Here is a 71,137-nt window from a genome sequence, read left to right on the forward strand (position 1 = left end):
TGTGTCCCCCCCTAACTCCCTCTCAGACCCATGACCTCTTCTTTGATATATGTGTGTGTATATATATATATGTATACATATATACACATATACATATATACACATATACATATATATATATATAAAATAACTCTTTTTATAATCACTCTTAGTATTTTTGTTTGTTTGTTTTCCTTCAAGATAAGGTTCTCAGCATAGTCCTTGCTTGGCTGTCCTGGAACTCACTCAGCAGACCAGGCTAGCTTTAAACTCTGCCTGCCTCTGCCTCCCAAGTGCTGGGATTAAAAGCATGGTCTACCATCGCTGGGCTTACTCTTAGTATTTTCAAATATATAACAATGCTGTTTAAGAGATTTCTGAAGATTACTACTACTGCCTACTAACATTTGCACCTTTCAAAACACATCTCTCAATCCAGTCCTCAGCACCTCAGGCCCTGGTAACCTTTCCACTCAACTTTCCTAGATTTCTTGAGGACTGAGCCACACGGTAGTCATATTTCTGCACATGCCTCACTGCGATGGGCGATTGTGCCTCTGGAGATGAAGGACATTCTTACCCACCGGGAAGATGTTGCAGCAGCCTTTGAGGCTGTCTGGATTCTGCACAGCCCATCAGGGCACCCTCATGCAGATAAACGCTTGTGATGAAGCATAGGGCACTGTGGCATGGCCGTCTCAGAAACCATGTGCACTTTCCAGGCCTTTGCTCCTCTGGGCTCCATGTGGGGTGCGTACAAAGCTGGGCTTGAGGGAGGCTACTCATGGCACACCCCCGTCTCTCTTCCCCTTTACTTTTCTGCCAGGGTCTCTAAGCACCACATTCTTTTACATTACTATTATTAAAAATCATAGCTTCTCAGCTAGGAGTAGGACTTGGCACCCACTTTTCCTTCTCTGTGCTGTGAGACTTTTGTCTGGTTTGAACCTGTGCAGGTCTTAAGCACGCTGTCAGAGTCTCTGGGAGCTCATGTGAGCATCAGCCCTGTTGTGTCAGGAGGACACCATTTCTTTTAGATATTCACCACCTCTGGCCTCTGCAATCTTTCCACCTGCTCTTCCACAGATTCCTGAAACTTGGAGGGGTTTCATAAAGACATCACATTCAGGGCTGATGCTCCGAAGCCTCTCACTATACACACTGGCCCTGTGCTAAGTACTATTGCTAATTTACCAGAGAGTAGCATGTCTGAGGAAGGTTGAGAATATAGTGAGATCTGGGGCCCAGCCAAGCTCTTGGGCCTGGATGGGCAAAGCTGGGCCTGGGCAGGGGCACCAAGCCTCTGTGAGATTCAGGCAGGTGGAAGGATCTTGTTTCTGAAAGAGATGTTGAACTAGAAGGGTCCCTGGGGTCTTGGTTTAACACCCCTTCACTCCCTTACAGACCACACATAGCAGGTGTGGCAGAGTCTGCCCTCAGAGCCATGCAAATCTGAATTTAGCTGCCGGCTCCTCCACTCGCTAGGTGGTGGGACCTTGGACAAGTTACACCATCACTTGGGACCTCAGTTTCTCCCTCAGTACACAGGGTGCAATGCTGGTTTTCTCATGGGAGGCCTGAGAGAGGCAGAATACCTGCAGGAGAATATGAGACAGCCCTTGGAGGAAACTCGTGACAGATCTGGACCTTCGGAAGCACCCAGTGCTCAGTACCCAGTGGGCAGCAGTGCTCAGTACCCAGTGGGCAGATGCTAATTAATGCCTCTTCCCAGTCAGGTGTCTGCCACTACACTGGGTGATACAGACCTAGAACATCTTTGTCATTCCGGAAGCTCTATGGGTGAGCACAGCCTCAGAAGGTTGTCAAGCAGACAGGAAGGGATGGTGCCCATCAAGAGTTTAGCTCAGTCTGGTTCCGAGCAGAAGCTCCCAGTACCTCCTTGGGTATCTATTCCAGCCAAGGCTGACCTAGGGACCAAGACATTCCTTGGGCCTGGCACATGGCTGCTACCTGACAGCTCTATATCGACAAATCCCCTTGAGTCACTGAAGGGTGGGGACAAATTGTCTGAGCTCTGTACCTTACCAACAAGGAAACTGGGGCCAGAAGTAGGGTGACTCCCTAAAGTCACCTAACAGAAAAGAGGACAGAGTCCTGCTCCCCAACTCCTCCTTCAGAGCTCTGTCTCACCTCCCCCAGCCACAGGTCCCAGAGAGGGTCTATCAGGACTGTTGCTGGATTGGGGGCGTTTGGGAAACCTAGATCATGCTCGCTGGCTTCTTTAGGCACCTGCACACATGTGCTATCCACTTACACAGTACACACGTACACATGTACACACATAAATAAAAGTAAATCTTTAAAAGGAGGAAAGGGGCCAGAGAAACAGCCCAGTGGTTAAGAGCACTGGCTACTCTTCCGGGGGGCCTGGGTTCGATTCTCAGCACCCACATGTTATAGTAAAAGCTTAATCTTAATCCAGGGTATCTGCCCCGACTTTGATCATTTAGTCAAAGATAAAAGACACACAACTTTTATATCTGTAATAAACCTCGAAAGCACCAGAGCTGGGCAGAAATCTACCCTCTACGCTATATGTCTACTTCCCTTCCAGGAACCCCAAAACGAGACTTGCCATGTTCTATCTAGGTTGCTTTTAACTCCAATTAGCCAGCCCACATGGCCAAGTTTTCAAGAGTCGTACTCCATGGCACCTTATTCTCCTTCCTTGTGGACCCTTCTCAGACCCCAAGCCTGGGAACCTAATTCCACCTACCTCTCTTCTGCCGAGCTAGAGACTGCAGACATCTTTACTCACTAATTAGGGATAACTTGCTGGGCAAGGTTACGTAGCATCCCTTGTGAATGTGTATATTCTCTCATCCCTGGGGTCAGCCAGGCCTTGGGAGCCAGTATTTAGCACTACAACACATAGCAAAAGGCCAAACCTCAACAGCTTCCAATCATTTGTAACTCCAGTTCCAAGAGATCCAATGCCCTTCTCTGGCCTCTGTGGTCACCAGGAACATACATGGTACACAGACATTCATATAGGCAAAAAACAAACAAACAAAAAACAAAACAAAAAAACACCTTATAGGCATAAAGAAATCTTTAAAATAACAACAAAAACAAACAAAAAAAAAATAAGGAAAAAAAAAAAAGACACACAGACTTCTAGGACATACCTCAGTTTTATCTAGCCAGAAAGCCCAGTGTGGAGGCTGAGTTCTGCCTCCCTGAGAAGACTCTAAGTGACTTTAATCTTTAGCCAGTTTGGGGCCACCAGCCAGGAGCCCAGGATCTGGTTGGCTCAGGATACAGGTGGAGCAAATGTGGCCAATTCAGGGGACAGGGGGTTGTCACACCTCTTAGATTCTCCTGGCCTGGGTCCCTAGCATGTCGTTTTACTTTGTTACACAGTAAACATTTTCCGGGTACCTTGGCAAAAATCAAGCATGCAAGGGCCCCAATCCACTCTTTTTATGCCAAAGGAGCTTCTCTTTAAAAGGTGAACTCTGCTGAGGAGGCCAAGAACACAGTTATGCCCAGACACCATGTTCCCCAACAGGCTGGCTTTGGCCTGGCCTTTGCCTTATGTGGGTTAGCTGAAGTGGGAGTCAGTTGTTCCAGCCTTGGCAGAAAGCTGGCCTAACATGACGGCCACAAGCCAACCATCACCACTGTTTGGCTCAGGAGAACTGCTCTCTCTGACAGGAAGTCTTTAATCTCTATGCAGTGGGTTGAGAGTCCAGGTTGCTATTCAAAGAGCTCAGTGGAACCAACAACCTAGCCTTCTACAAGGAGCCCCCTTCTCCCTGAGCATGCCCAGGGGCTCATATGGAGCCTAGAAAGACAACACTTGCCACAGCTGCTCAGTGCATATGTTCATCTTAGCTGTTCCTCTGGGAATGATGAACCCAGTGGGTCTGGGAGGGTTAGTGGGAGGGCCCATAATCTCCAGGGAAGGACTTTTCCAGAAAGTGTCCCTGATCTCCAAATATGGTGATAGACCTGCCTCAATCCTGTCAGGACACTCTCAAGAATGACGGGGGTCTTTTTGGGTGGGGTGGGGATTGTCTTTTCTGTCCTGTAATTGATCTCAACAAAGTCTCCTCATGCGTTCCAGCCCCATTCTCTTCTGGAAGCAGCAGAACTTGGAGAACTCCTCTGGACAGTTCTGAGTGGGACGCTTTATCTTTAGAGAACTTTGGATTCTTGCACAGGAGACAGCCATATATCACCAACTTCTCAGGAGAGTTCCTCGAATGACTTACTCATTCAACAGTGTGTGTGTGTGTGTGTGTGTGTGTGTGTGTACACATATGTGACCCGGTCCATGAGACATTCAACAGGGTCTGCAAGAGACTTGAAGAATGGAGACAAGACAGGCTATCTGATCAAGGATCAAGTCTTAAGTCTAGTTTATTGGAAGGCAACTATGGGTATATAAGCACAAGCTGGGGAATGCAGCTGGAGACACTTAACCACAGGTCCAGGATATATAGGAGAAACCCAAGATGTTATCAGAGTGTGTTCAGCTGTCCTGGGCTTCTTGCAAAAACATCATGCTAGAAAAACAAGTTTCTTGTCAGGGAGGAAAAGCACCCACCTGTAAGTAAATAGTCCGAGATGGCTGCAGAGATGATAGCTACTTTCTGCTAAGAGTCGGCTCCCAACACATATGTGTGTGCATGTGGTTGCCAGAAGAATTCCTCAGGGGTTTTCTTCAGGAATTATCCACTTTGGGTTGTTTGTTTGTTTGTTTGTTTGTTTGTTTGTTTGTTTGAGACAGGATCTCTCTGTGTAACCCTGGCTGTCCTGGAATTCCCTCTGTAGACCATGCTGGCCTTAAACTCACAGAGATCCACCTGCCTCTGCCTCTCAAGTGCTGAGTGGGATTAGAGATCTGCCCTCCATCACCTGGCCTCCCCCCCCTCACACACAATTTTTCTTTGTGTACATGCATGTGTATGTGTGTGGGCATGTGCTTTCCATGGCACCCGTGTGGACGTCAGAGGACAACATGCAAGAGTCAGTTCTCTGTCTACCATGTGGGTCACAGGGATTGAACTTGGGTTGTCAGGCTCTTACCTTTACCTACTGAGCTATCTCATGGACCCCACCTTGGTTTTTGAGACAAGGTCTCTCATTGGCCTGCAGCCCACCAAATAGGCTGGTCTGGCTAAGGAGCCAAGTCCCGGAGATCTGTCTCTTTCCATCTTCCCAGCTGTTACAAGGGACTCTTAGGCAGGTGGGAGGGCCTGACTAGCAAGGCCTCTGCTCCAGCCTTCTCCCCAGCCCCAGCGAGCAAGGGACAGAGACTGTGCTCTTGAGCGTTCTCTTTCTCACACAGGAAGCAGGGAGCAAATAAGTTATTATTTACAATTTGATGTGAGTGAGACAGAAGAGCCCTGGGAAGATAAAGCTGAGAAGAGCAGGGCACGGTAGGGCAGGGCTGGTCAATGTTAGTGGCTGGGGAACAGGATCAAGAAAGCTTAGCTGGTAATAAAACATGCCTGACTCTCTGTGATCCCAGCACTTACAGCATCTTAGGAATCAGAGGTTCAGATGCCTGCTGGGGCTCCTGTGTGTGCGCCACGCCCTCCGGAGAGATGACTGCTCCCTTTGTCTGGCAGTGAGCCACAGAACGTTTGTGTTGTGGTAAGGACGAACCGAGTGTGGTCATCTCTGAAGCCACTCTGGCCAAACACACGGCAATCAACAAGCTTCGCCTGTGTGGCCACAGGCTTGGTTACAGCGATATACCTACCCCTCAGTTCCTCAACTTACTCTGCTGACTCATCCCTTCCTAGGAGGATTAAGGTACAGGGTCCTTCTTGGCACTGGGCCACCATGACTTACAGACCTGAATCAGGGTCCACAAGTCGGATCCAGTCCCAGGGAAGCAGGAGTTGGGGCAGGCCTAAGCAGAGGTATGGCTGCCTTGGCCCTTCTGAGCCTCTGTTCTCTCATTTGTAAAATAGACGTCTTTACGTTAAAGAACCTGCAGAATCCTCCGGGTACAGGTAGACACTTGACAAGGAGACGGTGGCTGGGGCTCTTGAGCAGGAAGGTTAATCTAATCCCTGTCAGCTCCGACTCTTCATCTATAAAGCATGAATCAAAGCACTGGCCTCTTGGGCTTGCTGTGAGCATGAGATAATACAGGTAAACCTCCTGGCACAGGGCCTGGGGCTTGATAACGTGTACCCAACATACATTGGGAGGACTTTCTGTGCCGCTTAGCTTTCACAAGCTAGAGTCATCTGGGAAGAGAGAATCTCAATGAAGGAAATATCTCTATTAGATTGGCTTGTTGGGTAGTTATAGGGCGTCTTCTTGATTAATGGTTGATTGTTGTGGGACGGCCCAGTCTATTGTGGGAGGTGCCACCCCTGGGCAGGTGGTTCTGGGTTATAGATGAAAGCAGGCTGAGCAAGTCATGAGATTAAGTCAGTAATCAGCGTCCTCTATGATCTCTGCTGCAGTCCTTGACTGGGCTCTTCTGAATGATGAACTATACAAGCTGGAAGCTTAAATAAACTCTTTCCTCCCCAAGTAGCTTGTAGTATCACAGCAGTATACAGAGCATGGAACTGCATGCTGGGAATTAGGACCAGCAAACGTGCTCCTGCCTTAGGAGAAGCCCCTCTCAGGCTTAGTGAACAGGACAAGGATACGGGAAGTGGGAGGGGCTTTCTAGAGGTTTTTGCAGCTTCAAGGTCTAGTTTTGGAAATGGAATTTGCAATCCGGGAGTGGATGAACCAGCAGGAAGGTCACAGGCTCAGAGGACAGTGGTGGCACCAAGTAGAGGTTACTCACAAATGCGGTCTCACGGTCTCACTTCCGCTGTGAGTGGTTCCATCTGCTGACTCATCCTCACACAGCTTGACCCAGGAAGTACGGGCTGCATGGGACCTGTTCACAGCCTTGTCTCGGGTATTCAACCAGACTCTTCCCTGGGTAGCCTGAATGTGAGCCTAATGCCCTAACCCTCGTCCTTCTTGACCCCTGTCGACCAGCTGGCTCCTTTCACAGACAGCAAGCAGTACTTCTGGGCATTGACTTATGATGTAAATATCTGATATGCAGGATGCCTGAATGTGACCCCCATAAAAAGGTTGTTTGACCCTCAAAGAGGTTGCAACCCATGGGTTGGGAACCACTGAACTAGAACCTAAGAGGTTCTGAACTTCTAGATTTGTTGAGCTTTCAAAATAGCAGCCTGTTAGCTTTGGGTAGAGGGCAAGGGGTCTTTCTGTGGTGCTCCTAGAGGGAAGCCATGAGATCCCCAGCCTGCAGCTTCTCAGGGGGTGCAAAACACCCTCCCCCCTGAAAATGTCCCAAAGCCCAGAAAGAACAAAGGTACCCAGTCAGAGGGACAGGAAACTTATGCAGAAACATGCTGCTTGCTTCTGAAGTGTCTCTGTCAGCCTGGGGCTCTGCACACCACCAAGCAAAAGTGGTGCCCAGCTGACAGACAGTGGAGAAGGCAGCAGCACTGTGTGTGGCAGGGACATTGTGGCTGCTTCACTGACCACACAGCCCCTCACAGAGCCACTGAAGCAGGCTTGAAGAGATGAGATCAAGGCTTGATCAGAGATTTGGGGAATCGCTATGTTCTCCTTGTGAGTGTCTGAGTGTGTGTGTGTGTGTGTCTGTCTTTCGGTGTGTGTGAGTGTGTGCCTGTGTGTGTGTAAGTCTGTGTGTGTGAGTGTGTGAGTCTGTGTGTGAGTGTGTATGAGAGTGTGTCTGTCTGTCTGTTGGTGTGTGTATGTGTGAGTCTGTGTGAGTCTGTGTGTGTGAATCTGTGTGAGTCTGTGTATAAGTGTGTGCCTGTGTGTGTGTGTGTGTCTTTCTGTTGGTGTGTGTGTGAGTGTGTGAGTGTATGTGAGTCTGTGTGTGTGAGTGTGTATGTATCTATCTATCGGTGTGTGTGTGTGTGTGCCTGTGTATGTGAGTGTGAGTGTGTGAGTCTGTGTGTGAGTGAATGTGTGAGTGTGTGAGTCTGTGTGAGTCTGTGTGAGTGTATGCCTGGTTGTGAGTGTGTGAGAGTGTGTGTCTGTGTGTGTGTGTGTGTGAGCCTGTGTGTGTGTGCCTGTGTATGTGAGTGTGAGTGTGTGAGTCTGTGTGTGAGTGTATGTGTGAGTCTGTGTGAGTCTGTGTGAGTGTATGCCTGGTTGTGAGTGTGTGAGAGTGTGTGTCTGTGTGTGTGTGTGTGTGAGCCTGTGTGTGTGAGTCTGTCTGTGTGTGAATGCATGTACATGTGACTGCCTATGAAAGCCAAGCATCAGCCTTGGGTGTTGCTCTTCAGGTGCCTCTACATATTTTTGAGATGGGTTCTCTCTCTCTCTCAGGCCAGAACTGGCCAAGTAGGCCAGCTTGGATAGCCACTTAGCCCTCCCCCCAGAATCTATCTGTCTTACTGATGCCAAGATTACAAGTGTATGCCTTCATGAGTGTGCACCCCTGATGGGCACAAGTGTACACTGTCACATGTGTGCACCATCTAATGTGGCTTTCCAAAATGGAGTTCTTGGGCTCAAATTTGGGTCCCCATGTTCATGTGTCCTGCACTTTATGGGTTGGCTTTCATCCCAACTCTAGTGTGGGTGATGAGTGTGCAGCAGTTAGTTTAGTTTAACACCTAGACGGGCATCCCCTGTGGGCCTCAGTGTTAGACAAGGCGAGTTCTCAGGTCCTGTGGACCTGCTTAGTCAATGTCAGTCTGTTGCAGGAGAAGGAGCCTTAGCTGGCTCTGGTTGTGGTGTCGCTGTTGACCTGGGAGGCAGGCAGAGGTTAATGACCTAGCTGTTCCAGGGGAGTAACCCCTGACACCTTTCAGGGCTGGCCAGTTTGGCTGCCACAGGGTTCAGCAGGCAGCTGTGGTGGGGAGAAAGGAGAGAGAGCTGGGGTCTTTCTCCTCAGAAGCACCTCCCCTTTCGTTAAACAGAATTTTCTTGCAGCCTTCCCACTGCCTCACTGGGGTGGGGGTGGGGGTGGGGGTGGGGGTGGGGGTGGGGGCTCCCTGGTTGGTTTTTCCAGCCTGAGACATGCCTTCCACTATTAGGCACCATCAGCTGAATCTCTGCTTCCTCTTCTGTTGCCGGCTCTTTCCATTTCCCCAGCAACTCCCAGGCAGGGTGCAGAAGGCTCTGAGGGGAGAAGAAGGCTTCCTGTAGCCAGGAGGGTGTGGGGAAGAAAGTCAGGGCCATTCCCAGACCTTGGCCTGTGGGGATGGGGGGTGAGAAGAGAGAGGACTGGCTGGCATGAGGTAACTCCAATGCTCCCCTCAGCTCTCCAGTTCAGAGTGGCCCCTGTGCCTCAGGAGAAGACTGGTGGGGGCAGTCACACCCTAGGACAACCCGGGGAGTTGAGGGGAGAGGGTATCACAGCTCTGGCTGGTGTCACTGGGGACCTGTCAGGTGGGAACAGAGGCTAATGGCTGCTCTATGGCCAGTGTCAGGATCCCTGGCATCATTCAGGGGAAATCTAGGCTTGGCTGTCCCTTCCCTGGCCCTTGAAGAGAGAAGCAGTTGAAGTGGTTTTCTGGCTGGCACTGCAGACTGCACACTATCTAGCAATGCCTACAAGAGTCATCTTGTGAATGAACATTTAGGCAAAGCTGTGCCAGAGAAATACGGGGTGGGAGTGGGTGCTGGTGGATGAGCGAGCTTCAGTCAGGAGGGAGGTATGAGTTTGAAAAGGGATTATCTTGGGCTCCTTTGGTATTTGTCTGGCATTCATTTGCGAACTGTGGAAAAGTGACTACAGGCCAAAAAGCTTTCTTGTCCAGAATGAACTGGACAGAGGGAAACTTCCAACACAAGGAGAGCGTGTGGTTTCCTTTACAGTGTGACATCTACAACAGTCTCCACAAATAGGACAGACTCTGGAGTCATGTTGACTGGGTTTGAGTCATTACGCTGGGACCAGCCTTGTGAAGTGGCTTCGGTGTCCTGTAAGGGGTGCTGATGTGAGGAGGGACGGTGTGGTAGTTTCGTGCTGAGGGGAGCACCTTGTGTAGCATCTATGGATACCTGGGACTGTCCTTTTACTGGATAGTTAGGGTCCTCGATCAGCTGTTGGGGAGATTTACAGTCTGAATGACAAGAAGCAAATATCTGAGTTCTCAGACAATAACCAAGATCTCACATAGCTTAGATGGTAGTGTACAAGTGGGGCCCGTGACAGGCTGCCAGGAGTGGGGAGACAGTGTCCTCAAAGGCCAGCTTATCTTGTCAGAGCCCAATTCTAGTTTTCTAGCCTCTCCTCCCCCAGCCAGGTCGGGGATTAGCTTGCAGGCACTCCACACCCCACCCCTCCACAGTGCATTTGCCTGACCTCAGACTAGATCTGATAAGAGAAAAGAGAAACAGTTCCTTCAACATTGCCCCTAGGAAGTCTGCACGGACAGCAAGCCAGGCAGACACTGTAAAGAGGTCTTCATGAAGAAGTGGGCATGCGGGTGTGTGTGTGTGTGTCTGAGGGGCTGCAGATTGAGCCCACAGCTCTGCAGATATGAGAGCAGAGCAGGGAGGCAGCAGAGAGCAGCATAAAGGGGTGTATCAGCCACTTCGCACTGCTGTAACCACATGCCTGTGACGCTGAAAGGAGGAAGGAGGTATTTTGGCTCCCAGTTTCAGGGAGTTCTGTCAGGTTCTTGATCTCAGACATTAGTTAGAACTCTGTGGGAGGTGAGCACATGGCACTGTTCTTCCCTCTTTTTTTTTTTTTTTTTTTTTGAGACAGGGTTTCTCTGTATAGTCCTGGCTGTCCTGGAACTCACTTTGTAGACCAGGCTGGCCTCGAACTCAGAAATCCGCCTGCCTCTGCCTCCCGAGTGCTGGGATTAAAGGTGTGCGCCACCACGCCCGGCTCTTGTTCTTCCCTTTTGAGGAAGAAGCAGAGGGAGAAAGGGACGTATAAGAAAGTGTCAGGCAAACAGTGACCCCCAAGGACAATCCCTTACTCTATCCTTTTAATAGAGCCCCACCTCCTAGCTCTCACCACCTCCCTATGATGCCACCATCAATGATCTAGAATGCATTAGGTCAGAGCCCTCACGACCTGACTGTCTACAGAAAACAGCCTTGGAGCCCCCTCCCCCCTCAAGAAGTGCTTTGCTCTCGCCTTGGCGGTTCTCCATCTGAAGGTGAAGAGATTAGATCGAAGGTTTCTGAGCAGAGCCTGGAAGGAGTCATTGTAGACAACTTCCCTTCCTGGCGGCCTTCAGTGGCCCAGGAAGCAGGATGACAGGGAATAGACTCTGGAGGACTAGTTAAGAAAGCTCAGCATCTTCCCGAACACCAGGGGCACACAGGCCCTGCAGAGCCTGGGAAAGCTGCTGTGTCATGGTGACAAGTGTGTGGGCCAACACCAACTCAAGGATTAGGTGGGGGAGAGTGGACATCTTCAGAGATAACACAGACTGTGGAAGTCTGGCTGCTTTCAGCTGCAGGTGACAGAAAACCCAACAGGGTCACACAGACTGGAATGGCTGATTCTGTGGCCATGTTTGGGAGTTGCCAGTAGGTGTGGCCAGCTTCAGTGAAAGGCAATGCAGAGTTCAAAGTCAAGTACCTCATTTCTTTCCAGTCTCCTTCCAAGGAAGGCTTCCTCTGATTTCACCCATCTTCCTACCTCTCAACGAAGCTGCCAGATGATCAGTACTAGCCAAAAAAATTCTCTAAGAAATATTCCTCAAGACAGTCAAAGGGCTGGCTTGTAATTTATACTTGACTCAGAAACTGGCTTTCAGAAATTTGGGGGATTTTGGTAGTTTGTTTGGGTTTTTTTGTTGTTGTTGTTTTTATTGTTTTGTTTTTCAAGACAGGGTTTCTCTTTGTCATCTTGCTTGTCCTGGAACTCCTCTGGAGACCAGGCTGGTCTGGAATTCACAAGAGATCTACCTGCCTCTGCCTCTGCCTCCTGAGTGCTGGGATTAAGGACATGTGCCCCCATGCCCCACTTCAGAAAGTTATTTTTAGGGAAATTGCTTTGAGAATCTCAATGGTTGCCAGTGGCCCTTGGACTATCAGCCTCCTGGTTCATGTCCAGGAGGAGAATGGCCTCTGTGCCCCAGCTTGGTTGGCAGGAGGCCCACAATTCATGCTGGGGACACATGTCATCTTCCGGGGAGGCACTGGCTGTCTGGGACCTGACTCAGTGACTTTCCTGAACCTGTTCTCAGGAGTCAGGGCAATGCCTACATTGGTGGGCATAAGCCATTGTAGCCCCACTCCTGTGGCTGGGGCAGATGAGCTCATCCCCCAGCACAGGGCTAGGAAGCCCTCGTTATCGTGGGTAATTACTATCGGGGGCAGTGTTGGGTAACCAGCCATGGGGCTGGGCTTGATTCTGTGGGCAGCCCGGTGGTGCTGGAGGTTTTTGTTCTGGAAGTGAACTCTTTCAGATGGTGTTTCAGGAAGATTAGTCTGACCACAGATGTGAAAGCCAAGGGTTTCCTGGCAAGCCAGTGGGAGGGAGGTGGTGAGCATTGCATTCATGAACTGGAGCAAGCAAGGCAGAAGGTAGGGGTGGGAAATGCTCTGAGGGAAGTGACAGGACTCAGCATACTGTCAGACAAGGAGAAGATGGCAGGAGAGTGGGGAGCATTCAAAAGTGGTGCCAAGGTTTCTGACCTGGGGGAACGTTTGGGGCTTCTGCCCATACCCCAGACTCTTTCTCAAGAGGAAATGGCTCTCAGAGACCACCAGGAAATCAGGAATTACCATGGATTGTATGCCACCATATCCAAACAGCCTGGTGGGGCATAGCCCTCATCCTTACACTTGGAAAGCTTAGATAGGAGGACCCAGAGTCCAAGCCCAATGGGACTACATGATAAGACACTGATAAAAGGGGTTGGGGGGGAGGAAGGAGAGAGAAAGAAAGAGACAGACAGAGACAGAGGCACACAGAGAGAGAGAGAGAGAGAGAGAGAGAGAGAGACAGAGAGAGAGAGAGACAGAGAGAGAGAGAGACAGAGAGAGAGACAGAGACACAGAAACACACAGAGAGTCAGAGAAACTGAGATAGAGACAGAAAAACAGAAAGCAATACATAGAGACAGCTACAGAAAGACAGACAGACACACAGACACACACACACACACACACACACAGAGAGAGAGAGAGAGACAGAGACAGAGACAGAGACAGAGACAGAGACAGACAGAGAGATTACTTCAAAGTCTGTATCCCTACTGAGTTGGAGGTGTTATAAGCTGAGCAGACCTTAAGTGAAGAAGGCGTTCACGGGAGCCCTCTCTGTAGCATCCCACCTGGCTGGCCTGTGTCCCTACTAGTTGCAGTGGTGTTTTGATTGTATGCCTTTGTAGCAGCCATGTTTCTTTTGTTCACTGAGGAATCTGCAGAGCTGGGCAAGCAGCACGTGCTGTGGCATGTCTGTCGGGACTGGGGGCACAGCCAAGCAGGAAGGCAGAGAACAGGACCACTGCCCTACAGATTGAGGGGGCGGACATCTTTGAAGATTGGTTGATAGTGAGGATTTCTCAAAGCATAATGACTTTAAATGAACCTAAATTTGCAATGTTTGGAAACCTCAGAGTCTCTGTAGCAGATTCAGCACGTTCAAGGAACCTAGGCTCCATGCCAACTACCTTATGCAGATAAAGATGAGGGCAATTTGGTGAACTCAGTCTTGGCTCCAACCCTTACCTCATTATTAATTATGGTAGTTAGTGGATGTAGGGCAAATGCATCCTCAGCATCAGCCATTGTGCTGAGCTCTAAGACCCTCCCTGAATCTGGCTGTACAGCTAGGGCTGCCAGCACCCTCCTGCCCTTCACAGCTGTCCTCACCTCAGTCTGACAAAGCTTACAGAGCTCTCACAGGAGGCTGGAAGAAATGATAAGGCATGACTGTGCAGTCCCACTTTACGGCTCACAATGGTGCTGAGAGGCTACTAGAACCGTGAACGTATATGTAGGACCATTGACACAGGGCCATTCTATATACTAGGCAAGATTTAAACTAAAACTTCTAAAAAATGGAAGATTGAAACAAATAAGCTTTTATATGATCAGTCCTTAGAGAATTCAATTAATTCCCACTATTTCCAGAACATTCCAGTCTGCCCCTCCAGTCAGCACTGTGCGGTGAGCGGGCGGGCCAGCCGTCGGCTGTAGTGTGGTCTTGAAGTCCTGTTTACACAGTGAGCACACTATCTCTGCTCAGAGTATGGCTATCTGGGCTGTCCAGGTGTGGTCACTGGAAATTAAACCTCTGCCCACTTTCCAGCTGCCACCACTGACTGGGTCCCTAGTTGCATTTTGTTTATCGGATTTGCAGGGATATCCCAGGCTTCCAAATCCATGTTGACTTTGAAAAAAGCTTTTCCAAGAGGAAGAAGTAGCAGCCTCTGCTCTGAAAACACTCCCCATCTTCCCCACATCCCCTCTACCTCCCCATCCCCCACCTTCCCCCTCAGAGGGAGGGTGCAGTGGGTGAGAACCTGACTCCCCAGATAATGCCCACAATGGGCCAAAAATTCACAACAGCTAAGTGTTTGCCCTTCCTTTTTATCCAGCAAAATAACTCAGTGGGTAAAAGAGCTTACTACTAGGTCCAGCAACCCAAGTTCAAGAAACACACACACACACACACACACACGCGCACACACACGCACACACACACGCACACACACACACACACACACACACACACACACAAGTAAATAAAAAAAAAGTAAATAAACATCAAAAAAATTAAAGGGAGGGATGCTGGAAGAGAAAAGGGAAGGGAGGAGAGGGGAAAGAAAATTGTCTTTAGGCTACCAAGTTAGGATTCTGTAAACTAGGGGTCTTGGCTGTACCTTGGTTGTCTGAGTTCTTGCCTAACATTCAAGACACCCTGGGTTCAACCCACAGCACCACATAAAACTGAGCACAGGTACCTGCCCCCCCCCCCCCAACGGCTTAGCACTCGAGTTAGATTCAGGAGAATCGGGAGTGTCAGGTCATCTTTGGCTACATGGAGAATTTGAAGCCAGCCTGGCCTACGTGAGGCCCTGTGATAGGACTTCATAGTTTCCAAATGGCCTTCTTTGTTCTTTTGGCACCAATCCTACCAGTACACGTTGATAAGAGAATACTTAATTTACTCTCTTCACAGACACCAGATAAACACAGTTCACTCAAGGAAGGCTGAACTAACTGGACGGGACTGCCAAACGGACTGTAATCGGACATTAAGACAGTGTTTTTAAGGCAACTGCTCTATGACCACAGAATGAGTCCTGGGAGATACTCAGTGGGTGACATGACAGTTAACACAGAGTCTGGGCTCCACAGTCACACACAACGCCCACACGAGCACGTGTGCAAAGGTGAACATGTCTACAGCAAAGAATTACCTGAAGACAAAGCTCTTATGCTTTATTATTTACAGATGTTTGACTTGCACACCGGTCTGCCCAGGGTCTGATGCGGATCTCATCAGGGTGGTGAGCAGGGACAGATTAGGAAGCTGTACCTCCTCCTGTCTAGTGTAGAAGAGGACCTCTCGCTCTCTTTTTGAGATGTGGTTTTATGGATCCCAGGCTAGACTTTTGCTTTGTTTCTTTATTTTTTCTTCTCTCTCTCTCTCTTTTAAATGATGTTTTGTGTACCTCAGGCTGGCCTTCAACGTACAGTACAGCTGGAGGTAAGTTTTTCCTAAGGAAAAATAATCTGAGGTTTCAAGCTCCCTTGTTGACCACGCTCCTTAGTGACCACGCACCTTGTGGTAACCAATTTTATGTTCATAACTGTTGCTTCCTCCCTCCTTTAAAAAAGACATTTAGTGTGTATGTGTGTGTCTGTGTGTCTGTGTGTGTGTGGTCAGAGTGTCTGTGCCCATGTGTGACATGCAATGTGTGTGTGTTTGTGTGTGTTCAGTGTCTGTGCCCATGTGTGCCATGCAGTGTGTGTGTGTGTGTGTGTGGTCAGAGTGCCTGTGCCCATGTGTGCCATGCAGTGTATGTGTGTGTGTGTGTATGTGGTCAGAGTGCCTGTGCCCGTGTGTGCCATGCAATGTGTATAGTGGTCAGAGACAACTTTTAGGAGTTGGTTCTATCTTCAGGTTTGGTGGCAAGTGCCTTTAACCACCAAATCATCTCCTTGGTATCCCCACTCCCATTATTGAGACAGGGTTTCTCTGTGTAGTGCTGGCAGTCTTGGAGCTTGATTGTAGTCCAGGATGGCCTTGAACTCCTTGTAAGCCTCTTGTTTTGGCCTCAAAAGTGCTGGTGGCTTATGCCTGATCTTAAGAAGCCTCCTAATCCATGTAAGCTGTACCTGGTTTGTCTTTAATGCCTTTGGTCTTAATCTCGTAGCCATAGTTTGCAGCCTATATACGTGAGCTGCCTATTCATTTTCCATCACACCAGACACAACTCCTTCCTGGTTGGGACTGCATTAATTTTGAATAAAAGTGTCCTGCTCAAAAGCCAGTTACTACTGTATGTTGGAAAATGTGGGGTGGGCAGAAAAGATCGAGAGCCAAGAACCTTACAAGCCTTAAAACTGGCTCTCTCCTGACACAGGCATGGCATAAAAACACACTTCTCTGAGGCAAAGGAGCAGATGGGAAGAGTAGATTTTCCTCTTTGTCCTCCTGTTCCCACTGATGGATATGTATCATGACATCTTAAAGGTACTGCCATGAGGACACCTCATTTCACTTAGCTTATCCAACTAACCAAGGTGACAAACAGATTTAAGGGAAGTCCCTGAGGGGGCCAAGCCTTTGAGCCTAAGTGAATAGATGACATAATTGCACTCCCAGTTGCTCATGGGGTGCAAGTGCCCAGTTCTGCAGGTCTTGGGCAAGCAGCTCTAGTTTTTTAAGATGCTGCTGGTTTCATAGGAAGGGCTGGAAGGGAACTTGGGGCCAATGGAACAGGAAAGATTTTCATGAGGCTCCCAGATGGGAAGGATGGGCTTATGGAGCCCCTAGGGTGGACATACAGACCCCCTGGGGAAGTTGGTGAGTGCATCTTGTCTCCTACCACAGTGGAATCCTGTCTCCAGACAAGGCTGGGGAATTCCGCAGATCCCTCTCCGTACACTGAACGACACATCCAAGGCCACCCTGCCCTGCAGGACAGTCCATGATGCCCAGTCTCTAGGACCCATGATACCCAGGGCAGATGAAGTGGCCCTGCCTGTGTTGGTCTTCATTCCTTGAATACAAGACAGAGACCTGAGTTATACAGCTAAAGCTGAAGATGCTTGCTCATAGCTGTACAGCAGGACAGTGAGCAGGTCCCACTGTTTATCAGCTACTGGGGTAACCTGTGGTTTGGCTAAAGGAACTGACTGTCTTGTTGAGAGGCATCCCAACTTAGAAGCAGTGGCTTTCTAGAAGACATCATCTGGCAAGTTTATTGCCACCTAAGTCCTACAGAGAAACAGGAGAAAAAAGAACAGAATAATACGGTCACTTTACTTTCACTGTAAGTGTTCAGATGGCAAGTTTTCTTTTTATGTGCATTGTTGTTCTGCCTACAGGTATGTCTGTGTACCATGTGCATGCCTGGTATGGAAGGAAGCCAAAAAAGGGAATCAGATTCTCTAGAACTGAAGTTACAGTGGTCATTTGCCACGTTTGGGTGCTGGAAATTGGCCTCCTTCACTTCTTCCTCCTATCCATCCTGCTGCTTTTTTACACACATACACACATTCAGACACACAAACACACTCACACACACAACACACATACACACACAAACACATACACACAAATATACACACACATACACACACAAATATGCACATAGACACAGATACACACACATACACACATATACATGCACATACTTGCAAATACACACCCCCCACAAATATACACACAGATACACACACATACACACACACACTTGCAAACCACACCCCCCTACACACACACACAAACATAGATACACAAATACACACATACACAAACCCAGAACAACAAAAGCAGCGATTAATGGTTGTCGGGGAGGTGGGCAGCTCATTGTGAGTGGTGCTGTCCCTGGGCTGGTGGCCCTAGGTTGCACAAGCAGGCTGAGCAAGCCATGGGGAGCAGGCCAGTTATCAGCACTCCTTCATGGTCTCTGCTTCAGTTCCTGCCTTGAGTTCCTGCCTGACTCCTCAGATGATAGACTGTAAGCCAGATTAACCCTTTCCTCCCCGAGTTGCTTTTGTTGTAGAGTTTTATTACAGCAATAGGAGGCAAGCAGGTGCACTCACCCCCTTAGGTGTTGATACTGGGAACTCCCCAATAACACCTATATGGGGATCTGTTTCAGAGTCTGTTTCTTTGGGACTCAACATCTTTAATAATATAATGAACTTTCATGAACCAACAAGACAGTAGACAAGCAGGTAAAGGACAGCCCGTCTTGATGTGCGCCGTTGTTAAGTGCATTCACAAAACATGTCAGCAAGGGAGTTCTAGGAATTTATCATAGAGAAATAATTTCACAGGAGCAAAAATAAATAAGTAAATATTCAAGGGCAGGTGAAGTAGTCTACAGGTTGAATTCCAGGCCACTCAGGGCCACATAATGAGAACCTTTACCAAAACAAACAAACAAACAAACAAACAAACAAACAATAAATAAATAAATAAATAAAGGGAGGGGGAGGGGTGGGGTGCTGGAGAGATGAGTCGGTGTATAAGAGCATTTCCTGTTCTTCCTAAGGACCTGGGTTCAATGCCCAGCACCCACATGGCTGCTAGCAACTGTCTGTAATTCCAGCTCCAGGGGAACCAATGCCCTCTTCTGGCCTCAACAGGTATCAGGCATACATGTGGTACAGATATACATAAGAATGCATACATTTAAAATGAAAACAAATAAATATTTTTAAAAAAAAACTCAAGACTTTCCTCTGGAGCTTTGCTTACAAGAGTGAAAATTTAGGGGAAAAATATCTTAAAGTCCATTAAAATACTATGGAGCAATTATAATGTAGATATGCATAAATATGACACATCGATTGACTAACATTAGAATATAAACATTTTCTCTCCCCTCTCTCCTTCCCTCCTTCCCCTCCCCTTCCCCCCATCTCCCACTGTAACCCAACTAGTCTGGAATTTTCCATCCTTCTGCCTTAGCCTCCTGAGCGCCAGGCCTCCAGACTTTGTCTAATGCATCTGGCTTCTTGAGAACTCATCATGAGGTAAACTGTAATAACAGGTAGCACACATGTAACACAGGATGAAACCTCCTTATAGAAAGTTATATATATATAAAACTTCTCATAGTGAATGTCGGGGGTTGTATAACCAGAAGGGAAGTAAGTGGATTTTAGGAGAAATGTCTTGGCCAGCCCTTGCTGTAAGGTACCAGCACAGTTAGAAGCCAGCTAACACCCCTCACGTGAATGTCCCTGGCTGTCGAAGCAAACCTCAACTCACTACGGTTTCCCACGTCAGCTTGTGGAAGTCATAGTCCCCATGTTGAACAATTGCTGTCTCTGCATCTGTTTCATGAGTGAGCTCTGTGTGGCCACCTCCTTCAGGTAATGGTCTCCCTCTCTGCAGAGACTAGGAATCTTGTCAGCCCAACCCACAGTCTGCAGAGAGCAGTGAGATCCACCTACAGCAGGAGACCAGTGAGAGGGGACAGGAACTGGAAGGTGTAACAATGCTTTAACTACAGCCAAGGAGCAGCTGAAGATAAGGTGGAGGGATGCTGCAGGGGTTTCTGTCAGCTTAGAGTTCAAAGCAAGGCAGAGAGATGAGCGAGCTGCTCCTGAAGTTGGTGGCAGTTAAAATCCACTCACTGGTAAAACCTAGGTCCAGGGGAATTGATGCCCTCTGCTGCCCTCCATGGGCACCTGTACATATGTACACATACTCCGAGACAGGTACACACCACAGACACACACAGACACACAGACACACACATACACACACACACACACACACACACACACACACATACAAACACAGACAGACACACACACACAGACAGACACATACACACACAGACAGACACATACACACACACACAGACACACACACAGACACACACATACACACAGACACAGACACACACAGACAGACACACAGACACACATAGACAGACAGACAGACACACACAGACACACACACATAGACACACATAGACACACAGACACACACACACAGAGACACACAGACACACACACACACGTAAATGGATGGATGAATGGATAAATAGATGGATAGGTGGATAGGTGGGTAGGGAGATGGATGGATGGATGGATGGATGGATGGATGGATGGATGGATGAATGGATGGATGGACAGAAAGAAAAGAAAGAGAGAGAGAGAAAGAAAAGAAAAGAAAAGAAAAGAAAAGAAAAGAAAAGAAAAAGAAAGAGAGGAAGGAAGGAAGGAAGGAAGGAAGGAAGGAAGGAAGGAAGGAAGGAAGGAAGGAAGGAAGAACACTGGCCTGCCTGCAACTCCAGTACTCAGAAGCTTAGGCAGAGAAATACTCAAGTGTAAGGTCAATGTGGACCACATAATGGATTGCAAGCTCACGTGGGCTACAGATTAAGACCCTGTCTCAAAAAACAAACAAACAAACAAACAAACAACAAAAACCTAAAGCCTCACATGAAGCAAGCAGTAACCCTGCTTTTGCTTAAACTTGGGGGAGAGGGCACCTTCTGCATCAGGGCACACTGTGTGTACATCTGAGAACAACTCAAGAGAACATTACTCAATCTCAGACTAAGTCAAGCGTGTCTAGCACTTGGATCTATTTTATGCTGGTGGCCGTGCCTAGAGTACAGGAAGAGTGTCAGAGGGCACACGTGGTGACAGGTCTGTACTTCAAAGATGGCTGTGGGGGTGCCAGAGCCTATTCCCAGGGGCAGGCTGGGGTCTCTGGAGTCTCCCTCCTGCAGAACAGTGTCTCCCTTCTCACCCCTCCACAGTGTGCCAAGGCTGTGGTTGCCTCCACTTCGGCAGGCTTGGAGCAGAGTCCTGAGTAGCTCTGCTCTGGAGGGATGTGAACCACATGCTGCTATGGCTCCCAGCGTCTTGTAACACTTTCTTGCTGCCTAGACTTTCATCTCCACAGGCCACAGGAAAGTCCTGGGACTAGGCATGGACAAAAGCTGTGTCACGCCTCAGACCACCTGAGCTCACCCCCTGAGTGATAGGCTCAGCAGCACAGGTGGCTTCCTTGCTTCCGGTTTTGGGGGACATGGATTCTCTTGGGAACTTCATGGAGAGAAGACACTGCCCAAGTGTGGGGTTGAGCTTTCCTGGACTCTCTGACCAAACCATGCCTTAATTTCACAAGTTTCTGGAGAAACTGCACGGATGAAAAGAACGGTGGTGTAACCCTGCCTCACATATCCAGCTCAGCTGGATGGCTCTCCAAAGTTTCTCACAGAAAGGCTTGAGCTTGTAGATCATATCACCAGAAAGGCGAAAGAAAATGCTCCCTCAGCTGATTCCATCAGTGCGAGGGCGCTCATGAGGTCATGTCTGGTGACCACAGAATCACCGTAATTATTTATTAAGGTATTCAGGCTTCAGATCACTGCCATCACCGCCTACAGTGTGAACTCCCAACGCCAAGTCCAAACACCACTTGGCAAAATCACGCAGATGAGCAACGAGTCCCAGACCACACTTGAGAAGGAGTTGGGGTAGGTGATAAATCGTCAACTTTCCAAAGCTGCCATCCAGAGAGCCCGGGCGTAACTCTGTCCCCCTCGCCCTACAGTGTGTCTTTCCATGCGCGTGGTGCAGTCGCTAGAGGAGGTCTAGCTGGCGTCACTTGTCACATCCCCATTTCTGGTCAGTCTCAGTTGGGCTCCAGAGTCAGAGTGACTGCTGTCTGAAAGTCACACTGGTGTCCAGGTGGGAAACTGAGCCCTAGAGGAAGAAGACGTTGTCTGGGGTGACAGTGATCATTCATCAAAGACCCAAGTAGAAATACAAAGATGCCTTTAGTCTGACTCTCCATGGCTTAGATGCCCCCTTGCAGGATGGAGCATGGTGCAGCCTGGGCTTGGGAACACAGCTCAGAAATGGACACCTGCAGCCCCAGCGGCCGCTGGCAGGCCTCTAGTCTTTTTCAAGGACAGGCCATGGGAGATGCCACTGGCAGACAAGATGTGGACATGAGAGCTTAGGGAGATGGTTTGGTTGGTCAAGTGCTTGCTACACAAGCATGAGAATCTGACTTTTGTGAAGCCATCCACAGCCATGGGTACCTCTAATTCCAGCAGCGCAGAGACAGGTGGAGCTCTGGGGTTTGCTGGTCAATCTGCCTAGCTGGATGGATGAAATCTAGGTACAGTGAGAGACCCTGTCTCAAAACATACAGTGGAGATCAATTAAAGATGACACCTGACTTTGATCTGGCTTTTACATGCATGCATGTGCATATGCACACCCCTACACACACATGCACGCACACACACACACACACACACCTATCTACACAGAGAGGAACTGTATGTACACATCTCCCAGTTTCCTGTGAATGCACTGTTGCACTCTGTGACTAATAGCTATAGTTGCATGTTGAGAACTTGACTCAAAACCAGGGTCAGCTGAAGCCTCCATTGAAAAATAACTCATCCTCTATGCTACTCTGTCCCATAGAGATGTCTGTGCTGATGTCCTAACCCAAAGCAGGAGACATGTCCTACAATATCACTCAAAACCTAAGCACTTGGGGAAAGACAGAACATACCAGACTTCTGGGTAACATGGTGGACTGGAGGCTTACCTTGGTGTGAACATGGTGGACTGGAGGCTTGCCTTGGTGTGAACATGGTGGACTGGAGGCTTGCCTTGGTGTGAACATGGTGGACTGGAGGCTTGCCTTGGTGTGAACCAGTGAAGGAAGGAGCAAGAGTGAGAAATTCAGATTTTATCCCAAGGAGACATAGAAGAAGAGCTCCAAACATCCATGAATGATGGACCTGGGGCACATGCCTTTAATCTCACTCAGCAGGAGGATCCCTGTGAGTTCAAGGCCAGCCTGCGTTACAGTGAGATCTTGGTTTTTTTGTTTGTTTTGTTTTTGTTTTTTAAGGGAATGGGACTAGGAAAGAAGGACGAATTGTACGGATCCACCTTTGTTTAATCCATCTCTACTGAAAGCAGTTAGGGGGTGCAGTGGGGTGGGGTGGTGGGGCAGAGAGGAACACCACAAAGAACACTGGGCTGTGTCACCCTGGACATCCTGGAAAGCTCTCATGTGGCTTCTCCATGCCAGGCTGATCCTCACAACATCCCAGTATCACCAAAGTCCTAAAGTGTCACCTTCATTAGTAGAAGTTGGGCTACCATGAGTCTTGTAGCTTCCTGGCACTTGGGGCTCATCACCCATCACTGCCATCTGTGTTTGGCAGTAGAGGAAATTAGGGGCGGGGCGATTAAAGCCCGACCAAGATCACACTCATGGAGTTCAGAGTACCAACGGAGCAAAGTGGAAACTTGCCAAGCTCCTAGAATCAAAGGACAGAACACTAGAGGATGGCAAGAGGCCACTGGGTCACTTGCTTCCCTGTAGATGGACAATAAAACTCTCCAAAGATAATGATTGTCTGGGAGCAAAGGCCTCTGAACACCTCCACCCTCCTCCTATTCCCAACTTTCCATTGCTGGCTACTCTTTCTATCCTCCCAGCCAGGGCTTAAGAGGGACAGGGTCTCTCTGGTGGGAGATTTTGTGTTTGTTCTATCAGGCAGCTCCTGAGAAGGCCCAGACTACCAGCTTGGGCAGGCTCTGTGGTGCTGTGGCGAGCAGAGCAGACACTTCTTTACGTGGACTCTTTTATGCATGGCCGCAATGCCAGACAAACGTGCTTCCTTGATCCACCCTGAGTTGAGAAACAGCGTTGGAGGCCACAGTGAGCTTCAGGGTACATGGCTGGGGCTCACAGGAGGGGCTTTTCAGACCCTGTGTTTATTATGTGAATGGATTCTGAGGCAAAGGACTTGCTGCTGATGGGCAGAGGTCTGGCCCTTGGGGTCAGCTCATGGCATTCTGAAGTGGGAGGAAGATGGCAGACCTGCCTGAAACTGCTGTCTTCAGAGTGATTCTTCCCCTATCTTCAAAAGCACCAATTCAAAGCATTTCGAAAGAGCAGCATGTGTGGAAACTAACAAGCAAACCACAGCTAAAGGAGACCCTCTTTGAATGTGGAGCTTGGCCTGCACTGAACCAGCAGGGACAGGCCCGAGATGTAAAGCTCTTCAGTGGCTAGGGCCAAATTTTAAACACAACTGCCACTTTTTCCTCGATATTTTCCCACCCTCCCACCTTCTTTGGCTGAACTTGCTGGGGGAAGAGAGCTGAGTTTTGCGGTGATTCCCACACACCGGAGCTTGCTTTGTGGAGCCTCCTTTGCGGGTAAACTATCCACAGTTGCTTTTGAACTGTTACTATGAATCGTTTTAACTGCAAAAGAATTTGTCTTAAAGCCAGTTTTCCCAAAGGTAAAATACAATATTTCAAACTCTATACAAAAGAGCCATAAAGAAAGAAAGCTGGACAAACCTACCACCTGTTTGTTACACCAGCACACTTCAAGTGTTTACTGTGTCCTTCTGTACTCTAGGCAGAACAGGGTTTTTAGCTCAAAGTATAAACCTAAAAGCTCTCCCTTGAAAGAGGAGGACCAGGAGAAATACTAAGAGGAGGAAATGAAGGAGATGAAGGAGGGAAACCAAAACAAAATTTCAGAATAGCATACGGTACTGCATGCCTGTAATCCCAGCTAACACCAACCGAGACAGGATGATTGCGGGTTTGAGACCAGCCTGCGCAACTTGGCAAGACTTTCTCTTAAAATAAAATTAAAATATGCCAGACAGAGATGTAGCTCAGTAGAGGATGAGTTGTCTAGTACATATGAGGCCTTGTTCAGCTCCCAGCAGCACCAAATAAACATAAAGGTAAAGAGAAGCCTCCGGGCTAGTGGGGGTATAAGACAGCCATAGTTCACAGCAGAGGCTAAAGCAAGGAAGCGGACATTCTGAATGGCGGAGAAGACCTTAAGTGAGGATGGTGAACAGTCTGGGACAAGGAGGCCAAAGCAAAGTGGGGTGGGGCTGGGGCTGGGAGGCAGACAAGGCACAGAATCCTGCAATTAGTGGATTAACGCAATAGCCGGGCTATTTGTTAAGAAGTATGCAGCCTAGGCCAGCTTCCCAGCAAAGTCAGATTCTGGAGGGGCGGAGCAAAACCCACCAAACTGTAAGAAAGGAAAAGAAAAAGTCAGAGACAAAGGGATCTAAACTAGCAAGCTAAGCATTACCATCTATAACTTGGATCCTAGAAAAAGCTTCATCGTTTATCAGGGTCTTACTCACCTGGCTTGGTCCCCAGATCCCCACCCTCACCCTTTCCCCCTCTTCTACCCCCTGGATAATTTTGAAATGAATTATCACACCCCTCATCTGCAAATATTTCAGTTGTTTTATTAGCATTTAGATGTGAGTAACATCAAATTATACAGGTCAGAGCGTGTTTCAGAAGAAACAAAACACGAAGCTGGAGATCTTGGCACAATGATCACATCCCTAGGCTGAGCCCCTGGCATGTCTTTTCCCAGTCCGATTCCGCTCACCAGCAACCCCGGGAGCTCAGAAGAATTCCCAGGGGCTTTGGAGGAAATGAAATGAAACCGGGGTGCCTGTAGCTCTTTGCTTTGCTGCGGTGCTTGGACCTTTGCAGGATGCTGGACACACAGACAGACACTTCTCCTTGTACACCTTCGTGCTATTTCCAACGTGAATCAGAGAGGCTTCTCAGTAACACATGCTCTGCCATAAACCTGACTCCTCCCAGTGCAGGCAGTAGAATCTGAGGATGGCGCAGCAGTCTGGAGCAAGGACCAAAGTAGAAGAGGCGGGGATGGGCGTGGGACGCAGATGGGGCACAGAGGGTCCGGAGGCTCCAAAGAGGGATGTGAAACTGAGTGGGAGGCAGAGAACGAAAGTAGAGCACGTTATCCTGGAATGAGGATGAGTCACGCAGAGAACGTTCTCCCACTGTGAGCGAGCGAGTGTGAGCGAGCGACTCTGAGTGACACCCGTCACCAGGAAAAGAAGAGTGTACGAAGCCCTTGATGGCGACAGAGAATGCACTCGCTGGACTAGGTGTGTTTCCAGAAATAAGGCACCTCTCCTGGGTAGCCAGGAGTGAGCCATTTGCCTCTCTATTTCATACCCATGCTCTCTGTGAAAAAAGCAGCCAGGCTAGTTATCTCTGAATTAACCCAGCTGTAGGAAAGGGGCAGACCTGAGTGAGTTTGGGGGTACTTTTCGATGGTGGCTGTGAGCAATAGGGAGCTGTAACAACAGCAAAGATGACCTGGTTCACGCAGGAACTATCTAACACTAGGAACAGAACCTGTGAGGTATCAGTGTCTCAGTCATTCTCCGAAACACAAACGTTATCTTGTTCAGTCTGGATGGGAAACTCCAGTATTCTCACACCGACCCTGTCCGTCAGGGAAACTGAAGCTTGCACAGCCTACCCACAACCCCCTGGTTATGAACAGGAAAGTCAGAATCAATGTCATCTTTCCGAAGTCCTTCGAGCTGTTGTTGTGGGTTCTCTGGCAGCGCTAGGGTGGACAGAATCACCACAGCCACCTCAGTTGCATCATTCAGTCAAAAATCCAGAAACATTCATGAAATCAGCAACCATAGGCCCCAAATAAGCAGAGATGAACTGTAAACCACTGGGACCAAGAAATAAACTAGTGGGGGTGTGGGGAGCTCCTGCTTCCAGGACACTGGCAAACACTGAGGCAGGCAGCACAAGAACGTGAAGATGGAGCCGGGTGGGGCTCATTTCCCACACCAAGTGTGAGAGGAAATGTTGGTGGATAATACATTTTCGTAGTCTTAACAGTACCTACCCAGAGACGGCTTCTCAGTTCAAAGGAAAGAAAATAATTATATGGTAAAGGAGCTGGGCAAGTGTGGAATGGGTGGAGAGAGAGATTAAAGGATGCGCTTCTGGGAGGGGACAGGTGGATGTCACTTGCTCCCAGGTCAGATGCCCCCAGAAACAGGACAGGACTCCACTTCCGCAATATCCCAACCGAGAGAACAAAGCATCAGACGGAGCAGATGGGCTTTTATTTGATCTTGTGGTGTTGGGGATCAATCTGAGGCCTGTGTGTGAGAGGCAAGTGCAACACGGCTGAGCCCCACTCCAACCTTGGCTTCCTGAGACAGGCTCTTACTATGTAGCTGATGTGGGCCTGGAAGGTGCTTCAGGAACATGCTTTTTTTTTTTTTTTTTTTTTTTTTTTTGGTTTTTCGAGACAGGGTTTCTCTGTGTAGCCCTGGCTTTCCTGGCACTCACTTTGTAGACCAGGCTGGCCTCGAACTCAGAAATCCACCTGCCTCTGCCTCCCGAGTGCTGGGATTAAAGGCGTGCGCCACCACACCCGGCCAGGAACATGCTTTTAGCCCACTCCAGCCTCAAGCTGATAATGTTACTGCTTGCCTCCCCCCAAAACATGACAAGAACTATATTCTTAAGAATATGTCAACATTATAAAGAACAAAAAAGGGGGGCTATGGGAATGCTCTAAGCAAAATGAAGGGAGAGGCAGGTTTACAGACAATGACATCCTAACTTATAAAGCAGGCAAAAATGTACTATGGCTATGTATGTATCAGAATAGCCCTATTTTTCTGAGATGCATATTAAGGTGTTTGGCTTTGGATTACCATTGTGTGTGTGTGTGTGTGTGTGTGTGTGTGTGTGTTTGCGTGTGTTTGCGTGCGTGTGTGTTTGCGTGTGTGTGTTTGCGTATGTATGTGTGTGTGTGTGTGTGTTTGCGTGTGTGTGTGTGTTTGCGTGTGTGTGTGTGTTTGCGTGTGTGTTTGCGTATGTATGTGTGTGTGTGTGTGTGTTTGCGTGTGTGTGTGTGTGTGTGTGTTTGCGTGTGTGTGTACACCAGAGGACAACTTTGGAGAGTTGGTTCTCTCCTGCGTGACTTGCTTCACATCCTTCAAGAGACAAAGACGCAGTGGGCACGGTGTCTGTATAATCCTAGCTCCCAGGAGACAGAGGCAAGAGGATCGCAGCAAATTCAAAGACAGACAGGTCTACTTAGCAAGTTCTGGAACAGCTGGGGTTGCACAGCAAGGACCTACCTCAAGGACAAAGGAGGGAGCACAAAAGCCAAAGCCAATGGGAGAAAACCCAACAACAGGTAAACCTGGGTACAAATCTTCTGAATTTCAGACTACGGAGGGTCTTTGACCTACCCTTAATAAACTCACCGTAAATTGGAAACACCGTAAAATATAATTAACACATCTGTGGTGGCTGACTTGACTGTCAACTCAACATGTTTAGAATCACCATGGGAACGAACTTCTAGGCATGCCTGAGAGACAGTTTCTAGAAGATGTGGTAAAGGCGGGCCGATGCCACCTCACGGGCTGGCGTCCTGGACGACAGCAGGCTGAGCACTGAGAAGACGCTCTTGGTTTCCTGGCCCCAAGGCCTCCTGCTCCTGCTCCTGCTGCCAGGTCTTCCCTGCTAGGATGAACCGCACCCTCCAGCTGCCGCCACAACAGATGCTTCCTGCCTTAAGCGCTTTTGTTGAGGATTCTGCTCTGGCAAGAAGAGGTTGCTGGCTGCTGGCTGCTGACCCTCCGAGGAACATGGCTTAAGGGCCAGTTCAAAGTACAATGCTGCATATTTTGAGTGTGAGGAAATATCAAAATCAGAAAATCAGAGTATAGTTTCTACTGAATGCCTGCACGGTCAGGAGAAAAATCCCAAGTCAGACCATCATAAGTCAGGGCCATCTGTATGTCCTGATAAGACATTTTATCTTTTAATCACCCTGACACCGTCTTCTGGGGTGGTGGTCACACAGTGAATACTTGGATGGTCAGGGAGAATGCCTGGCATGGAGCCATGTCTCCAATCACTGTCTCTAGAAGCTCAAGGCTGAGCGGCCTTCTGGTTAGCACTTCAGCAAATATCAACAACTTACCAGAGATTGCTTGGCAACAGAAACCATACAGAGCCACCGGGAAAACCAACACTTCAGTGTGCCAGGAAGGAGAGTTTCTCTGTGTAGGCCTTGGCTGTCCTTGAACTTGTTCAGACTGGCCTCAAATGAGAATCCATCTGGCTCTGCTTCCCAAATGGGAAATGAGGAGTCTTATTTAACTTGCTCATCCACCCATCAGAAGGACCAGTGTGTGTAACCCAATTTTGCTGCTTGTATTTGAAGTGTCCCGGGAACAGGTTTTGAGGCAGTATGGGAGGGCAGGTGACCCAGCAGCAAGGACACACTCAGCCTGGGGCTTGGGAGACACTAGTGAACATCTACTGTCAACAGGATGATTACTGCCACTGTATATTTGATTCACTATTGGGTGCTAGGCCCTGTGGACACACAAAGATAAAAGGTTTCCCCCCACCTGTCCCAAGAAACTCTGGGAAGGGGAGAGAAGCTCAGGAAAGCAATGTGTCTCAGGGCGACAGATCAAAATGCCGGTCACAAGTATTCCAAAGGGGTGGCTAGGAAAAGCTACACCAAGGATGTGCAGTCAGTGCAGGTGATAGGGACAGGATTCTCATCACTCATTCATTCATTCATTCACCTATACAGTTATTCAATTATTTCCATTTGTTTGTTTGGTTCAAGGCAGGGACTTACTATATAGCCCTAGCTGGCCTCATTCACAGAGCTCCAACTGCCTCTGCCTTTTAAGAGCGCCTGGATTAAAGGAGTGTGCTACCATGCTAGGCTTCATTCATTTTTTAAATGAAAAGTACTATGCTAGACACTTATAAAACATGAGGTTAAAAAGAAATAATACTGGGGGCTAGAGAGATGGCTCAGCAGTTAAGAGCACTGTCTGCTCTTCCAGAGGTCCTCAGTTCAGTTCCCAGCAACCACATGGTGGCTCACAACCATCTGTAATGGGATCTTCTGGCATGCAGGCACATATTTGGATAGAACACACCTGTATAAAATAAAAAAAATAAATATAATCTTTTTTTAAAAAGAAAAAAACAATATTGAAGCAAGCAAGGAAAAAAATATGATCTGCTAATGATAACTAAAATCTAAACTGTGTAGTGACACATGCCTTCAGGAGCCTGCCGGTGCTCCAATGATAACATAGAAAGACTCTGTCTTGGAAAACAAACAGAACAAAGGCTTACATAGGAGGCCCAGGCATCTGCAGTCCCAGTCCAGGTGGGACCCTACTTACCACTGTGCTGTCCTTGAGATTTCACACAGCCCTGTGATGTGGGCTGATAAGTTGTCATAACTGTGTACAAATCTCTTTCCAGGAGACACGTTCTTCTGATGGACACTTTTTCCTTCTCTCGGCATGAGATTCTTGGGGAAATCCCCATTTCTTTGTAGTCCGTTGTTGACAAGCGTTATCCTTAGATACTGCTAGATCCGTGTATGGGAATGGTAGAGAGAGGCCCCGTACAAAGGAGATTACGGGAGGACAATGGGGCCTTCTAGGGAAGGCTCACGAGACTGCTATGAATGTCCGTTCCCCTTTGTCTCAGAACTGTGTCTTTCCTGTCACTCTGATGTATGGAGTGGACCCTCTCCCACCAAGGGTAGCTCTGTGTCTTTCTACATGGCACACCAGGAGGCAAGTGAGAGGGACAACATGGGCTCATTTCCTCCAGTGTGGCTGGCACTAGTATTCCTTATGACTGCCTAGGGAGTCATCTTTGTCTTGATGGTGGGCATGTCAGAGGCAATGATGCTTCATGGACCAACCAGTGTATCCCTGCAGGCTGTGAGATGGTCACCTCTGACCTCATTCATGATGGAACAAACCTTGAAGCCAACAGATGGTTTGAATATGCTTGGCCCATGGGAAGTGGCATTATGAGGAGGTATAGCTTTATTTGGAAGAGGTATACCCTTGTTACAAAGCAATGTGTCACTGTGGAGGTTGGGCTTCATATATGTTGAGGTTTCATATATATGTTCAAATCTGGCCAGTGTGTTACAGTCTTCTCCTGGCTGCTGTTAGGTCAAGATATAGAGCTCTCGGTTCCTGGATGCTGCCATGCTTCTTGCCATGATGACAATGGACTGAACCTCTGAAACAGAGTCAGCCCCAATTAAGTGTTTTCCTTTATAAGATTTGCCTTGGTCATGTTGTCCCTTCACAGCAATAAAACCTTAAAAGACAAGGGGCCTGCAGGGTGCGGTCTGTAGAAAGAGCGGCAATGGTCAGGGCTTTGTTCAGAATTAGACGGACAGAGAGAAGTGTCACTCTCAAATCACATCTGTTTTCTCACACTACTGATGCCCTTGGCTCAAAAGGAAATTATTTAAATCTGGGAGTGGCAGTTCATGCGACACTGCGTGTGTGGATTCGGTTAAGTGAACTCAGGTTGTCGGGCTTTGGTAGCAAGTGCCTTTAACCACTGAGCCATCTCACCAACCCCCTAAATGTTTAAAATCCCAAAGTGCTAACTTTTCTCTGGCACAATGTAAGCCACCTAGAATATCACCAGTTTTAAGGAGTCCCTTCTTATAAAAGCAATACCTGCTCATCTTAAAACATAGCTGATGAGTATGAAGCAAGCACAAGGAAGCAAAGTTTAAAGATAAGAGTATTTCCCCCTGGGAATAAGTTAACATCCTTTGGGGATTGGCAGGAAGCTCATGAGCAGAGCACAGTGGCACAGACATGTAGCCCAGCTCCTTGGGAAACAGAGGCAAGAGAATTGCTTGACTACAAGGTAGCCTGGGCTACAAGGTAGCATTTCCCAGTAAGATGCTGCTGTGAGCTTACACTCTAGAGACACACAATGCAGCTGATTACAGACACCACGAGCTGGAAACGCAAGCTCCCAGGCCCCACTGTAGGCCTTCAGGACCTGAACCTGCATCCTAGCAAGTTCCCAGGTGACTCTGGTGTATGCTAAAGGTGGAAATGACAGCATTTTCATCAAGTTCTTTGGAAGACATCCAGGTTGTCAAAGAAACCACAAGTAGTGGTTACACTGACCAAAGCAGCAGGCAGAACATGGCGCTAATTCACCCCACAGAACTATATGTAAAGAGGACCCAATTTTGGAATGCGTCACTAGAGAATCAGACCTTGGAGTGACCTGTTAAAGAGAGGTGTCACTAGCAAGTAGGCCACCTCCCCTTAGTGCTTGTAGTAATTACACATTAACGAAAGACTCACAGAGCCAGCGATGTAGAGGAACAGGAAGCAGGGAGAAGCAGACTCAGTAGGGCTTCATGTGGTCTTGAGCTTCAGGCCAGCTTGCTACCCCAATGAAGGTGTGAAGTTACAAGCCAGGTTTCATGCCCACAGAGTCCCACAGTCACAAGCTGTGGGGCATGGAACAGATTTCTTAGCTGCATGGGCTCTCCACTCATTCATTGCTTGTAGATTCTGCCTCACAAATCCACAGCCTTGTCCTGAATCAAAAAACAATCAGCAGTATAGAGGAAGCTGTGGAAAACCGGAAGTGTGGGGCTGGAGTGTGGCAGCAGAGCGCCCACCTAGCACAGCTCCTGATCCTTGTTTGATTGGTTGGTTGGTTGGTTTGAGACACGGTCTCATGTAGGCCAGGTTAGCCTTGAACTATAAAGCCAAGGATAACTTTGAACTTCTGGCCCTCCTGTCTGCACATCGATAACTGACTGGCACATGGCTTGGTCATACCTGGTCATGCCATGCTGAGCTGAGCATTATGTATGTAGTGTCAAGCTACACCCATCCCAAGTCTTCAGCTTAGCATCAAACAGTGTCTTTGCTAAGCACAGACGAGAGAGCAAGACACGAAGCACTGTCCTCCGGGGATGGCCTGGTCAGAGGACCAGGGGATCATCCCAGGAAGTCATCTTTAGCTGACAGCCAAGGAAGTCTGAGATTCTTTGGGGACAGGGATGGAAGAGCATCCCAGAAGGAACAGAGTGTGCACAGGCTGGATTTGTGGCAGTAGGAAAGGCTGGTCCCAAAGATGGAGAGGACAGCTCGGCCATTGGTCCTGAGTGTCAATCTGGGTGTCCTCTGGGTGGAGGATACTTTTTTGGTGTCCATACCTGGAGTTTGGTTTTTGTTTGGAACAATGTTTCTATGTGTAGCCTTGGCTGACTTGGAGCTCTCTGTGTAGATCCCGTTGGCTTCGAACTTACAAAGATCTACTGCCTCAGCCGCCTGAGAGCTAAGGTTGAAGGTTGTGCCACCATTCCTGGGATCACTGCGGCAGCTACAGCTTGGGAACAGGAAGGCAGCATTGGGCAGGGACTACAGGGGACTTTTATGACCTAGAAGAGAGTCTGGGAAGGCTGCCCTCCACAGAAGTCCCACTCCGCACCCCCCCCCCCGGACCCTATTCCCCACCCCCCTGTCCTTTCAAGTAGCCTTCCACCAGAAGAGAATCAGGAGACTGTGGTCCATGAGCAAACACTGTAGCCAAGAGCATTAGCTGAGGAGCTGGCTGGCTTATCAACTGTCCTCAGTCCTGAGACAGTTTCAGTTTATTGAAAGAGAAATGGGGGGGGGGGGTTAGTTTCTAAAATCAATTGAAAACTCAGCCCTGGGTTCATACACTCCAAGGAGAAGTGACCCAAAAGGCCCCACCCAAGAGTGTTGACCAGGTCACTTTGTCTCCACGTCCCCAATAATGAAGCCACCTTGCCAGGCCAGGTGCCAGGTCTAAATTCCCAGCCTCTTAGGTGGAAGGTTCACAGCTGCCTGGACAACATGGTAAGTCTATCTCACTACATTGTAGATCAGTGGTATAGCACTAGTATACAGGAGGCCCAAAAGTTCATCCTGACCTCCCCAGTCCCAAAGACAAGCATCCCTAACCCAAAAGATGTGGTAAGGAGACTCGGGGATGTTTACTAGCTTGTTTGGACACACAGGAACTTTTCTTTCTTCCTTTTTTATTTTTAAAGGCTCAGGATGGCCTCACACATGAGATGTAGCTACAGATAACACTGTACTTCTGACCCTTTGGTCTCTGAGATTACAGGCATGTGCCACTGAGCTAAATTTATGCTATTCTGCAGATTGAACCCATGTGTGCCACACAAGAACTCTGAGCTACATTCCCCTAAAATAATGCTTTGATTATTTCATTTTAAATTTTTGAGAAGAGGATATGGTTAAGTCCAGGGCTGGCCTTGAACCACCATACCTGACAAAATTCTCTTTAAAACATGTCCTCTGTGCTTTGTGACGTCCAGACCTGAAGAATAAAAAGACTACGGAAGACAGATGTGATGGCTCATGTCTGTAATCTCAGTACTTGGGAGGCTGCAGCAGGAGGATCAAGAATACAAGGCTAGCCGGGCAGTGGTGGTGCACATCTTTAATCCCAGTGCTCAGGAGGCAGAGGCAGGCGGATTTCTGAGTTCGAGGCCAGCCTGGTCTACAAAGTGAGTTCCAGGACAGCCAGGGCTATACAGAGAAACCCTGTCTCGAAAAACCAAAAAGAAAAAAAAAAAAAAAAATCTCCAGCAATACCGGGAGTGCCAAGGTTTGATGTTTGTTTAGCTGCCCCTAGAGGAATAGGCAACAGAACAAAGAATAACTAGGAACCATGCAGCAGTAAAACTCAGGAACAGCACAAAAGGTCTCTGTGGTCCAAGGGAAGCTGGTAAGGAACCCTGGAGCAGGAAGCCCAACCATGTGCAGAGACCTGCCCAGCCACAGCTGGGAGGGTCTAGTGTTTGTCTTACTTGGTGGAACTGGTGAGGCTAACAATAGAGAAATTTTTGTTTTGTTTTGTTTTTCAGGAATAAGGAAAATGGCGCCCAAGTCATGGCAGGAAGTTAAGGCACCAGCACCCATTATAGCAAGGCTTACGAGAAGCGTTTAGGAGCTCAGGCGTATTGGCCTGTCTACTCAGGAGGCTGAGGCAGGAGAGAGTTCTAGGTCTGCATGAACCATGGAGTGAGTTCGAGGCTGGCCTGAATGACTTGAAAAGAAACAGTGAAGAGAGAAGGTTGGATGTGGCTTGACGGTGCACTGCTCATCTACTGCCATGAGGCTGTGGTCCCCAGAACCACAAAAACAAGCATCTATGGATTTGGGGTTACATTAAAGGCGTGCGCCACCACGCCCGGCGAGATTTTGGTATATAGGTAGAAACTACTCAAGTGTTTTTCAAAAGACACAAGAGCGTAAACAAACCATTGCCCTGTGTTTTCCCTTGAGATTGAACACTGGACATGACTTACGGTCAGCTGACATCAAATGCACTCTCATGTTCACATGGTCTGTGGTGTTTTGTTTTGGGGTCTTAGCAGGCAAGGCCCAACTTTATACAATGATTTTTAAAACTTAAAACAAAACAAACAAACCAAAAACCAAAAAGCATTGTGTAGGTCAGAGGACAACTTGAGTCAGCTCTCTCCTTCCACCATTCGGAAAACTCAGGCCACCCAGCTCTGTGCAGCACCTTTAGCAGCCGAGCCATCTTCTTGGTCCTACTTTTTTTTTTTTTTAAAGTAGAGTCTATGTGCCCTGGCAGTCCTGAAACTGTGTAGATCAGGCTGGCCTCTAACTCACAAGAGATTCTCCTGCCTTTGGGATTAAAAGCAAGCACTACCACATCCAGCTACACTAATTTTTGACAATATCTGTTCAGGTCTGGGGCTTTCACAATCCTCTAAGATTCTACCAGGAGTTCCCCCCAGGTGTGACAAGTTCAGAGGGTGGAGTGTACAGCACCTGTCACACTCACCTTCTAGTCATGTTGGCAGTTTCCAAAACAGCCAGACTCTTATCTCTAAAGTGTGCTAGATTTAATCAACGTGGATGTGAAAATTATCAGGCAAGTTGAGTTGGCTGGCCATTGTGACTTCTCCACACTTTGGGGCTGTGCTGCCCCACCCTCTACCAGGCGATGAGGGAATAAAGCAGCCTTTTGGGAGACAGCTTGAATGTGAGACGGCCTCCTCAGCTGTGGCTGCCGTGGGAAGCAGAGATGGCTTTTACATCTTCCAGGCTGGTCCGTTTAGCCCCTGTGGGGGCAAGACCCAGTTGGCAAGGGAAACCTGCCGTATTATTTATCTAGTGTTTAAAGCAGTAGTTCTCAACCTGTGGGTCACGACCCCTTCAGGGGTCAAAGGACCCTTTCATGGGGAGATGGGGGTTGCCTAAGACCATTGGAAAACAGAGATTTACATTCAGATTCGTAATAGTAGCGAAATCAGTTGTGAAGTAGCAATAAAAGGGTAGCATTAGGAAAGTGGAGAACCACGGTTTTAAAGGAATCTGTCTCAATAAAGGGCCACTGTAGGAGGCAAAACGGTCCCCAGCTGCCCAGTGACTTAAGGATACTTTTAAGTGCCTTCCAAATTTAGGCTTCTATATAGGCAGGCTGGAAGAAAGTTTGAAGCTGTGCTTCCCACTTCTTTGTGTGCATGATGGGGTGATTACTGGAGTTCCAGAGTCCAATCTAAGCCCAGCTATCATGCTTATTCAAATTTAGCATCTCAAAGTGGATTTCACTGTTTTCCCATTTCCCACTAAATGCCACTTAAGGCAGGATTTCCCTTACCGGCTTCGAAACATACCTGTTAATCCTCCCCTTTAGCTCCCTTGCCGCCCAATACCCAGTCAGTCACCAGGTTCTATTTATTCTCTTACCTGCCTAGCTTCCCAGTCTGAGTGCTGGGATGAGAACATGGTGTACAAAGTGAGAGGCAATCTTGGAATAGGACTTTCCGCTGAGCGGTGGTGGTGAACACCTTAATCCCATCACTCAGAAGGCAGAAGCAGCTGTATCTCTGAGTTCAAGGACAGCCTGGTCTAAAGAGGGAGTTCCAGCACAGCCACGGTTTACTCACAGAAACTGTCCAGAAAAGCCAAAAGGAAATTTTTTTTTTCATGCAAAAGAACACAGTGGGCCATGCATAGGTTGGTACCCAGAGGGTCCTTCGAAAGGCAGGTTTGGCGACTCACAGAGGCCTCTCTTCATTGGGGGGGGGGGGGGGAGGGGGCCTTTACCCACATAGATGTGCACACATCCACTGTTCTCGCTTGGAGGACAAACTCCATAGAGTTTTAGCCAACTCAGCAAGGGTGTTTGGTTCCTCGTGCCTCCCCACCACCTTCTTTTGTATTCTGGCCGCCCCTCCCCCTCCAAACAGCCCACACAAGGGTTCGGAGGTTTAAAACCTATAAATAGTGTGAAATCACAGAGCCTTGGAATTTTAGCTAGAAGGAAGCAGAAGAGTTCCACTTGCCCAACCCTTCCCTGTATTGATGAAGAAACAGGTGTAGCGAGATTAGGTGACTTGCCCAAGTCACGCAGCAGGCTCCCGCCCCAAGTCAGCACTCCACACACCTTAAGAGTGTCAGCGACAGGCTGACTTCACACGGTTGCCCTGGGGAGGGGTGGGGGGTGGAGGGTGGCCGTGCGGGTGACCCCTGGATGGAAAGTGTTCCCGAGGCTAGGGTAGTGCCGCTAGCAACCAGTTCCTAACTCAGCTCCTCGCTCGGCCGCGGCCGCGCCCCCGCCGCCGTCCGCACAGCCCACACTCCCCGCCCCTCCTGGGCGCCGACCTGTCACCCAGCCGCCCCCACGTGCACCCAGCTCCCAGGATCAAAGTCTGGGGCGGCCGGGCCGGCGCAGGGGAACCGCGGGCCGGAACCCGCACCGCGGGAAGCAGCAACTGCTCAATGCGCCCCAGGGCTCGGCGCCACCGCCCTGCCGCCTGCCCACCGCTGCACGCGGCCCGCGCCCACCCTCCCCCGCACCGCCCGCCGCTGCACCCGGCCGCGGCCCCCGGCCCACGCCCGGCTCCCCAGTGCACAGGCCCCGCCCCCAGCTCCCGCGGCCGCGCCCCGCCCCCTCCCGCCCCTCCGCTGCGCTAGCCAATAGAGGCCGAGGAGGGGCGGGACGCCGGGGCTGTCGTGAGGCAGCTCTGGCCAATGGAGAGGCGAGCCGGGCCTGAGGGGCGGGGCACCGGGGCCTTGTCACGCTCGGGTCCGTGTGAAAACGGGGGTTCCGAGTGCAAAGCAAAGTTTTTTTGTAAACCGTCTGCAAAGGCGGGGGGGCGAAGACGGCGGACGCCTCCGGGCCGAGCGCAGTCGCCGCGGACGCCGTCTCCAGAGCGCTTCGGTCCGATGCTCGGCAGCCCCTCGGCACGCAGTGGTCCGCCGCGCCCTCCGCCTAGCCAGTCCAGCCGAGCGCCGGCGCTTGAGTAGCTGCGCGGCCGGCGGTTTCCCCACAGCGCCGCTCCCGTTCCCGCGTCAGCGCCGAGCCTCAGGCCGCCGCCATGGGCTGCTGGGGCCGCAACCGCGGCCGGCTGCTGTGCATGCTGCTGCTGACCTTCATGTTCATGGTGCTGGAGGTGGTGGTGAGCCGGGTGACCGCGTCGCTCGCCATGCTGTCCGACTCCTTCCACATGCTGTCGGACGTGCTGGCGCTCGTGGTGGCGCTGGTGGCCGAGCGCTTCGCCCGGAGGACTCACGCCACGCAGAAGAACACGTTCGGCTGGATCCGCGCTGAGGTGATGGGCGCCCTGGTGAACGCCATCTTCCTCACGGGGCTGTGCTTCGCCATCCTGCTGGAAGCCGTCGAGCGCTTCATCGAGCCGCATGAGATGCAGCAGCCGCTCGTGGTGCTGAGCGTCGGCGTGGCGGGGCTGCTGGTCAACGTGCTGGGGCTCTGTCTGTTCCACCATCACAGCGGCGAGGGCCAGGGCGCGGGCCACGGCCACTCGCACGGCCACGGCCACGGCCACCTCGCCAAGGGCGCGCGCAAGGCGGGCCGCGCGGGGGGCGAGGCGGGCGCGCCGCCGGGCCGGGCGCCGGACCAGGAGGAGACCAACACGCTGGTGGCCAACACCAGCAATTCCAACGGGCTGAAGGCGGACCAGGCAGGTGAGCGCCAGAGTGTTCGGGACGGGCGCCCCCTGGCGACCGCGGTGGGTGCCACGCCCCGCGCCCGGGTGCGCGGTGGTTTCGTGCCCACTGAACAAGTTTGATAATGATGTGGTGGGGGGTGGGGGTGGGCCCTGGTTAAACGCGGCCTTTGTGAACGGGAGTGTGTGTTTCCCTGAACCGACCACCTAATCCGGAAAATCACAGCTTAGGGACCTGCCAGGGCACGTTGCACCCTAACCTCGAGTTTGACATAATGGTGCTCGACCCGGTGGTGATGTACCTGTGGTTTTAACGAACGTTTTTCATCTTGAGCACACGTGGGCTTGATGGTAATTTGGAAGGTAAGTGTTGAAAAGAAATGAGAAGGAACCTATCACCCTCGATGTTAACATTGTGTGGACCTTCCAGTTTTTCTTGCCACGTGTGTCTGGTTAGGTTACTTACGGAGGCAGCTTACCTTCTCCAAAGCTTAGGACCATGTTTGGAAGTTCAGGTGGTGCATGGGAAAGGAGAAAGAGAAGCTCCTCAGGTGTGCCCCCTACGGGAACTTTCAGGTTACTTAGTGATTATTGACTTCCAACTTTGTTGATAGCTTCAGGTTGTTTTGTTGGTTTGTTTTTGGTTCCTCTAGACGGGTTTCTCTGTATATCCCTGGCTGTCCTGGAACTCACTCTGTGGGACAGGCTGGCCTCAAACTCACAGATTTCCTCCTGCATGTCTCCCCGGTACTGGGATCAAGGCCTGCACTCCCCAGCAATAGACCCAGGTTGTTGATTTGTCAGTTTGTGAACCCTTCGACCAAGACGCTATGTTTTATGTTCTTGATGATTATTTTACCTTAGAGCTGCTTTTCTCAGTCTGTCTAGTGCCACTGATGACAGAGACCCTCACATCAGATTAGTTCCTGTCAGAGGACTTCCCTTCAGTGCTGCTTGCTGATTGCCTAAAGTTTTCTCTTGTATGTTTCAGAGAGGTGAAGCAGTGTTTACAAGACCCCATCCCAGTAGTGAGGGCAGGTGACAGGTGGGAAGGAACAAGGAGCAGTAGCCCAGTGACACAGTGGACTCTCCGCTGTTGGGTACTGGCGGGACCCAGGGCTAGCTCACTGTGGGTTGCTCTCAGCACACTGTCATTGTGCTTTATGAAACAAGTTTAAACTCACCGCCAGACAAGATGTTTCTGTGGACACTTTAAATGTGCTTAGTGAAAATTGTATTGTTTTGTTGTAGAGCCAGAAAAATTGAGAAGTGATGACCCAGTGGATGTACAAGTAAATGGGAATCTCATCCAGGAGTCTGACAGTGTGGAATCGGAAGACAACAGGGCTGGGCAGCTGAACATGCGAGGAGTGTTTCTGCACGTCCTTGGAGATGCCTTGGGCTCCGTGATCGTGGTCGTGAATGCCTTGGTCTTTTACTTTAACTGGAAGGGTTGTACTGAAGACGACTTTTGTACGAACCCGTGTTTTCCTGATCCCTGCAAATCGTCTGTAGAGATAATTAACAGCACCCAGGCCCCGATGCGTGACGCTGGCCCATGCTGGGTGCTCTATCTAGACCCAACCCTTTGTATTATAATGGTTTGTATACTTCTGTACACGACTTACCCATTGCTCAAGGAGTCTGCTCTCATTCTTCTACAAACTGTCCCTAAGCAAATCGATATCAAACACTTGGTGAAAGAGCTTCGAGACGTTGACGGCGTTGAGGAAGTCCATGAGCTACATGTCTGGCAGCTGGCGGGAAGCAGGATCATTGCCACTGCCCACATAAAATGTGAGGACCCCGCTTCCTACATGCAGGTGGCCAAGACCATTAAAGATGTCTTTCATAATCATGGAATCCACGCTACTACCATCCAGCCTGAATTCGCTAGCGTCGGCTCTAAGTCAAGTGTGCTCCCATGTGAGCTTGCCTGCAGAACTCAGTGTGCCCTGAAGCAGTGCTGCGGGACACGGCCACAGGTCCATTCTGGGAAGGATGCAGAGAAGGCGCCAACAGTTAGCATTTCTTGTTTAGAACTCAGTGAGAATCTAGAGAAGAAGGCCAGGAGGACTAAAGCTGAAGGCAGTCTCCCTGCTGTGGTGATAGAGATTAAAAACGTGCCAAACAAACAGCCCGAATCATCTTTGTGAGTCTTGAAAAAGATGTGATATTTGACTTTTGCTTTTAAACTGCAAGAGAAAATAGACTCCATTGAAATACTAAGTTTGCCAAGTAGTGTAATTGAAGTCCTTGTCTGGTCGCACAGTTTAATTCTATTTTTGTAAGAACATAATGGAACTGCATAATAGAGAGTGCTACATTGCAGCCTTGTGATTATTAGTGCATAGTGCAGCTATGCTGGAACACGTTTGAAAGCCAGTTTTAACACTATGTTACATTTTTGTTTAAAGTAAGTATAAATCTTATATGACATAATGAAATTTGATTCCTGGTTTTCCCATGATAAAAATTAGGGGGATAAATAAAATTGTTACTGGAATTTCTCTGCTTTTCTTCCCGCCCCCCCTTGTTATATCTTATCTGTTAGGATTATAATTGCTAGGCCTTTAAAATCATCAAGTTTGTCTCCTTTGCTGTTTGAGGGGATGGTTGCTTGCCTTTGAGATCATAAACAGAGCATAATGGCAGCATGTTTCCGGAGTCAAGACTCTTAGCAGAAGGTCAGTTTAGTTACTACTCTGTGTTCTCTGCTGCTGAGGAATAGTCAACTCTGAGATAATTCACAAGATGAGTTGTAGTTACACATCGTGGAGCATAGAGGGGCTAAGAGCAGGGAGGAAGGCAAGCTATAGCCACGTCAGTTACTGCACAGTAATAATGCTGATTACAGCTCTAAAGTATCTTGAAAATCTCTTAATGGTTTTATTCTACCAAAGTCAGTCTAAACATGTTTGCCAGTGTTGCTTTCTTTCAAAGACTGGTATTAGCAACATTGAGCTAAATGGTTCTAAATGCATGAGTATTTTTGAGAATGCAGGCTTGTCTTGGCTCCTTACCTGCAAACTATTAATCTTAAATTATGTCTTAAACTTCCATAGTGACCCATCAGATGGAATGAATACATTTCTTCATGGGCAGCCAACACAGTGTGTGCTTAGCCAAGAGCCAGTGACTTGAAAATGAAATCACATGGCTCGTGCAATTTGGATATTACTTTAGAAAGCAAAAGCAGTAAGAGGAAGGCTTGGGTCTTTAGCCACCGTGCCTTGGCATGCTGGCTTGCAAAGTGCGCTCTCTGCAGGACTCTGCACTTGGCACCCAGGAAGTCACTCACGGCTGCTCCATTGCCACAGATTTCAGATCCAGTGCAGACATTTGAAGATTTTTAAGTTATTTTTTCCAGAAAGGTTAATGCTTTGTGAAGGAAATGTAGATTTCTGTCTTCAAAAGAGTGGTTATTAATGTTAGTTATGTATAGCTCTATTTTTCTAGGAACAAAGTATTCTGACTACTTCAATAACTTTTATAGCTGACTACTTTTGGGAAAGTTAACTTTTGGGATTTGAAATAATTCATTGCTTAATCATCTGAAAATGGAAGTGTTAGAGTATGACAGTTACTTTAAGGAATGGTCGCTCCCCTAGTGTAATAAGCCTGTTGCTGGCAATGGGCCTACATAAGAACAGCTGGGTTTTCTGATAAGAAATGTAATTTTTGGAACATAGTTTGTAAGCTCACATTTACTACACTGGGCCAACCATCAACCTACATAATACTTGACTAATGTGTGACCTAACCCCTTGGCAGGTGGTTACTTTGACTTTAACAAAACATTTGTTTTTTTTTTAAAAAACATGAAATTGAGAGCTCTGTGAGTGGAGTGAGCGGGAGCTCCAGTTGTCTCGGATGGTACCGTGCGGAAGGGTTCAGGGTTTCCACAGGGGTACAGGAGGCCATCCAGGAGGTGGCCTTCAGAACCTCTGGGCAGGTTTATGTCACGGGGAGGAGGGCTGTGTCAGTCTGACTTTCAGAAGTGCTTTAAGGTGGTGGTGGCCTGGGTTAAGTGGCTTCTATGTATAAAAATGGTACCGTAGGCTTTTTTTTTTTTTTCCAAAGGTGTTTGTTACAGCAAAGTCCATGGGCGCCAACTCACCTTGAGGTTTTAGAGAATTATTTATTTCTTTACAATGCACTTTCTAACCCATTTTTTAGCTATATTAGCATTATCTTTAAGAAGAAAAGATGTTTTTATATTTAAATGTTGTGGGATTTGAGTGTCTTTTCCAAAATAGCATATTTCTTGAAAGAAAATGAGGAGCTACCTTGGCCTCTTCGGGACTATCCCATTGTTTAAATGTGCTTCCTCTCCCAAGTCAGGGCTGCAGGGGGGGTGGGGGGTCAGGGGTGGGGGGCTGAGCCAGGTCAGTGTGGAGCTGAGTGAGGAAGTATACACTCAAACAGGAATCCTTCCAAGCCATGTGCAGCCTTGGAACAATGGACTTGATTTCCCATGGTCAGCTTTTAACTTGTAGGAGTAATTCTTTTCTGGAGGGGTGGGGGTGGATTATCTACATTGTAGATGGACAGGCCAGAACATGAAAAACAATTCTGGGACATTTTACTGTATTTTCACACCCAAAACAAAATGCTGGGTAGCTTTATCCTAAGAGGCATAATTTGAGCAGGGAGGGTTTCCATCAAGTTTACTTTGGAGGGTCTCGGGAGGCTGTTTATATGTGTGTGTCTTGTCAGCATCTGTTATTTTGAGTTCCTGAAAGTTTTGAGGGAAAAGAAAAACTAATGTGAAGTATTTGATAGGTAAACTGTTTTTGAATGTTTTTACTGTTTTACAAGCAGATACCATTTGAACAACAAAAAAAAAATGTCATTAACCTGCTGTCTTAAGGTAGTCCTACACAAATCTGGAGAGTGGATTGGCAATAGGAAATATTTATTTTAGTACTGCATTTCAGTTAAGTGGTTAACAGTGTTAAGAGGTCTTGGGAAAGTGGAGAAGGCTTTTGTTGTCTTCGAAATCGAAACTGCCCTATTGCTTCACGACCTGGAAAATAGGACTGTAATCACACTATTTTGATACAGTGCTGCATATATACATATGTGTATGTATATGCTGATCCTGTTTTGTTTTACTAACAAGCTCTGGAATATTTAGCAGTCATTTTCACTGGCACAAGAGCCTTTTGTATATTAATCAATTTAAACTTTTAAACCAAAAATATTAAGGTTCAGTGTCAGGCAAAAAAAGATGCTGAGGAGAATGTAACATAGAATTGATATGTGGTTATATAAAAAGACACAAATGGCCATGATATGGGTCTGCCTTGAAACAGCACAATGGGGTGTCAGTGTGTCTGATTCTCTGAGACGCTCTCGAGTTGGTCCTGTCTACTGCCGCCTGTGCTCTGGGCCAACGGCATAGTTGATGGGGCTCATCTTGAACTCGAGTGCGGCAACCTTTTCCCTAACTTGTGTGTGTTTTATGACTGTGTTATTTCCAAAGCTGTTCCTACCTCACCATGAGGCTTTATGGATTGTTATGTACTATAAATGTTCTATATGAGACAAGACTACTGTGTTTCTTCTCATTTATTAAAAGTTAAGTAGAAAAATAAACTAATTCTAATTTCTACTTTGTTTGTGCATATGGCCCTCCCCTCTTATACTGCAGTGGGTAAAAGAAATGGACTTTTCTAGCCTGCAGAGGACAGGTGTGGAAGATGAATGTTCAAAGTCTATCATAGGAACAGAAAGGTTCACTCGCTGTGGGGCCAGTAGACTGTGAAAGTGTTTTGTTTTGAGCATAAATTTATGGGATGTCATTAATTTTAACCTGCTCCTATTGGCGATTTATATTCTGTATTCCTCCCCCCCCCCCCCAGTGCTTGGATTAAAGGCGTGTGCCACCACGCCCGGCTTTATTCTGTAGTTTTAAGCAAAGTTATGAATAATAATTATATGACATCTAAAACTAATGCAGAAGGTGGTACCTCGGTGTGAGTCTATTTCAGGGTAGCATAGATAATTGGATGAAAAGTTTCAAGAACTTGTGTTTCTGGCTGGGAGACAACAGTTTCAATACCAATACACAATAAATGGAAGGTGAGCGCTCGGGGAACCGGCAAGTACAGTAGATACTCCTGGACAGGGAGGCATGACTAGAGAAGGTGGAGAGGATTGAGAGGCCAAGGATTATAGGTTAGGATAAAGAGTTGGAGTTGAAAGATGGAAATGACAACAGTCTCTCCATGCCATGCCAGTGAGTCTGAGAGTGTTTTTTTTTTTTGCATGTATGTCTGGGTACCTCCAGTCAGAAAAGGGAACTGTACCCTCTGGAACTGGAATTTATAGATGTTTGTTAGCTGCTGTGTGGGTGCTGGGACTCAAACCTGGGGGTCTCTAGAAGAGCAAGTGTTCTTGGGTTGTTTTTTTTGTTTTTTTTTTTTTTGTATTTTCAAGACAGGGTTTCTCTGTGTAGCCTGGCTGTCCTGGAACTCACTCTGTAGACCAGGCTGGCCACGAACTCAGAAATCCATCTGCCCCTGCCTCCCAAGTGCTGGGATTAAAGGCATGTGCCACACTGCCTGCCTGGCTATATATATATTTCTTTTTAGTTAAAAATACACATGTATGTGTGAGTATGCCACATGGCCCATGGGGGCCAGAAGAAGGCCGAAGGCCCGTGGAGCTGGGGCACTGCCTTAGGTGGGGGCTAAGAATCAAACTCGTCCTCTCAAAACAGGAAGTGCGCTCAACTACCATGACATCTCCAGCCCCGCAAACTCAAGTTTCTGAGTAAAGTAGAGAAAAGACTGAGCATGATAAATTTGGAAAGCAAGCCGGCAACATCCGTCCACAGCGGTTCCCTGACACCTCCACGTTCACTTGCGTCTCCACTGTCTAACATCCTAGGACACTGCTGACCTCAGAATATGTAGCCACAGTCACTGCTACCCGAGAGCTGCTGTGGCCTAGCTTTTTCATCTGGATCTCTTGGGAGAAGTTACCTTCCGAGGAAAAACCTCTCCCTCTTCCCCGAAACCACCCTATGTACTGTGTGTCACACGGCTGAGTGAGAGCTGTTATTTCAGAGACAGATGAGAGCCATGGAGGAAAGGCAGCAGTGTTGACGATGGAGGTGTTTCTGCACTGTCAGGATGGGTGCTCATGCTGCCATCGTCCTCTCTCCAATCTAGCCATTTATGACACCTGCATTTGCTGAAGAACCTGTTTCTAGATTGTAAACCGAGGTCAGTGCTGTTGTCCCTATCTCTGTTTCCTTGAGATGTTGCCAAAGACTAGTAATGCTGCAGGTATTTACAGGTGTTTGAATGACTGTTGCGGAATGGCAGCCAGGGCTGGGGAAGATACTTTAATACTTAGGATGCGAGCACTTGGCATGCATCAGGTTTATCCCAACCCTTGCTGAGCAGACACATTCCACTATTCCTACTTCTCTGAAAAACATTTGAAAACCTCATTCAGTGATGGAGGCAGAGGCAGGACACGAAGCTGCTTGCTTTCCCTCTCCTTGGACTTTTCAATAACTGCCTAAAAGCCCAAAATGAAGAATTCTTTGTGGTCCAGTCTAATGAGTTTGACAGCAAAGGGCCATGAGTCAAACCAGGAAGGCACAGCCACCCAAAGAAATGGGGAATGTAGTTTTAAAATCATTTGGTATTTACAAGTCATCACTGGATTAAAACCAGCACCTTGTTCTAAATTAGACTTAAGTTGTGATTTAGTGTCAGTTTTTTTAAAGTATTATTATTATTATTATTATTAGAGTTATGTGGAGAGAGGAATAGGGTGTTTTCTTCTTGTTTGTTTTGTTTTGTTTGGATCTTGGGTTTTAATCCAGCCTTTTATTGTTTTGGGGTTTTTTTGTTTGTTTTTTGAGACAGGCAGGGTCTCTCTGTGTAGTCCTGGCTGTCCTGGAACTCAGAAATCCACCTGCCTCTGCCTCCCAAGTGCTGGGATTATAGGCATGCGCCACCACTGCCCGGCTTTAATCCAGCCTTATGACCTAAAACTGGCAACATTTTCACTGAAAACATGGTCTAGTACTGTTCTGTGTGGTTGCTTCTGCTGGAGGGACACTGTGGCTTACATAGCCTAGGGGTGACGTTGAATCCCAGCTGCATGGCTGAGGAGCAGAGGCATCAGGTGTATGCAGAGGAGAACACAGAACACTGCCTGCTTTTTGACAAATGAGTAAGCAGGCAGACCATCCCGTGTTCCATGATCCATCAGGGGAGTTAATAGCACAGACTCCAGTGGTTTCCCCTCCCTCCCTCTGCCCACTGACAGGATGCCTCCCCTGCTGTGAACATCTCTGAGGGAGGTGGCCTTGCACTTCAGAAACCACAGAAGGTTTCTGACCCAGGCCAGCAGGTCCTCTTCTGATCTTTCCTTGCACAAGCTTTGATTTCACCAAAAACTGTGCTGGGATGTCTGGAGAGTCAAACTGAAGGACTCCGTTGGATGTCTGGGTTTATGATCCTGATAAGGGTTTGGGACAGGTCCAGGTAGCCAAGCCTCTGAGGTAACCAGAAAATGACTCTACCACGAATCAAGTGTGGCTGTCTGCATTGTGGAGACCCTGGCTAGCTCCTTATAGAGTATAAGTGGGGTTCTGATAGAAAAGGGGTTCAAAGTTTAGCATCTTTTTAAGATACATAATTGAATATTCTTAAAATGTATGACTAATTTCTCTTCCTAATGGCATCGCCTGGTGTATGAAGTCCTAGGAATTGAGTCCAGGGCTCCTGCATCCTAGGCAAGCGCTCCACAGATAACCCACACCTCCAACCCTAGGTTCTCCTCATTTATTTATTTATTTATTTATTTATTTATTTATTTATTTATTATATGCAAGTACACTGTAGCTGTCTTCAGACACTCCAGAAGAGGGCGCCAGATCTCGTTACGGATGGTTGTGAGCCACCATGTGGTTGCTGGGATTTGAACTCTGGACCTTTGGAAGAGCAGTCGGGTGCCCTTACCCACTGAGCCATCTCACCAGCCCGGTTCTCCTCTTTTAAGCCACTAAAATTATGGCAGCAATAAGAAAAACAGACATAGGTAAACACATGTACATTATAGTTGGTACACTTTCTTTTATGCTTACAAAGACACCTCTCAAGCTGGGAGGCACTCGGGAGGCAGAGGCAGGCAGATTTCTGAGTTCGAGGCCAGCCTGGTCTACAAAGTGAGTTCCAGGACAGCCAGGGCTACAGAGAAACCCTGTCTCAAAAAAGAAAAAAGAAAAAAAAAAAAAAGATACCTCTCACTGGAGTTAAATTACAGACCGAGTTATAAATAAGATTTTATAAGAGAAAAACATTTAAACAAAGATTTTATCAGAAAAAGGCTGGATGTGTTGAGTGGGGACAGAGCTTAGGAAACAGCTTATATTGAATCTGGACTCTGAGGAAGGCAAGGCTAGGGTTGGTGTGCCATCAGCTTTCTTTAAGTCTACTTGTGGGTTGTGTCTCAAGACAGCAGTCTAAAGGGATAAAGGATTGGGAGGGGCTCTAAACATCCTCGTGTTACAAAGGAGCCCACCTGAAGTAAAGGGGCTGTGGATGGTTAGAGGTCATTACCCAAACCCACCGCAGCCTCCTAAGGTAGCCACCTGTGCCAGCTGGCCTCTCTTCCACTTCCTCTGTTATTGTATTTCGCCTTCCCTCCTTCCTCTCTCTCCTCTCTCTGTTCATCCAGTCACACCTTAATAAGCTCCAGTTAGGGCTGAGAGAGTGAGGACTCTGAGTGGAGAGATGGAAACTAATGTGTTCACCTCAGCAGGTCTGCACCCTGAGCAGGACAGACTCCAGCTCTGAGCTGTGGGCACTCGACATCCCACAGTACAGCAGAGTGTTGTGCCTGGGTCTGAATGCCCAAGTCACTGGGTTTCCTCATCTGCATCATCAGTGTTAGCATTCCTTCTAGGCTCTGCCCAACAGCTGCCTGGCAACAGCCAGGTAGGTGTGGCTTGCTATTAAAAAAAAAAAAAAGGGCTGTTTGACCCCCTCCTGGCTCTCTTACTCTCTCTGTCCCTTCTCTCTCTTAGCCTCTTCTTTCCCTGACCCCTTTCTCCCTCTCTATCTTCCCCCATCCCCCATGTGTTCCTGGCTGGCCTCTTTTCTCTACTCCCTCTCTCTTTCTCTCCCTCTACTCCCTTCCCATGCCCTAAATAAACTCTGTCCTATACTATACCCATCTTATGTCTGGCACCTTGGCAGGGGTGGGGGTGGGTGGGTGGGGTGCCTCAGCATGGGCCTCCTGCCACACCATACCTGTCTCTATCAAACATATCCTGGTTCCTTTTATAAAACTCAACGATGGGGTAATAATATTTATGACGATATTTCCCTCAGAGTCGGCTTGAAGATAAATGAGAAGGCATTCTGACAGTAGCCAGTGCTTACGTGTTAAATGTTAGCCGTGCGTTTTCTGGTTGTAGGTCCTGCTTTCCCCTTCCTCCTACCCGCTCTTTTTCTTTCCCTTTCTCTGTTGTCCTAAACCCAATGTCGGATCCTGAAGTTCTTTGATGGACATGTCTAATGGTAGCACTCTACTTTTACAGAGAGAGAGAGGAGGGGGGGCTTCCCCACTGAAAGACAGTTGCAAGGATCTTTGTAGGCCATTGAAAGAATGGGAGGTGAGATGAGGCACTGGCATTTGAGACCCACACACCAGCCGTTGGGACCCTTGGTAGTGAACTCTGTGAAGGACAAACTTAGACATGATGACATCCTTTGTGAAGGACAAACAGACATGATGACATCCTGACTGGCCTTTCTAGATGAACTGCAGGACTCCCAGTGGCCTGGTACAGTGCAGGGTTCTGGGCTGGGCACTCAGAGGCTTTGGGACTGGACCTTGCTTTTCCTGTCAGTGACTACAACCAAGGACATTTGCCTTTCCTCTTTGGCCTGGCTCCCCAACTGTAAAGGAGTTGGATGATCTCACCTTCAGGGCGTGTCAGTGTGCCTGCCTGGAGGACACTGTCACGGGCTGGTCACCTGTGGTTTAAGATCTCTACTGTCAGGGTACCGAGTAGTCTGCGGCTTTGAAATTAGTGCTTTTTGGGTGTGAATGAGGAAGCAGGTGGTTTGTTGGACTGATGCTGGCAACCTGAACAGCTCAGTCTTTCACTGGGACAGATCCATAAATTCGTCTAATTCCTTTCCTTTGGGATCTTGGACATGAAGATTGTGTTGATAAGCACAATTCAAGGATTCTGTAGCTGCTGGGACCTGGCTTGAGGGGTTTGCTCAGAAGTTTTGGTGAGGGTCCCCACTCCTCATTTCACCAGGAATATGTCCAGATTTGCTTTTAAGATATTTGTTACCGTTCACCCTACAACACAGGATCTAAATCCCAGGGCCCCCCCAGCCTTCCCTCTGGGTGGGCCCAATGTTCTCATGCTTTGTTCCCCTGCCCAGGAATCCCTCACAGTCGCAGCCTAGTGAGGTCTGAAGCAAATGCATGAACCCGGAGTCCACAGTGCTGGCTCCCAGGAAATCCAGACACACACGGTGATGTGCCCGGTTCATGTGCTGCTCATCGACTGTGATGAAAGTGTAAACCAGGGGGCAGACACAAGGGGTTCAGACTGTTATGGGCACCCTCGCCTGGCCTTTTCCTGTAACAGGTTCTGAGATGATGGATGTCACAAGTATTTCATTTCCTTCCCTTTGAACGGTGACGTTGTCTGTTCTACTAGGGCCATTCTAACTCATCCCCATTGTGACTGTGTCCTCTCCACACAGGATCTCTTCTTTGTTCTGGGGCACTTTGCCCACCCTCTCCTCCGCTTCTCTCCCCTCCCCCCCTTTCCACTTTCTTCCTCCCCCTCCCCCCTTTCCTCCCCCGCCCCTCCCCCTCCCCTTTCTTTCCATTCTCTTCCCTCCCTTCCCCTCTCCTTCCTTTGCTCCCTGCCTTCTTTCCTTACTGAGCACACACCTATGCTAAGCACCAAACCTGCAATTGCTGTGGAGCCCTGTCTTCCTAGCCTGATTCAGCCTGATTGTGGCCTGATGGGGTGCAAGTTAATGAGCAACAGGAAGTAAATAGCCGATTCTGCAGATCTGCTCAGTGTGGTGTCCTGAGATCGCTGGTGCTGTGTTCAGTTTACAGACATAGGAACATCAGCATTCATGCAAAATTCCGCATGCAACAGGCAAAGATGGCCGCTGGACCACCCAGTGTGGACTTCTGGATTTTGGCAGGAAGAGTGTCTCACTTTGTGTGGGGTTTGCAGAATATTAGTGTACTGGCTATTTTTGTGTCAACTTGACACAGCTGGAGTTATCACAGAGAAAGGAGCTTCAGTTGAGGAAATGCCTCCATGAGATCCAACTGTAAGGCATTTTCTCAATTAGTGATCAAGGGGGGAAGGCCCCTTGTGGGTGGGACCATCCCTGGGCTGGTAGTCTTGGGTTCTATAAGAGAGTAGGCTGAGCAAGCCAGGGGAGGCAAGCCAGTAAAGAACATCCCTCCATGGCCTCTGTATCAGCTCCTGCTCCCTGACCTGTCTGAGTTCCAGTCCTGACTTCCTTTGGTGATGAACAGCAGCATGGAAGTGTAAGCCGAATAAACCCTTTCCTCCCCAACTTGCTTCTTGGTCATGATGTTTGTGCAGGAATAGAAACCCTGACTAAGACAAATTGGTACCAGCAGAGTGGGGTATTCCTGTGACAACCTGACCATGTTTTGGGGAGGACTGTGGAAGGACTTTGGAACTTTGGGCCAGAAGATCCATTCGGTGTTAAGAGCTCTGTCGAATTCTGTGTAGGAGCTTGGAAGATAATGTTGAGAACAGTGCAGAGGATGGAGGCCTGGGTTGTGAAATTTCAGAGGGAAAATTAAAGACTCTCTTCAGGGCCATTGCTGTTTTTATTGTGAAGATTTTGTAGTTCTGGTTAGCTGGGGCTGAAGAATCAGCTGTGATTAACAAGATACCAGAACTACTAAAGCAAAAACTTTGCATTACTGGGACTATTGATGCTGGTTAGCTGGAGCTAAGAAATTAGCAGTGATTAAGAAGAGACCAGCATCGTTGAGGTGACATCTTCTGGGAAGTGTTTTCTGAAAGCACAAAGAGGCTGTGTTCCAGAGATAGGCAAGGTTGTACTCCTTCTGCAGTGGGACTTGGTAATGTGTAAGGGTCACCCAGGTGGTACTGGTTTTGAAGGCATGAAGGGGTCACACAGAGCAGCTGAGGCTCGGCACTGTGAGAGGCCATGGAAGGCCATTGGTGAAGGTGCAGCCCCAGTTGTAATTGAAGGCCCAGGACTGAAGGGGTCACGCAGTGTTTTGGAGATGCCAGTACCAGGAGATGACCACCAAGAGCAGCAGCAGCAGTGGAGTACAGGCATCTGGAGCCCAGAGGACGACGTGTGTGCTACAAAGGGCATGGCTGGAGAAGTGACCCAAGCCCTTGGAGGAGTCCAGAAGATCGTGAGTTGGATCCCAGACGTTGGACGGTTGGAGATTGATTTTTGCTTTGATTGTGACTGTGCCCTGATATTTTCTTTCTTGAAGGAAGAAACTGTTTTAGTGGAGCCCACAGTTAAGAGACTTTTAATTGTAAAAAGACTTTGGATTTTAAAAGAGATGGATATTTTAAAGAGATTGAAATTTTAAGAATATGTAAAGACTGTGGGACTTTTAAAGTTATTTAGATCTTGGAGATGAATAAGAATGTAAGGGTTGAGGCTTACTAGTGATGTGTTTGTGTGTCAAGTTGACAAGGGGTCAATTGTACTGGCTATTTTTGTGTCAACTTGACACAGCTGGAGTTATCACAGAGAAAGGAGCTTCAGTTGAGGAAATGCCTCCATGAGATCCAACTGTAAGGCATTTTCTCAATTAGTGATCAAGGGGGGAAGGCCCCTTGTGGGTGGGACCATCCCTGGGCTGGTAGTCTTGGGTTCTATAAGAGAGTAGGCTGAGCAAGCCAGGGGAGGCAAGCCAGTAAAGAACATCCCTCCATGGCCTCTGTATCAGCTCCTGCTCCCTGACCTGTCTGAGTTCCAGTCCTGACTTCCTTTGGTGATGAACAGCAGCATGGAAGTGTAAGCCGAATAAACCCTTTCCTCCCCAACTTGCTTCTTGGTCATGATGTTTGTGCAGGAATAGAAACCCTGACTAAGACAATTAGTATTAGTGGAACCTTTTCTTACCTCATCTTTTAAAGCAAAGCGGTAGTTCCCCCCCCCCCACACACACACACACGCCATATGTGTAGAAAGACGATTTGTCGGGTGTACAAGTGGAGTCTTCAACATTTTTATCACATTTGTTTGTTTATTTGTGCATAAGGTCTTGAGGCACCTTTACCCACTAAGCGACCTCTTCAGTGAGTAAGTCAGTGTTTAGAGCGTCTTATTTATTGAGCGATGAGGACACACGGGATCAGCCTATATTTAACAACGATATAAACATATGTATTCATCTGCATAAGAGTTTTTTTCTTGTTCAAATGAATGAACTTCTGTCAAGCAACTTAATCCACTTGGTACCTTCAAAAGTTTAGAGCAATTCTAATATGATAAACATCTAAAGTAAAAATACTGTCCCTCTCCCTGGAGTGATTCCCTCCTGAGTGCCTGATCTGAAGAGCAGGAGGCAGGGTTGGTTTGTTTGTTTGTTTTTCCAGTTTCTCTCACACAGAAGTGTGAGCTTCAGCCTCATGGAAGACTCAGTGAACATGGACGGGAGCCATCTTAGGCCTCAGAACTGCCTTTTCGGCTGCAAACCAAAGGCTGACAAAGATCATCGCTTTAAGCGAATATGACAAAAAATCAGCACCAGTTATCACTGAGAGTGGTCAGTCCTTAATGACAGCACCTCGTAGCTATAGAGGAAGATGCAGAGTCCGAAGATGAAGATGAGGAGGATGTAAAATCCTTAAGTTTTAATGTTTGGAAAACTATCTACCCTGAAGATGGTAGCAAGTTTCCATAGAAAAAGTAAAATTTGTTGAAGAAGAGCAGGAGGAAGAAGAGGAGGAAACTAAAGAAAGTTCCACTGAAGGATCTGTACAAGATACACCAACCAAAAATGCACAAATATTAAACCATAATGGAAAAGACTTAAAACCATCAACACCGGGGGCTGGAGAGATGGCTCAGTGGGTAAGAGCACCTGACTGTTCTTCCAAAGGTCCGGAGTTCAAATCCCAGCAACCACATGGTGGCTCACAACCATCCCTAACGAGATCTGACTCCCTCTTCTGGAGTGTCTGAAGACAGCTACAGTGTACTTACACATAACAATAAATAAATTAAAAAAAAAAAACATTAACACCAAAGGATCAAGAGTTCTTAAAAAAAAAAATCCTTCTGGGTAGTGGTGACATATGCCTTTAATCCCAGCACTTGGGAGGCAGAGGCAGGGGGATTTATGAGTTCAAGGCCAGCCTAGTCTACAGAGTGAGTTCCAGGACAGCCAGGGCTACACAGAGAAACCATGTCTCAAAACAAACAAACAAACAAACAAACAAACAAAAATCCTAAACCACCAGAGTGACCTATGACCTAATTCTGTAGAAGACATTGAGGCAAAAATGTAAGCAAGCATAGAAAAAGAGTTGGACATTCCTGGGCACTCGTGGTAAAGTAAGCCTGAGGATGGGGAGAGAAGGAAAGGAGAAAGAAATAGAGTGCATACCGAGGACCGTCAACGATCCAGACCAAAGCCCTCTATTTTAATCTCAATCCCCTCTCCTGATGAGCCACCCATTCCCCACCACACCACACCTCCTTGCACTCTGAAAGCAAATTCTTGTTTTTCTAAAGCATTTTTCTTCACTCTTTAGAACAAAAAAGCTCCCTCAACCACTCTATGCAAAAGCGACACGGCACCTAATACTTGCACTATGACTGTGGGCAAAGTGACAGAACTGTGCTTCATTATGAAAGGCTGCATGGAGTCTCCAGGCCAGAAGGGCAGAGGAGGTGGCAATGGGTTAGACCATGATGGTCAGCTCATTTCCAGGGCAGAAGCAGCATTTCCATAATAGTTATTGGTTCACATTGATTCTGTGGAAAGCTCAGAAGGAAGAAAATAAAGGCATATTCTTGGTAATATTTTGGCATTGGGCCCTAGTATTTTTATACCCAGCACTTTTATATACACACAGACTAACCACAGCATGCAATAGCTAGGACACATGTAGTAGTGAGTTTGGGATAAACTGCTTTGTGCTCCCAGTAAATCACACCCACATACCACCCAGTAGCTACCTTTTTTTTTTTTTTTTTTTTTTTTTTTTTTTTTTTTTTTTTTTTAGACAGGGTTTATCTGTGTAGCCCTGGCTGTCCTGGAACTCACTCTGTAGACCAGGCTGGCCTCGAACTCAGAAATTCACCTGACTCTGCCCCCCAAGTGCTGGGATTAAAGGCATGTGCCACCACCACCTGGCCCCAGGAACTACCTTTAAATCTATGATGAAACACACACACACACACACACACCCCACACACACATACACTAGCTTATTTTTAAAATGCCTTGGCTGCATCAAAGGCTGGCTACTCCAAAACTTTCCCCTGCTACCCTAGGCCCAATCGGGGAAGTGACCAGAGGCCATTGATTGACCAAAAATCAATTGGGGGACAAGGACCTTTAGTGTTTGGGCACGGAATCCCGATTGAATCAAAGCATCAGAACCAATCTCCAACAGCCATGAGGCGAGGAAACACAGAGGAGAATGCTGCTCCTATCCTCTCTGTCCCTGTGTTCATTGTGCTGGGCAGGCCACATTGCCTGCATAGGGACACCAGGCTGTGGTGAGAACTCGGGCATAATTCCAGAACAATCTTTCTGTGGCTCTTACTGCTATTCCAGGCCCAGCATACAGTCCCCAGAAGCTCAGACGACCCTTCTTTGGCAAGCCACAAAATGAACATGGTGAGACTTAAGTATGGGTCATCTGGCTAGGCACATTCGACCCCTGGCCTCTGAGGGCCTCTCTGTCACCTCAGTGCTACCTTTAACCCTTGCAGCCATTTCCCTGGGCTGTCCTGTCCTCTGGCATGCTGATCAGCTGGTTCTCTCTACACATATCTATTGGGCACCAGACTGGGCAGCTCTCAAGAGTGAGGGACCTAGCAGGGAATGCAGGCATCACTTCCTGCTCTCTGTACTCTAGTGCTGTAAGATGAGGATGGGACATGGACCAAAGCAAACACAAAATTAGAGGAAGAGAGCTAGAGGAGGGAAAGGTGTGAGTGAGAGCCGAGGTTGCAGGACGTAAGCCCCATGGGTTTCTGAGGAAGAGCTCAGGGGATAATGAGGCAAAGGAAGGCTGTGGGGTGAGGCTGACTTTCTTGGAAGAATGGATTTATTTATGCTTCTGTTACACGGTAAAGCAGCCTTCTTCTCCTAAGCAGACACTTCACCTTTGGAGTTAGGCTGCCACCATCCCTTTGTTGGGTAGCCAGGATAGGTGAAGCCACCTTGAGTAACTGGGCCGGCAACTGATCTTTTTTTTTTTTTGGTTTTTTCGAGACAGGGTTTCTCTGTGTAGCCCTGGCTGTCCTGGCACTCACTTTGTAGACCAGGCTGGCCTCGAACTCAGAAATCCGCCTGCCTCTGCCTCCCGAGTGCTGGGACTAAAGGCGAGCGCCACCACGCCCGGCGCAACTGATCTGTTATGTAATGAAGGTGACACAGCACTTACAGTCAGGCCAATGGTGGCCAGCTCCAGCCCCACATCAGCCCAGGCTCCTCACAAGTTCCACGGAGAGGAGAAAGCAGTCATTTCTCAAAGCTGCCACCATGTTCATGCCTGCTCTCTGGAGCCGTATGTAAAAATTTGCTCCTTAAGACTGGCGCTTCCACCGGGCGTGGTGGCGCACGCCTTTAGTCCCAGCACTCGGGAGGCAGAGGCAGGCGGATTTCTGAGTTCGAGGCCAGCCTGGTCTACAAAGTGAGTGCCAGGACAGCCAGGGCTACACAGAGAAACCCTGTCTCGAAAAACCAAAAAAAAAAAAAAAAAAAAAAAAAAAAAAAAAAAAAAAAAAAAAGACTGGCGCTTCCCTGGGAAAGGAGAGCCTACTGAATGCAGAGAAACAGACTTGCTCTGAATTATGTAACTCTAAGCAAGCTATTACCATGAGAACTAAAATGTGAAAGCTTATGTCTTTAGATGCTGTGCACTTGAGGTAACACACATGTGTGTCTTGCACACTGAGGTGGTGGGCATCTGTGTCTTGCACACTGAGGTGGTGGACACACGTGTGCTGCACCATGAGGTGACAGACATGTATCTTGCACTGTGAGATGGTGAACACATGTGTCTTACACACTGAGGTGGTGGACGCTCATATGTTGCACTGTGAGATGACAGGCATGTGTGTCTTGCACAGTGAGGTGATGTACATGTGTGTCTTGCACCATGAGGTGACACACATGTGTGTCTTGCACACTGAGGTGGTGGGCACATGTGTCTTGCATGGAGCTGGCATATTGTAGAAGTTCAGTGAACTATCACTTAGCTTGTTCTCCTCCCGAGTCATGACAGTGGACTGGTCGTCCCTATTCTGTCCACAGCCTCATTTTCATCCAGCTGTTGGTAAAACTGTGGCCCCTTGTAGTAGGCTGGCCTGATGCTGCTTGTATTCTAATGCTAAGTTGGGGCCCCCAAGACCCTTTGGGTTACCCCAAAGATAAGAGAGTACGCACGTAAGACACTGAGTGACCCTGCCTCCAGTTAATTGTGATTGGTAAATAAAGATGCCAACAGCGTTTTTAAAAGGGGCGGGGGGCTGGAGAGATGGATCCGCAGTTAAGAGCACCGACTGCTCTTCCGAAGGTCGTGAGTTCAAAACCCAGCAACCACGTGGTAGCTCACAACCATCTGTAATGGGATCTGATGCCCTCTTCTAATGGGTCTGAAGAGAGCAATGGTGTACTCATATACATAAAATAAATAAATCTTTAAAAAACAAAAAAGATGCCAACAGCCGATAGCTGGGCAGAAGAGACATAGGTGGGGTTGAGGTTTTGGAGGGAAAAGATCTGCAGGAGAAAGAAGCAAAGTCACCATGGGTTAGCTGAGCCATAAAAACGTGGCCATGTGGGCTGGCCAAGAGCAGCCCAGATGAAACAGAGTAAATAGTAAGTAATAACTCGGGGTTATCATAGGACGGTAGATTCTAACAGCTTGAAAGGTAGGTAGCTGCCCAGCTATTGTGCTGCCTAAGGCATATTAAAAATACAAAGGCTGTGTGTGTCTTTCATCCGGGAACATAAATGTCTAGGGTGTGGAAGAAGCCCCATGCTGGAATAATCAATCAATTATACTAAGGACAACAACACCTGTTACATGGCTTCCTGCATATCTGAGGAACTAGGTTGAGGTGGGTGGAGCCATATCAGATAAGCTAATTATGTTTGATCTCTTTTGATTTCTGTCCCCTCACAATGGCCTGGTGTCCTCTTCAGGCATTTCATTTGCATAGGGATTTGGATGAATAAAATATTTGTTTTAAATGTGGCAAGAGAGCCATTGAGATGACTCAGTAGGTAAAGGTGCTTGCTGCCAAGCCTGGTGACCTGATTTCAAACCCACGGGGCTGAAGGTCCTAGAGCACAGACTCCTACATGTTTGCTCCTCATGCATAGATGAGCCTTGGCATGTATACTCACATAAAACATAATGGTGTCTATTTGTTCAGGTTTTTGAGACAGGGTTTCTCTGTGTGGCCCTAGCTGTCCTGGAACCTACTCTGTAGACCAGGCAGGGCCTCGAACTCACAGAAATCCGCCTGGCTTTGCCTTCTGAGTACTGGAATTCAAGGTGTGCACCATAACCGCCCAGCTGAAATAATGGCTTTGTTTGTTTGTTTGTGGTTGTTTTGTTTTTTTAAAGCACACATATTCACAATCTCCTGAAACATCTACTCACTAACAGCAGACCTTCAGAGGCTGTTAGCAGAATCATTTGTTCCCCTGGCAGAGCCTGGTGTGGCTATCCAGGAGGAGATAGAATTGGAGGATTTTAACACTGTCTTCCTTTCTCCAGCTAACAAGCTTGCAAAAGCTGCCGGGCAAGTCACCTGCCTGGGATGGATCTTTCAGGGAGGTCACCCAGACAGCTCTGGTCACAGTCATGCAAGGCCCATGGGCATTAAAACCTGCTTTCCAGCTGCTGCCCTTGCTTGACTGTACCTCAGGTCAGGTGCCATGACAGTCTCAACCCTAGGATATGAAGATGGAAGTTCATTCTTAATCACCTATTTTGACACCTGAGAATGTGTAGCCTGCTTGGTTTTGGGGTTCCTTTCTTTTGTGTTGTGTGATCCCTGGCTGTTGTCTCTGTGTGGAGAGTGTTTTCAGGCTCAGTCTTTTGCAACTGGCTTTGTATGTCCACAGGGCTCTGCCTGCAGCTGCTGCACAGTGCCCTCTGCAGGGAATTTACTTGGTTAGGGTCCTTCTGAGGGTTACTCAGGGCTCAGCTCTTGACCCCTAAGTACCCCCAACAGAGGCCACTGCAGCATCTGCCAGATTGCTAACAAAGTGCCCAGGAAACACTGCAAAGATGTGTGAGACCCTGAAACACTCCATACATGTAAAAGTAAGACTTTTGCCTGACCGTGTGTGTGTGTGTGTGTGTGTGTGTGTGTGTGTGTTATTGCAGTTTTGTTTTAATTTGCATATATCTGCATACCAATCTAGAGAGGTGTGTTTATTGAGCACTGATGGCTCCCCTTCAAAGAATATTTTTCTCTCTACCCCCTTCTGTGATTTCCTTTAAATTCTCTGTAGAGTTGTGTCATGTTAAATAATTTTTCTTTTTTCTTTAAAGATTAATGTATGTGCTTGTATGTATGTGCATAAGTGCCTGTATGTGTGTGCTTCTGTTTCTGTGTGTGTGTATGTCTGTGCGCATGTGTATGTGCACATGTGTGTGTATATGCATGCACATGTGTATGTAGAAGTGTATTTATGTATGTGAGTGTGTGTGTTTGGGTGTGCAGGCTCATGCTCAGACATGCAGGTGCTCTTGGAGGTCGGAAGAAGGTTTGAGTTACAAGTTCTTGTAAGTTGCCTTTGAACCCACACACGCACACAACTATTTGCAAAACATGGTCAGTACAGGGAAACTTGGGGTTTAAGCTCGTATCTTTCTTAGTCCATGCCTTAGGTGTTGGGACACTTTCCCCAAGCTGGACAATGAGGAGGAGCCCAGATGTTAGCATCTTCCTGCTCCATTTTCTTCTTCCTTCTTCCCCAACATAGACATTTTTCTTCCCATATAAGTGAACTCACTGGCCAATGGATCAAGTTCATTATCTTTAGTCTCTCACAAGTGGGAACTAGGTAAAGAGAAACTTGCTTAAGAGTGCAGGGCTGGGCTGGTGAGATGGCTCAGTGGGTAAGAGCACCCGACTGCTCTTCCGAAGGTCCAGAGTTCAAATCCCAGCAACCACATGGTGGCTCACAACCATCCGTAAAGAGATCTGGCGCCCTCTTCTGGAGTGTCTGAAGACAGCTACAGTGTACTTACATATAATAAATAAATAAATCTTTAAAAAAAAAAAAAAAAAGAGTGCAGGGCTGAGCCTGAGGGCTGGGGGTATACACCTCGGTTAAGACAGGGACAGACTCTGTATATATAGCAGATTCTCTTGTGTGGAGCATGTTCTGTCTGCGAGCTGCCTCTGTGAGTCTCCTCTGCCCCCAGCACACTCACTGGGTGCCTGATCTAGGACTGCCTTGTAGTCTTCAGTAGCTAACATCGTTGTCCCAGCAGCCTCTGGCCCAGGCAGGCTTGGGAGGAGGTGTATGCATGGCAAGGGTACCAGTGTCAGTCCTGGGGGGTGTGGGTGGGGGACAGGGCTGTCAGGAATGCTGCATTGCTGCCTGTAAGAAGGTGGGAAAGAATCCTAAGCCCCAATGCCTGGGCCCGGGGCACTCTTCCTCCAGAGCTGTGATCCCCACGTCTCCTGCTTAGCTGAGTGAAATAGTGAATATTGGCTGAAGTGAGACTTACTTATTACCCTGTGCAAAGAGAGTCCAGCTGTGTCAGAGGGAGGGGCCCTTGAAAGGTATTTCTGCTTTGGCTTGACTTGTCAAGTTAGTTGAAATGGGCCCCCACTGTTCCTGCCAGCAGTTTCTAGAACACTCAAGGAAGGAATGTGCAGAAGGCAAAGACAAGGTGTGGGCCCTGCAGGACAAAGATGCTGAATAATTATTATTCTGGCTGTTTGGGTAGCTGAGTAAGGGTGAGAGGCACTTTAGGGCTGTGAACAACCAGGTGGATCCATTGCAAGAGCACCTGCAGGTCCCTCTGATCCCCACTTAGCACTCTATGCCCTCCCCGTGCCAGGGTGGCTCCTCTCCTACCATCTGGGGGATGGAGAAGCCCTTTGGCCTTGGCTTTGATTGCTGCTGAAATCTGTCCAGGATGGAGAGAGGAAAGGTGCCTATTGTATTCAGAAGCAATCTGGGCAGGCAAGCCTCTGCATGGTGGGGCCAGTTCCTGCAGATGCTCGGAAAGAGGCAGCACCCTGCAACCTGTGTAGGGTTTGGTGCAGCAGCTGACTCAGAGCCGATTATCCATAATTATAGGCCCATGGGGAACTGAGTCTTGTTAAAAACACAGCGACCTTCGTGGTCCAAAAGCTTCTCCCAGCGCTCCTCTAAGAAGGAAAGAACTTTCTGCAAAACAGGTCTTCAGAATTCTCCAGACACCAGCCCATAAGGCCAGGCCACTGTAGTGGAGTGTCCTGAGCCACTTACCTCACCCACAATACACCCCACCCCTCTCCAGTGGTGTGCTGCTGTTCTAGACACAACTGTGGAGGTGTCAACCCTCCTCCAGACCTGTAGCAAGACTGACAGGGCCTGCTGGCCAGGCTTCTGCCCACACCTCTGCCTCACTTTACAACAGTCACGGGAGGAATGCAGCAGATAGAACCCGACCTTCCTGAGCTGGGTATTGCTCTGGGTACCGACCATCTTCCAGGTGAAGCCAGGAGAGAGGGATGGGTACAATTACATAGCAAGATGGCCTGGCGCACTCAGGGGCGGGGCTGGAGGGGGTAGTGGAAGTGGAAGGGTGAGCAAAGGAAGCCTTGCTGTAAGGTGCCCCAGAAGCAGGAACCTGTCGGACATCCGAGGAGAACTGCACCGGAGAGGCTGTGGCCAAAGTGGGAGAGTGAGGGCACAGGCTGGAAGAAGGGCTAGGCACAGGCTGGCTCTCCCTCTGCTGATTGGAGGGTTATGAATCCAGCATTGACACACTCCCCGTGCTTATTTAAAAATTAAACGCCCCTCCCACACTGCTTTGTGGGAGCAGAGCACAGGTAAGCATCCAAGCAGGTAAACAACAGGGGTGGGGGATGGAGGATAGCAGAGGCTCAGTCAGTCCTGGTGGCAAAGCTTGAGAGGAAGCCAACTCCAGCCTTCCTTGACAGGCAGAGATCTCAGGTTTCCTCATGACCAGCTGGGAAGAGTTAGACATGGCTCTGCACTTTTTTTTGGTTTTTTTTTCGAGACAGGGTTTCTCTGTGTAGCCCTGACTGTCCTGGAACTCTGTAGACCAGACTGGCCTCGAACTCATAAATCCACCTGCCTCTGCCTCCCAAGTGCTGGGATTAAAGGCGTGCGCCACCATGCCCGGCCTGGCTCTGCACTTTTTGCACTCCCACCCCAGACTTGCTAGCAGGGGTACGGAGGTGAACGTGGTCCTTGCAGAAATAGGAAGACTTTGGAAGTGGGGGTCAGGTAAAATGTAGCCTCTGACATTAGACAAATTCCACTTGGCCACTGGGTATTCCATGGTAAGAGCTCTCCAGGCCCTTGGGTGTTAAGTCTGGAGTCCAGGGGGCTCTTTGACTGGAAGCACAGCTCTTCATCACTAGATGAGGCATTCTAAGGCCTGGGTCTGACTGAAGCAATCATTTAAGATGGATGGCTGCCAACCGCAGTGGGCCCTTGGGAAGAGGGAGAAGACTGAGCTGAGGATCCGAGCTCTGAGACGCTTTCAGCTTATGGGGCAGGCACAGCACAGACACCAAGAACCAGCAGCCACAGAGGTGGAGGGTAAGCCACAAGAGTGTGGGTTCCAAAAACTGGGAGAAGTAAGTGTCTCCAAAGGACCAAATGGCTTAAAAACCCTGGAGGCTTGGGGACGGGTGAGGGAGAATTGGGTATTTGGCAAGTGGCTGGTGACCACTGGTGAAGCCCTGTTCTGTGGAGACCTGAGAGGAGAGGAGGCGGGGCCAAGCCAGGAAGGATGACAGGGATGCAAAGCTACTTAGCCAGGGTCTTTTTTTTTTTTTTTTTTTTTTTTTTTTTTTGCTCTATGGTACGATAGAAAATGGGGTGGCAGCTAAAGGAGAATGTCAAGAGGACCTCCCTCAGGAGATTCGGAGCATGAGGCAGATTCCAGTGATAGGTAGGTACTGAGGCACAGAGAGGGTCTCAACTTGGAATGGCACACCGCGGACCACTGCCAAACCACTGACTTGTGGACCAACTTAATGGCTCTGCCTCCTTGCTTGCCCAGACCTTTCCATCCCTTGTAGAGCCGACATTACAACTCTAGGTTCTACATGGCACACTGAGACAGCGGATGGATTCATGCTATGAATGCTTTCCAAGTTTTTACAGCGTTAAGACTTGGCGCACGCCTTGAATCCCAGCACTCGGGAGGCAGAGGCAGGCTGATTTCTGAGTTCGAGGACAGCCTGGTCTACAGAGTGAGTTCCAGGAGAGCCAGGGCTATACAGAGAAACCCTGTCTCGACCACCCCCCCCCAAAAAAAAAAGACTTAAGATCCAACCACGCTTTCTATCTTATAACATGTATAACCTTCAACCTTGATGCCAGGGTGGGCAATCATTCTACATCCCCTCCACCTCCACTTCACGAAGCTCCCACCATGCTACTCCCTCCTCTCCATCCTCCTCTTTGCAGAGGCCAAGCTCGGGTCTCTAAGCAGAAGGTTGACAGTACGTTTAAGGCCAGGGTGGTTAGCCCAGTAGGTGCTTTCCATGTGAGACAGTGTGAAACGAATAACTCGATTTAACCAAGGTGGCCAAGGTTTTTGTTTTTCTGGAAGAGTGAAGCAAGAACAGAAATTGGGACTAGAGCTCCACAGAAGGTTATCAGGCCAATGAGGAGACGTCTCACCTGGGTGAGAAGGGCTGAGGGAAGGCAGAGAGGAGGGGAGATCTTGAGGAACTGAAGGATTGTTGGAGCTGGGGACCCAGAGGGAGTGACCTTGGAAGGTAGGAAGTGGAGGGTGTGAAGCTGAGGTGTTGGGATTCTCCAGACTCTCTTGGGAGCAAGGGCCTGCTCCGGGTGGGTGGGAGGTGGCAGTGGTGTCACCTTGATTGCATAATTGAGGTGGGAAGATGCACCCTAATGTGGGTAGCGACAGTCCTTGACTGGGATCCAGGACTGTGTAAGAATGGAAAGGACATACCACAGGTCTGAGGGTATTCTTTGTCCTCCGATACTCGGATTATGGCTGCCACGTGACCAGCTCCCCTAAGGTCCTGTGTGACTTCTCCGCTGTGATGGACCATACCTGGAATTGTGAGCCAAAAGCTGCTTTGGTCTGAGTGCTTTACCGTAACAGCAGGAAACAAAAACAAGACAGGAAGTGACACGTCTAATAATCAGGGACAGAGTGTCCTGGGAGGTGGAGGGCAAGCCCTTTGATAGGGAGGAGGCCGGAGAAGGGAAGGCCGGGAATGCTAGCTGCGGACGTCCATTTCTTCACCATAAAAAGCCTGGGACTTTATTTCCTAAAACTGTTTGCTGGTCAAGTTTCCACAATCAACAGATGCCTCCCAGAGGTTTTGAAGGAGACATGAAATGACACTATGGTTTTTCCATCAGGACAGGTGGACCCGACCCTCAGCTTCACAGAGGGTCGCAGATCTGCCTAGCCCATCACCCTCAGTTGAGTCTGACCGAGTTTCCTGCCTTTCTGGCAACTTCCTGACTCCCTGGAAGCTGGTGACAGATTTAAAAGGTCCAGGTGCTTGGCTGACGTCTGTTAAGTCCTTCCAGTGGATCTCTCCGGATCCGAAGCCCCGTGTTAAATACTTCTGCGCCTGGGAAACCTTCTGGGGTGCCCCTCTCTGTTGAATGGTTAGAATTCCCCTTTGAATTGCTCTTTCCCCAGAGCCCTGCTTTTCATCCTTCCGCTCTGAGCTTCCTAAGGGCTGCTCTGGTCTGAGGGTGAATAAAAACCGTAGACATTTTGCTATGGATAGGAACTTGAAGACGGCGTCACAGGGATGGCTTATTCGTGGTCCATCCAGTATCTCTGGCCTCAGCCTACATGACTTGGACGGCTTAGATTCTCAGACTGAATCCTCTGGGCACATCCTAACTCCCATGCTCGGTGTCTAAGCCAGAGTTGTTCAGATTCTGGCTCTGTTGCTGTTATCCGGCACACACGGTCTCCCTGTGGAATTGAGGCTTCCTTCCAAAATGGTAGCCCAAAGGCAGGCAGTTTTCCCTTCTGGAGGTGGAAACCCCAGGCTTCTATGCCAGGCTCCATTGTGATAAACATGTACTGCTTTTTATATTCTTGTCTGCGTTGCTCTCTGTGAGGGAGATCTGAGTCAGGGCCTGCAACCCCAACCCCACCCCCACTCCCCAGTAGGAGGTGAAAGAGGCAGGGAGGGATGGAGAGCCAGAGGCTTCGTTCTCTGAAGCAATAGCTACAATGTCCCAAGAGAAGCACCTAGTGTCCCCAGAGCTGACAATTTATGAGTCCAAAACTCAGTACACTGGGAAAGCTTTCTAACCACATCTCCAGTGCCTGGGCAAAGTAAAAACCATCCTCTGCTCCGACCATTGCCCCACACTGTGAGAGAGCCTATTGCAATGGGTGGATAGGACATCATTCCACCTCCTGGAGAGGGTGTAGTGGAAGGGTGGATCAGTGAGCCAACAAAGGAAGTCTAGTGCAATCTACATAGAATTTACAGAGCAGGTCTGTCCCTACCCTGACTCTTTTATCTTGTAAATGGTTGAAATAGCTGAATTAGACCCTTTATCTTCTGGTCTTTCCACATATCAGGCAGGCTAGCTCTGGATCATTTTGCTTTCTGTGGCCCAGGAAAGTGCCTGTTATGGAAAATGTCCCCTGGGTTCCTAGTGAGGAACATCAAAGGCTGTTGTGAAAGCACAAGGAGTTAAGCACACTGGGTTGGTCACAGGTGGTTCAGAAAGCTAGAGACGCACACACAATTTAACACAAAGGTAAGACCCATGGTACCATTTAGATGCTGAAGCCATTCACCAATGTTGACCTGCACCAGTGTTCTCTCTTTGAGGACATTGGTGTAATTTAAAAAGGCATTTGTGGAAATCAGCTTCCTATGAAGTAGAAGAAAGGAAGATTCAGGGATTTAGTGAATCTTTAGGATTACTCCAATGGAATGAAAACTTCAGGACTCTATTTCATGGAGACTGTCAATGCAAACGTATGAGTCTGCATGGAAATGCAGCCTGGGACTGCAAGGAGCAGAAGTTAGGCTGTACAGAGGGAGGGAGCTTGGCCCTGGTACACAGAAACAGAGAACACATCAGTCCTTCCTTCCTTCCTTCCTTCCTTCCTTCCTTCCTTCCTTCCTTCCTTCCTTCCTTCCTTCCTTCCTTCCTTCCTTCCTCCCTCCCTCCCTTCCTTCCTCCCTTCCTTCCTTCCTTCCCTCCCTTCTCTCTCTCTCTCAGACATTTGGGAGTGTTGATTGCTGACTCCCAGATGTGATGGCTTTTACAGACATGTGGATGAATCTACCAAGTCACAAATTCCAGGCCCCCCTGGGTAACAACAATACGGTACAATGCCAAGCTGCACGGAGGCCTCTCTGTAGATGATGTCCACTGCTGCATCCCGCCGCCCTCACTTACAGTTCACCTGACACTGTTTCCTGGTGCTGGGGACCCAGAGGTGGCAACATATCGAGACATTCCACCACGCCACCAGTGTGTAATGAAGGGGGTGAGGCAAACCTTGCACATCCGGTGTGTATTCTAGAGTTTCCCATTAAATCCAGGTTTGGTCCCAGGGTGCTTGGCTGTCAGAATCCCGCCCCCATCCTCCCCCTCCCCACCCCACACCCCATGCCTCATACACATACACTCTACAGGGTTTTCACAGGTGAGCCTCACAGGTTTCTAGAATGTTAACTGGTGTCCTTTAAAATAATAAATGTCATTAATTTCCCAGTAAGAATTTAGGATTGCGGTCTGGTGAGATGGCTCAGTGGGTAAGAGCGCCCGACTGCTCTTCCGAAGGTCCAGAGTTCAAATCCCAGCAACCACATGGTGGCTCACAACCATCCACAACGAGATCTGGCGCCCTCTTCTGGAGTGTCTGAAGACAGCTACAGTGTACTTATATATAATAAATAAATAAATCTTTTTTTAAAAAAAAGAAGAATAATTTAGGATTGCTTTAGGGGTCCTTACTTGTCCCATGCCATCCCCTCTGTCTGCCACTCAGAGGCAGGAAGATGGCAGAAGTTCTGGAGGCCCAGTCCTACCACCAACATGGTAGCCCAGGGTGATGGACTCCCTGTGAGGATTTCTTCAGTGTGTGGCCTGGGGATGGGGCACAGTAGCTGAGCTCCTACACATACCATCTCCAGACAACCCCCAAAGGCAGCAGCATCTCTCTCCTTATGAGAGAATGAAAGTCCTGGGAGTGTGGGGACTTCTCATCTGCAGAGCTCCCTGTGAGAGGAGCTAGGATTTGCAGGGAGCCCATAGCCTCTAGAGCAGTTCCTGTCAGTCTGTCTGTCTGTCTGTTTGTCTGTCTGGGGGCTATTTAAGTTGCCCATAGTGGCTCAGATCAAAGCAGGTGTTCTTTGATGTCTGTGAGTGGAGGCTCCTGCAGATGTTTGGAGAAGCATCAGGGAGTAAAAAGGAGGAAACTGGCCGGGGCTGTAGGTGGGGCACACTCCAGGCTGGGGGTTGTGAAGGCCGGATGGACAAGCTCTGCTGGGTCTCTTGTGTTTGGGACAGGAGAGCAGTAGTGCATAAGGAGGGGTCCACTCCATCCAAAGTCACAGCAAGGTCCACAGAATTCATAGCTGGCTCTTATTTTTGTTACTGGGAACAGGCAAACTTACCCACGCAGCTTCCTGGCTTTCTTAGCCCTTCTTTTCCTTGTTCCCAGGTCACTGGGCTAAGAAAACATCACATATCTACCTAGCCAGCCTCCTAGACATGGCCTCGTAACGTTCTAGTAAGGATTGGTGAGGGGAGTAAGTAGCTGGGTCCTTCATTCAGCCGGTGTTTGTTGAAGACTCACTATGTGCTAGATGCTTGGGACAAAGATCCCTGACCTTGGGTTGCTTCTAGTGGAGTTGGCAGGCAGTAAAGAATGTCTACTAGACGTGAGTAAATTAGGTCCTAAAGGGTCTAAGTAAGGTGTGGCCTAGATGGGTGACAGCTGCAATCTAGACAGGGCAGTTAGGGTAGCCTGGTCCTGTGGGTTCCCAGGAAAGCCATCCAGGCAGAGGCTGAAGATACAGAGACAGAAGCCTGTGTGTCTGAGGAGCAGAAGGAGAGCGGGAAGCTAAATCAGAAGGTATAGCTGAGAGTCCCAAGTGATGCTGGGTAAGGGGACAGCAGCTTGGAGCAGAGAGGACTCTTGTATATAGCTGAGGGGGCAGCTATAGGATCTCTGGATGGATTGGATTTAGAATATTCCTTTAGAATAAGGAGTCTATGACCTGAGAAGATGGAGCACCCTTCAGTGGGGACAGAGAAGAGGGGTGAACAGCATTGGGAGGGGGGATTCTCAGTGGAGCCTGGGGAGAAGAGTATGTATGATTTGTGTGCTGAGGAGATCCAACCATATGAGACTTGGGGCTCCCCTGGCAGGATGAAGCAGGATCAGAGTCTGCCAGTCATAGATCTGAGCTGGGAATGTGAAGGGTGGGGGCTGATTCTGTAGAGGGTGAGAGACATCCCAATAGTACAGCTATAGACAGGACAAGGTTAAGGCTGAGCCTGGAACTCCACCCTATCAGGAAGTCAAGAGAAGGAGGCAAAAGGGAGTTGGTGTTCTGAAAGCCACAGGAGAGATTGCTCTGAGGAGACTGGAGGAGTTAACACAGGATGTTGCAGGACCCCCGCCTGCTGCCTTTGTTGTCCTTGGCCTGCATCCCTCCACTTTGAGATGAAAGGGGGCGTTGGTGTTTGCCAAGCCAAGGTATCAGAGACACTTTCGTGTCAGTGTTACCTGTAGCTCTGCTCACAACAGCTGAGTCATAGGGTCAACTGGGGTGTCTAGAGACAGAGGGATAGCAAAGAGAAACAAGGTACCCACACAAGCATGCCCAACAGGTATCCTGTAAGCTGTGTGCCGGAAGCAGCATGCAGCAGCCAACACTGTCTGTGGGAGGACTCACTCAACAGTGATGATGATTAAAAATAAGATGGTGGAGCCAGGTGTGGTGGCTCATGCCTTTAATCCCAGCACTTGGGAGGCAGAGGCAGGCAGATTTCTGAGTTTGAGGCCAGCCTGGTCTACAAAGTGAGCTCCAGGATAGCCAGGGCTATACAGAGAAACCCTGTCTCAAAAAACCAAGATTGTGGTAAAAGCCGGGGCAATGAGGCTTGTTTGCATCCCAGGAAGAAGCATACAGGAGACACACTCTTGTCTGTGCACAGCGTGGCAGCAGGCAGGGGGCACTTTCAAGCACTAGCAACAGGCTAGACTCATCAGGCCAGGACTTGACAGGCTTCACAGGCAGCAAGCACCTCGGCTGACTGGAAGAGTGAATAAGTTGAAAGCCACAGAGGTAAAGACAGGCAGGTCCCTTGGAGGAAGACAGCAGTACACCCTGGAGTGTGCTGGGCAGTGGTTGGGGATGAGGACCCATGGAAAGGAAAGAAATGTGGGTCAAGTGCACAATGGTCAATGTTCTAAGTGAACAGAGAGGGCACAATGGGTTTGCTAACCCTGGGCCCTTCCCACCTGACTTCCATGCCTGCTGAACCCTGTCTTCCAGAGTGAGGCAGGCCAAGGCAGGTTCACCCTGCTTTGGTGCTGTGCTGAGGAGGCATACACCTATACACTGGGGGTGGGGTGCACCCCCTGGGCCATGGGCCATCCTGTAAAGGGGCATGTGGGTATCTTCCTCACCTCCATAAAGACACTCATCCCTAGCTGGGCATAGTGGCACATGCCTTTAATCCCAGCACTTGGGAAGCAGAGGCAGTTGACTCTCTGTGAGTTTGGGGTCAGCCAGGGCGATATAGAGAGACCACTGTCTAAAAAAAAAAAAAAACAGGGCTGGTGAGATGGCTCAGTGGGTAAGAGCACCCGACTGCTCTTCCGAAGGTCCAGAGTTCAAATCCCAGCAACCACATGGTGGCTTACAACCATCCATAACGAGATCTGATTCCCTCTTCTGGAGTATCTGAAGACAGCTACAGTGTACTTACATATATTAAAAATAAAAATATTTAAAAAAAACCAAAAAACAAAAAAAAAACAAAAGCCCCTCATCCCTGAGGACTCTCTGCCCCTTAGCTCCTGGCACAGACATTATCACAGTGCAGGAAGTTTCTTTGTCACTTCCTCCGGGAGGGAAACCAGTCTGTCCTTGGCACCCCAGCTTTGTTCTCTCTCTGCTCACACTTCAGAGACCCCCCCCACACTCAACACTCCCCCCCACCCTGGCCATACTCCTCTCTCACTTAGGTGAGCTGTTTTACCTCCCGGACCGGCCCTCTGCCATCTGAGCATGGCTTCTTCTCAGAAGGGATTTCTGAAAGGCCCTGCCTGTCATAAGCTGCCAGGCAAGACAAGGACTTCAGCAAAGCCACTTAGGGAGCCGACAGGTCTAAGAGGTGGGTACCAGGAAGGCTTACAAAGATCTGCAGAATCAGAGAGAGTCCTAGGCAGAGGCAGGGGAATGGCTGAAAGCTGAGTAAGACCCCAAACTGAGCCCAGTGGGCAGGGCACACTGCTGAACAGGTTTTGGCAGGTCAGATGTGAACAGCTCAGGCCCGGACCCCACAAATGTGTCTGGAGGCCAAGATATTCACTCCTCTGAGCACAAGGTCCCTTCACGCTCCCTGGAGGGTTTCCAGGCTCACAAACCCAGCAAAGCAGTCAGAGATGGCAGGACATGAGAAATCTTGTGTCCTGTCCAGCCTGCTTGTGGTGGCCCTCCTTAGCTCTGGGACTTTGGGGGTGTTGATGAGCTGTGGGACTCTATTTGCCATGAGATTATTGAGGAATTAAAAGGATGTAGGAGTTGAGAAGAGGGTGGTGCTAACTTTCTATTTTATATTTATTTATTTGTTTGTTTGTTTTTCGAGACAGGGTTTCTCTGTGTAGCCCTGGCTGTCCTGGAACTCACT

The 71,137-nt window shown here is 48.6% G+C and overlaps 1 protein-coding gene and 1 long non-coding RNA gene across 3 annotated transcripts; one reads left to right on the plus strand and one right to left on the minus strand.

The window, feature by feature from the left end:
* Positions 1-21,488: 21,488 nt before the first annotated feature.
* Positions 21,489-37,643, minus strand: LOC110301532 (uncharacterized). Of its 2 annotated transcripts, XR_015048639.1 has the most exons (5): positions 35,650-37,643; positions 32,130-32,368; positions 30,168-31,141; positions 22,679-22,774; positions 21,489-21,816 (listed from the first exon to the last, which is right to left on the minus strand). It is a non-coding gene; the product is annotated as an uncharacterized LOC110301532 (long non-coding RNA). The 2 variants fall into 2 exon arrangements; XR_002378725.3 differs by lacking the exon at positions 35,650-37,643 and having other exon boundaries at positions 30,168-31,029; positions 32,130-33,251.
* A 220-nt stretch (positions 37,644-37,863) lies between these two features.
* Slc30a1 (solute carrier family 30 member 1) lies at positions 37,864-41,285 on the plus strand. The gene is made up of 2 exons (XM_021167670.3): positions 37,864-38,798; positions 40,031-41,285. The coding sequence occupies exons 1-2, from the start codon at positions 38,192-38,194 to the stop codon at positions 40,933-40,935; spliced, it is 1,512 nt and encodes a 503-aa protein (XP_021023329.1). The 5' UTR covers positions 37,864-38,191; the 3' UTR covers positions 40,936-41,285.
* The last annotated feature ends 29,852 nt before the right edge of the window (positions 41,286-71,137 follow it).

Source organism: Mus caroli, unplaced genomic scaffold (genome assembly GCF_978045245.1).
Source record: "Mus caroli unplaced genomic scaffold, Mus_caroli_1 scaffold_1, whole genome shotgun sequence".
Lineage (NCBI taxonomy): Eukaryota > Metazoa > Chordata > Mammalia > Rodentia > Muridae > Mus > Mus caroli.

Excerpts from the sequence above, each read along its gene's own strand:
- Slc30a1 (XM_021167670.3), top strand. The coding sequence starts at position 38,192 with ATGGGCTGCTGGGGCCGCAACCGCGGCCGGCTGCTGTGCATGCTGCTG. Across the intron at positions 38,799-40,030 it reads GCTGAAGGCGGACCAGGCAG|AGCCAGAAAAATTGAGAAGT; the intron begins GTGAGCGCCAGA and ends GTTTTGTTGTAG.